Here is a 72,089-nt window from a genome sequence, read left to right as displayed (position 1 = left end):
CGCTGAGTGTCCATGACAGGAGCATTCATACAGGGGGTATTGTTACTCACAATAAGAGGTTGTGGTGGAAGAATTAATCCTTGCTGGCTTTTTGGTTCAAGCTGGATTATTTTCAAGACAGCTCCTCAGTAGTACTGACTTGCAAGTAGCTTCCACACAAAGTGTTCCAGCTGTATCTTTTTATTCTATTTAGATAGGATAATCAATGCCCATCACCTGTTTAACTAGCAAGTGTCATTAACAAGGTGATTGCCATGCAGTGTGATTACTTCTACATTAACAGGTATGTGCACTGCCATAAGCCAGACTGGAGTCAAACGTTCACAGATGCAATGTGAGGATGAATGTTTCTCCTCACTGCATGTCATTATCATACTCCACAAATCTAGCAGCTATTATGGCATCCCAAGTGCGCCTGCCTTGCCTTGCAAGGGCCTCACCCCCGTCATCATCAGCTTCGAGGATCTCCTCACTTTTGTTCCTGTTGGTGCCCTCATCATCAGAGGAGACCTCCAGTTCCTCCATCTCCTCCTCAGCCAGCACCTCTCTCTGTTGCAGCACCAGGTTGTGAAGGGCACAACAGATGAAACTCACTACTCATAAATGCCATGCCACTATCATAAACAAATACTTCTGCTAGTCCATTAATGGCAAAACTTTGACTTAACTTCTCAATTGTAGCAGAAGACACTGGTGACTTCACCTCATATATGTCCATCAGTTTTGAGTGGGCATTAACAATGAGCAGAAACATTGTTCTCATGAAAGAGAACATAGTCAATCTGTAATCAGACACATGGCCTTCCTGGTCACTCTCAAGGGTGTAACAGAGCTGTTGAAGGTAACTTTTGCAGTTGCTGATATTGCACGCAAGTCTTCACCAACTCTCTATTTCTCCATCCATCCCAGGACCATCGATAGCTGCGTGCTATGGTCTTCATTCAGGGAATTCCTGGATTTGCACTGTGTAGTTCAATTAACAGTGGCTCTCTTCCCTTTGGAGGAACTATCACTCATGCTTCCCACAATAAGATACCATCCTGGCTAGTTAATTCATCTCTTCTGTCAAAGTACGGTTTCATTTCATCAGATACGGACTCCTGTGACCAACCATGAAGCACTTGTTCTTGTACTTGAGATAGGACTGGGTCCCTACTTGTCCAGTCTCTGATCAGTTGAGCACAAACAGGCCAGGAATCTAAGAAATTTAACAGTAAAACAAGTTCCTGTGGAACTGGGACATGCTCATCATTTTCCTGTAAAGGCAAATGGCTAAGTGCATCAGCATTTGCAATTTGATTTACAGGCCTACGTTCAAAAGTATACCCGTATGCTGGCAGGATTAAAGCCCTTCATTGCGTTCTTGCTGAGGCTATGGGTGGTATAGCCTTGTCCTCACTGAACAATCCACAATGACTTGTGGTCTGAAACATACTGTTGAAATTTCTTGACACCAAAGATGATCGACAGGTTTTCTTTTCTATCTGCGAGTATCCCTTTTTCGCTGTGGTAAGCGTTCTTGATACGTATCCTATAGGCCATTCTATGTCACCGTCCATCCGATGGGAGAGCACTGCTCCCAGTCTGTAGGGGGATTCATCACATGTCAACACCAATCCTTTCGTCTGGTCATAATGCACTAATAGGTTGGACAAGTGCAACAATTGTTTCACCTTCATGAAAGCTTCTTTCTGGGGCGCCTCCCAAGTCCAACATTGTTGTTTTTTTGAGTAGGTAATGCAGGGCTGCCAGTTTTGTCGAGAAAGTGGGTAAGATTCGCCCATAATAATTGATCATTCCTAGGAATGATTTCAGCTCGGAGGTGTTCCTTGGTGCAGGTGCCTCTCCTATGGCTCTCACTTTCTCCTCAACTGAGTGGAGGCCCTGTGAATCTACCCAGTGACCCAAATAAATTACTTCCCTCGCTTGGAACGTGCAATTTTCTTCTTTTAAATGCAATCCAGCCCGCAAGCAACATTATAAAACTTCTTCGAAATTCACCAAATGATCTTTTTCAGTGAATCCTGTCATGAAAGCATCTAAGTAGACCATATCGTGGGGCAGTCCCTGCAGTAAACTTATCATTCTTCTCCGGAAGCTGAGGAGGCACCAAAGGGCAATCGAGTACACTGGTACAATCCTTTGTGGGTATTAATTCTGACAAATTCCAGGGAGGCATTCTCTACCTCTAGTTGTTGATGAGCATGACTCATATCAAGCTCCATCTAGGTGGTTCCACCTGCCAACTTGGCATACAGGTCTTCGGTTTTTGGTATGGTGTGTCTGTCTAGCTTAGCCACTTTATTAACCATCAATTCGTATTCTCCACAAATTTGGTCACTTTGGTCGATTTTAAGGACGGGGACTATTGGTGCTGCCCATTCTGAGAACTGCACAGGTTGTATAATGCCCAGTTTTTCTGATCTGTCCAGTTCGGTGCCAACCTTTTCTCACAGCGCGTAAGGTACTGGTCTTACTTTCATGAATCGGGGTGTTGCCCCTGGATTTATATGAATTTTTGCTTGCAGTCCCTGGATCTTCCCAAGTTCGTCCTTGAAGACTGTGGCATACATTCATAATAGCTCTAGTAACCCACTTGCTCTCAACTGGAAAATTTGAGCCCAATCTAACTTAAACACCTTTAGCCAGTTTCACCCCAAGAGGCTTGGCCTCTCGCCTGTTACCACCATCAAGTGTAACTTCACCCATTGGCTTTCATAATGGACAGTTACTCTACTTATACCTTTGATTTGAATGTCTTCACCAGTGGTTTTAGTTTGACATCAGTTTCTTCCAAATTTAATTGATTTTCCCCATTATTCAGATATCTGAAGGTATTTTCCCCAATTACTGTAATGGTAGCTCCTGCGTCCACTTCCATTCTAACAGGTCTGCCATTTACTTTCACTGTTACATATATTTGTTCTGCCTTTCCAACCTTCAAATTAAACAACGAATAAGCATCTGAATTTGTTGTTTCAGGCCCTTCTACATTGTAGATCTCACTGAGTTTTTTCTTTTGTTTGAAAGTCTGCATGACTCTTTCCCTGCACTGTCTCATTATGTGTTTATTTCTATGACAATAAAAACATTTGTGTTTTTAAACTGCCAATTATAAGGTTATAAGTCTGCTTGTTTCCACCTCTATTGAAATTATTCCTTGTTTTCGCTGCTAAGTCATTTTTTCTCATTTTCCAGCTATTGACAGCTGTTTCCCGCTTCTCGGCAAAGTCTTGCATTTTTGCACCCTTTTTGACTGAGGCTTCCCACCCGATGTGGAGGGTGGCGCTATTTTGCGCTCCCTGTATTGCTTTTGAATCCCTGACTGTGCTTTCCAGGGCCAGTGCTATCTCTAGCGCCTTCTTAAAATCCAAGTTTGTTTTGGACAATAATCTCTTCTGAATTGTGTCCTCATTCACACCACACACTAAACAATCTCTGAGCATGTCATTTAGAGATGTACTAAACTCACAATTTTCCATTAACTGCTTCAAACTTGCCACATAACAAGAAAATGTCTCACCCGGGGCTCTATTTCTTGAGTTCAGTGCAGCAGTGGCTAGGGGAGAGGGGAAGAAGCCCCTTCTCCTCAGAAAGACAGTGAGATGCCATTGCACACCCAGTTGGAGAAGGACTGTATGCCAGCAAGGCCTTCGTCTTAGGACACTCTCAGAGTTAGCGCCATCTCCTCATCCCCTCCACCATTAACCCCAACAGCTCCAGCAGGCCAGACCTAGGGAGATGCACCTGAATCAGTGTAGGAGACCCCCAGTAAGCTGGGGTTCTGAAAGTGTCATGCCTCCAGAGGATGCCTGCCATAGTCATCCAAAGAAACGGGGCATGACACTGAGAAGACTGCCTCCACCTCAGCTGCTGATGATGGGGTTGCACCCTTATGTCATGGTAGAAAAAACTATGAGCACTCAGGTGATACATCCATTTCTTTCTGATTTACAAAAATATGCTCAATATAATTTTACATGGATGTCTACATAGCCTTAAGATGTAAATATTTGTAATTATTGAGGAGTATGGGAAATGTCATGCTATCAGGTGTAACAGTCATGGCATGCACTATATTTCTCACAATTTAATGGTTAGAGAGGAGATAGGGACAAAGACATTATTCCTGAATGAGACGTGCTGCATTTTTGTGTATTCTTTATTGAATGTTTTTGTGAATTGTTAATTCTGTGATGATCATTCTATGGAACATGACTGAAAATGCAGGCACAGTCAGCCCCCATTGTTGCTGTCTAGAGGGCATTGGTTCACATTACTCTTGGTGAGTAGAAATGAGACGGGGGCAGTTGCAATCAAAGCACTTTAAAAGTGGAGCTGGTTCAGTTAATTGGACAAGGCAGGCTGTTACATGGAAGTCCGTGTAGCCCTAACATGTCCTTGGTACCAGCACTCACTTGTGAGGGTATGTGACAAAGCTCTACTACCCATTCTGTTCTAAGTGGTAGAGGATTTATAGTTAACTCAGGAAGGGAGGATGGCAGGACTAGGTGTACACCCCAGGATGGTGTCTGGCAATGGAGCGATGTTCATGCCGAGGTGTTATTGTTGTGTGAACCTTTATAGATCAGGTTGTCCCTTGTGTCCTTTGCACATCTCTCCATAGCCCTGGCATCCATGAAAGACTCATTAGAATTTATGGCCTCCTCTTCATGCTCTGACAAATCCTTGTCACCTGAGAAGAGCTGATCTCCCTGGCACTCTTCCCCTTGCATCGTTTGTCCATGTTGCAGAGCCAGGTTGTGCGGCACACGGTAGACCACTACTGTTTGCGACACCCTCTGGGGTGCATATTAAAGAACCCTGGTCAAGGTAGTGGAAGTGCATTTTAAGAGGCCCAATGGTATGCTCAATGATGGCTATGGTGGATGCACAAGCTTGACTGTAATACTCCTCTACCTCACTCTGGGGATCACCAGTCATGTGTGCAGGAGAAAGCCATTGTCACCGAGGATCTATCCATCAATCTGGGTGGAGGCTTCAAAAAAGTCTGGGAGCCCTAAGTTATGCAAGATGTATGTGTCATGGAACCTCCCTGCGAAACAAGCATAGACCTGCATTATTCTTCTTCTATGGTCACACTCCAGTTGTGCATTTAAGGAGTGAAACCCTTCATGATTTACAAATGCAGCTGGCTGTTACCAGGGAGCTTTTATGGCCACATGAGTGTTGCTGATGGCTTCTTTTACTCAAAGAAGCTCAGTGGTGACATTGAACATGGCTGACCTTGCAGCCTGGCTGTCTTAATTGTTGGTGAAGTGGACAAAATCATTAGCACAACAAAATAGGGCATCCTTTATGCACCTATATGTGGCAGCCTGTGAGACACCATATATGTTGCCCATCATGCCCTGGGAGCCACCACTGGTGTAGAAATTGAACACCAATATGATCTTGAGGACCACTGGCATGGGGCTGCCACCAAATCCACGTGACTGCATATCTTGATGAACAATCCGACATATCTTGCTTACCATTTTTTGGGGCACCCTCAGACATCTCTGGCATCACCTCCCTGACATCTGGGGTAATTTGTTCTTGTCCTCTAGGTGGGTTGACGCGCCTGTGCCCATCTTTGCTGATGCCTTCCCTGGATGTCTACAAGGACCAGCCCCCTTCTCCGGTGCTGGCTGCTGTTGGCCTTATGGCCTTCATTGTTGGACAGGAAGAGTTATCCTTCTTTGCATTTCCTCCTCCCACTCCTGAGGTTGCAGGAATATCGGCTGAATGAGGCCCATGGTTATAGCAGTAATTGCACTGTTAGAAAAGGGCAGATGTCCGTCTGAGAGCATGCTCATCCATGGTTCTCATCCATGTAATTTATTATTAGGGACCCTCTGTAATCAGCCAATTGTGAGCACCCTTAACTCCACCCACCTAAAATGATCTTCCTCCCACTTTGATCTGCAACCTTGGCATCCCCATGTGCATTCGGAGTGAACAAGAAAACATGGCGATTGTAACCTTCCAAATCCGTTCCTGTACCTGCCACCCTCCTCTTGTCACACTCACGCTTTCCCTCATCATCCTTGACCCACTCACCAAAAGCTTTCCTCTCTCCTCTTGAATCTCCGGAACACCCCCACCCCCCACCATTATCCTGGAGCCTATCACCATCTCCCTGGACATTCCACCTCTTCTCCCTGTGCCTACAACTATGACCATCCAAATATCCACTCTGACCCTGAACCCCCATGTTATTCTCCTTCATGCTTTTGTCCACTCCTGCGATCCAGCCCATGATATTTTCCAATGCCCAACACCTGACTCTGGAGCTGCCCCCATACCGAAAATAACTTCACCCTTTGACTGTGACTGTTTCCTCCACCAATCAGCACACTCAGTTTGACTCTCAGGATGCCTACATTGACTGCCTCAACCCTGCCCTTTAGGCCCATCATCCATCTTTCAGGACCCGCTCAGAAGTGCACCCCTCTGCCCTGCTCCCGCCCCCTCACAGGACCACAGCATACAGGGCATTAGGCCCTTTACTCCACTGCATTTCCCAGCATCTGAACACCCACCTCTGTCCACCATCCCTTTACTTCTCTGCATCTGCCTGCACCCAGACACCACCATCTGTCCACACTCCCTTCCCTCCGCATACCTCCCTGTACCCAGATACTACCACCTGTTCACACATACTTCCTTCCACCGTACCTCCCTGTGCCCAGACACTACCGTCGATCGACAGCTCCTTTCCTCCACTGTACCTCCATGCACCTGATCACCAGCCTTTCAACACCTACCGCCTGTGCCACAGGGTTCAACATAGGCAACTGCCTACCTTAGTCACAACTGCACAAAGCCGATGGGTACACACCACCTTTAAACGATCGTGAATCAGGTGCCACTAGATTCTTGTGCACTGTTAACTTTATCCCCAAGGTAGGGCTTTATTGAAAACTGTTTCACACTAATGAGTGTTCATGGCATAAAAATTTATTACAAGTATGAAATCACCACAATCTGGCATGAGGCTTAACATGCCACAAACACACCACAGGCTTTATCTTTGCATCGCAACCTAAGAGTCAGAAAATTGAGATTTCACATCCCATCTAATTAAGTCATCCTGCACGCCAAGTTTCCTGCTCTTGTGTCTGCCATAATACTCAACCACCAACCAGCCCTCCCCCCACCAGCACCCCCACTCTCCTACCCCCAGCCCACCCCTGGTATATTATGACTTTGTGACTTCCTGATGAGTTTTTCAAGGGCTGTGTGATTGAGGGAAATGATAGAAAGCTCCATTTGGCTGTCATAAACAAACATGTGCTGTAAATGATGTCATTGGTGAGCAGATTCAAGGAATAAGAGGAAGAGGGTAAGAAAATACCCTTGGGCTTAGAGAGAAAAGGAAGACCTGAAATGGGCAGCAGTTAGAAAGGATAGATGTGTGGAATTTTTTTGGGAGAATGATAATGGTGCTTTACAAAGGGAGAGAAACTGTACTTCAGGAAAGGAAGCCATTAAGAATGTTGGTTAAGATAGTTGAATGGCCAAGAGTTCAGTGGCGAGGTGATTAATGCAATTTTGCCACAAAATTCAGATGTGAAGTGTTAGAGCTTACATAGTCAGGTATTTCTTATTTATTTATTTGGGCTTCGCTGGCTGCCCAGTATTTATTTTCCATCCCTAATTGCCCTCGAGAAGATGGTGGTGAGCTGCCTTCTTGAACCATTGCAGTCCATCTGGTGTAGGTACACCCACAGCGTTAGGAAGGGAGTTCCATGGTTTTTACCCAGTGACAGTGAAGGAACGGCGATGTATTTCCAAGTCAGGATGGTGAGTGACTTGGAGGGGAACTTCCAGGTAGTGATGTTCCCATGTATCTGCTGCCCTTGTCCTTCTAGATGGTAAAGTTTGCGGGTTTGGAAGGTGGTGTCGATGGGGCCTTGTTGAGTTGTTGCAGTGCATCTTGTAGATGGTACACACTGCTGTCACTGTGCCTCGGAGGTGGAGGGAGTGAATGGTTGAGGATGTGGTGCCAAACAAGCAGGCTGCTTTGACCTGGATAGTGTTGAGCTTCTTGAGTGTTGTGGGAGCTGCACACATCCAGGCAAGTGGGGAGTATTCCATCACACTCCTGACTTGTGCCTTGTAGATGATGGACAGGCTTTGGGGAGACAGGAGGCGAGTCACTCACTGCAAAATATCTAACCTCTGACCCACTCTTGTGGCCACAATGTTTATATGGCTGGTCCAGTTCAGTTTCTGGTCAATAGTAATCCCCAGGATGTTGATTTCAGAGATGCAACCTGAAGCATCTCACTTTCAGGAACAAAATACTACGAGAGGAAACTATCTCAGTGATTCCTTTGAAGAACATGAGCAGCAAACATCTCACACAGTACAATTTGAGGATGCAAAGAGGCTGCAAAGGAATATATGTATGCTAAGGGAGTGGGTAAGAAGATGAAAGTTGGGAAAATGTGAGATTATTTACTTTGTTATTACAAATAGAAAAACAGAATATTTTACCGATAGATTTCTAGATAGTAAAGACATTAAAGGGATGTGGGAATAGTGTGGGAAATGGCATTGAGGTAGATCAGCTATGATTTAATTAAATCATGAGGTAGGTTTGAGGGCCGAATGCCCTACTCCTGCTCGTATATGTTCCTATGTCTCTCAGGTTGCACACGAGCTGAAGCATAATGCAGGACTCTTCATGGCCTCAGTGGTCCTCTCGCTGACTACTTTTAAAAAGACATTTGCTCTGGTGTGGTGCTTCACCGTTTCTGCTCATGGATTATTATCTATGTGATCAGGGAGTGAGTTTTCTTACCCACAAATCACCATTGGGTGTGATTTTATTCCCTGAAGAAATCATGAAAAGGCAAATTTTTAAGTATGAACATATGACAAATTCTTGCACATCTTGCATTGATCTGCAAGATCCATTGTATGTTGTTAAACACAATTTATACACGCAAGGGGTGGAAGATCTTCCTGTTGAGGAAATTGTGAAAGTTTATGCAGGAGCTCACAATGAAATTCTTTGCACCCTGACAATTAGGTATATCCTATACCAATATATGCAATACCAAAAAGCTGTTTCGCAGTTGCCTTACTGTAATGCCAAAAGTAATGAATTCCCCTGCTCTCCTATAACCTGCATTATCATACTGCAAGCTCCTCACGTTAAAATTATCATTTTGCATTGAGAATGGAAAATTTGGGCTATACACTTAGTTGAGGCTCAGTGGGCAGATCATAGAAATAGGCAGAAAGTGCAAGAGTTCAAGAGGAGATGAAAATGGATTTTGAGGCTGGGAAAAACAGCTTCCACCCCATTTCACTATCAAAACAATTATTAGACTCATTTATACATTGGAGCTACACCAAAAAGGGTGTTGAACTTAGTGCTACTGTACATTCTTGTATCTTTTCCAACTCTAGATTATTTTGGTTCTTAAGTCTTAAATCATTTTCATCAATGCCTCCCAATTCCCCAGACCTTTGAAATTGTCTCTCCTTGCTTTACAAACTAGAAGTGAACACAAAACCTTGTGAGGCAATTCTTCTTACCAACAAGAATTACTGAACACTTCCATAAATTCTCACTTCATTTGGCCTGTTTCAGTTAGAAATATTAGGCTGAATTTTCCCCCTGTTGGGGGGGGAAGTTGATGGGTGGGCGGGTGCCGGCGCACTTCTGGTTGGTGCCCCCAATCGGAGGTGCGGCGCCATTTTACATGGGCAGGCCAATTAAGGCCCGTCCAGTGTGACGTCTGCACAGAAGCTCCATGTGTGGGCAAGGGGGATTCCCAAAATCATCTCAGTTGGCCATTGGCAGGTCGGTGGACGAGCAGCTGATTTCGCTGCGCTCACGCCTTCCTGAATATTTAAATCGGGCGCGATGATGTCGGCAGTTCCCCCCTGACTTCACTGCGTGTCATTTTACACGCAGGCCCCACCCCCACTTACCGACTTGAAAAATCCTGCCCACTAAGTCGCCATGAAATTTGACTCCGTAAAGCCAATGGTTTTGGTACTACAGATGTCATTTTGGTATCAAAATGCCATTTGTGCTGTGTGCGCACAACTCCAGTGTAGTCCATGTCAAATGCCTTTTTTGGTAAGGGCTAGCTCACAGGCGTTAGAAATTTGTGCTGGAAGTATGCAGAGCAGACAGACCTGTGACTCAGACTGGGATTCACTGCTCCAGACCCAAGTCGTGTGGTGGAGGTGGTAAACTTGCCAAATTGTGCGATATCAAACTTGTTAATTATGCAGCTGGGGGTTTGACGCCAAATCATGTGGTGGGGCAGGGCAAGCAAAAGGTCGTGCACCCTGCCGTCATATCTGGGCGCCATATCTAAAACGCACCTGGACATTGACATTCATTCATGCATCGTGCAAGGATTCTGCAAGACAGACATGTCACCCAGGAAGCAGCAGGCGGTGGTCCCACACTTCAGCAACGCCTCACTGGAGACTCTACTGCAGTCCTTGGAGGACAGTAGAGATGTCCTCTTTCCCAGGTTTGGAGGAGGAGGCCCACCCATCTCACCACACTGCCTGGGAGGAAGTTGCTAGGGTGATCAATGCGACCTCGCTACAGTGGAGGACCACCCTCCAGTGCAGAGAGTAAATGAATGACCTAGTCCATGCCGCCAGGGTAAGTGAAACCTCTACACCCCATGGTCACCTCAGAAAATTGGTAAAGGGGTGTAGGGTCAATGGCAAGGCCAGAATCTGTACTGCCAATGCATAAATGCCCTTCGCAAGGTGCTGCTCCATAGCCCATAGCAGTCCATGTGGTCCGCTGTAGGGAGGCAACTGTGAGTTGCTGACCCAGCCACACTGAAGAGACAAATTGTTTGGCGGGGGGGGGGCGGTGGTTGGTGTAGTGGGCGGCTGCTGATGCCATGACTCTGTTGTCCTTGTCATTCTAGCTGCTGGAGCCCATGGATCTGGAGGGTGCTGCAGAAGCCCTTGGGGACTGTGTCATACGGCACACACAGTTGCCAATGGGTTAGTGGTCAATGTTGAGGGTGCTGGATGGGGTGTCAGTTATGTGGCCTGCATTGTCCTGCATGGTCTCCAGCTTCCTCAGTGCTGCTGGAGCTACACTTACCCAGGCAAGTGGACAGTATTCCCTCAAATCCCCACTTGTGCCTTGCACATGGTGGACAGGCTTTGGGGACTCACAAAGTGACTCATTAGATACAGAACTAGCAGCATGTGACCTACACCTGCATCAGAAGTGTTCACAAACCATCTTCTTTCTAGGTCGAAGACAGTGCACAACAGGCACTAGAGGGAGAAGACAGGAGGGGACATGCCCGAAACCCACCCCTCACACAACAGGCCGCTGAGCTGGTAGGAGAGGGCCACGACTGTGACCATGTCTGTGGCAAAGGAGAGGCCAGTCTCCCCCAGCCACCCAGTGAGGAAGCATGCTTAATCCCTGCAATTCGAAACCCAAGGTTTAGGCTCTATGCAATGTAGGCGACAGCCCACGATGTCACTCATTCTCTCCTTTACCCCATTACAGATGCCAGCAGGAAGAGGGTGAGACCAGACCCTGCCCCTGAACTCAGCCCCAGCCCCAGCCTGCAGAGGACCTTGGAAGAGGACGAGGACAATGAATTCTCACCTGGAGAGCCATCACAACATTCACCTGCATCACCTACCAGCCCAGGCACACACCTCGGTGAGTCATAGATCTAGTTGTGCTGGGCCTCACACTCTGGAGGCCACCGCACGGACACCTGTCCCCAGCAGGAGGCAGTGAGAGTCAATTTCCCCGGCACTCAGAGGGCTGCTGGGGAATTGGCCCCTGCTAAGTCCGAGTCTGATGATGTGTCTCTGGGAGTGGTCATGGAGAAGGTGTTGGAGATGCAGCAAGATGCAGGGGAACATGAGGCAGAGACCCTCAACAGAGTGGCATGTGAGGTGGAAGAGTTAGTCTGCCTCCTCTCTGATGTAGAAGCACTGACATATGAGTGCATCCTCCACGGGGAGGATGACGGATGCCATGGAGACCCTGGACCAACAGAACATCCAATTTCTGCTGGAGATTTGCTCAGAACTGCACTTCATTGCTATAGGCATGCGTATAGGGGCAACTGGGGGCTGGGGCACCTCGACCTTCGTTCAGGTGCCCCCTCCCCTCAAGGAGTCAGGGAGGAGCCTCGGGCACCCAAAGGGTGGAGGAGCGTCAGGCGGGCAAACTTGGGGCATCCACCCAGGACTCTCTAAGTTCTGAGTCCCCTATGCCCGTGACCCCATCAGCTCCAGCTTCTGAGACCATGAGTGTGCACCTTCCTTAGAGCAGGAGACTTAAAGAAGGCTGGGGCCTCGAGGCCTTGAGTCTTAGGAGAACTCCCACCAAAGTCATTGGAGACAACAGGTTTTAATAGTAGTCAGCAGGCTGCTTCCACCTCTTCCATGGTTGCCAGGGAAGTGCCGAGGCATAGTGGTAGGGTAAGAAAAGTTAAGGAAAGTTCACTCTGGTAGCATGGGGGTACAAACATTTTAAATAATTGTTGCACCTTTGTAAACATATGATTCAAAGGTCTTCTGGATTTTTCTTGCTGCTGCTTGTGATATTGCCTGTGCACAACCACCGCCCTCCCCCACAAAGACTTTCAAGGGTCCGAGCCAAGTTGGGTCTGTCCCCCTGAATCATGCTTGCCTTGGAGGCATCAATCTTTGCCAAGGCCCTCATGAGCCATATGCAAAAAGCATCCCACTCACGCTGTTCTCTTTCCCTCCACTGTATTTCTCAGTCTATAGAAAGACCTTTCCCTTACCAGGACAGCTCATTAGGGTTCCCCTTCCATTGTCCAGTTGAGTTCATCTTCAGCTCCACCCAATGACCTTCCTCACAAACAGCATTTCTTGAGCTGGACATCAAGGGTGTGGACTCAGTGCTGTGCCTTAACATCAGATAGGTGAGCGTGAGTTTTCAGACTGTATCCAACACCTTCTACCTACCTTCTGCTTTCCTCCCCCCACAGTCCCCTGCGTCCTCCCACTGTCCCTGCATCTCCCTCACTGCCCCCTGCATCTCCCCCACAGTCCCCTGCATCTGCCCCACAGTCCCCTGCATCTCCTCCACAGTCCCCTGCATCTGCCCCACAGTCCCCTACATCTCCCCCACAGTCCCCTGCATCTCCCTAACAGTCCCCTGCATCTCCCCCACTGTCCCCTGCATCTCCCCCACAGTCCCCTACATCTCCCCCACTGTCCCCTGCATCTCCCCCACTGTCCCCTGCATCTCCCCCACTGTCCCCTGCATCTCCCCCACAGTCCCCTGCATCTGCCCCACAGTCCCCTGCATCTCCCCCACAGTCCCCTGCATCTCCCCCACAGTCCCCTACATCTCCCCCACTGTCCCCTGCATCTCCCCCACAGTCCCCTGCATCTCCCCCACTGTCCCCTGCATCTCCCCCACAGTCCCCTGCATCTCCCCCACAGTTCCCTGCATCTCCCCCACTGTCCCCTGCATCTCCCCCACAGTCCCCTGCATCTCCCCCACAGTTCCCTGCATCTCCCCCACAGTCCCCTATATCTCCCCCACTGTTCCCTGCATCTCCCCCACAGTCCCCTACATCTCCCCCACAGTCCCCTACATCTCCCCCACAGTCCCCTACATCTCCCCCACTGCCCCCTGCATCTCCCCCACAGTCCCCTACATCTCCCCCACAGTCCCCTACATCTCCCCCACTGTTCCCTGCATCTCCCCCACAGTCCCCTACATCTCCCCCACAGTCCACTACATCTCCCCCACAGTCCACTACATCTCCCCCACAGTCCACTACATCTCCCCCACTGTTCCCTGCATCTCCCTCACAGTCCCCTACATCTCCCCCACAGTCCACTACATCTCCCCCACAGTCCACTACATCTCCCCCACAGTCCACTACATCTCCCCCACTGTCCCCTGCATCTCCCCCACAGTCCCCTGCATCTCCCCCACAGTTCCCTGCATCTCCCCCACAGTCCCCTATATCTCCCCCACTGTTCCCTGCATCTCCCCCACAGTCCACTACATCTCCCCCACTGTCCCCTGCATCTCCCCCACTGTCCCCTGCATCTCCCCCACAGTCCCCTGCATCTCCCCCACAGTTCCCTGCATCTCCCCCACAGTCCCCTATATCTCCCCCACTGTTCCCTGCATCTCCCCCACAGTCCACTACATCTCCCCCACTGTCCCCTGCATCTCCCCCACTGTCCCCTGCATCTCCCCCACAGTCCCCTGCATCTACCCCACAGTCCCCTGCATCTCGCCCACTGTCCCCTGCATCTCCCCCACAGTCCCCTGCATCTCCCCCACAGTTCCCTGCATCTCCCCCACAGTCCCCTATATCTCCCCCACTGTTCCCTGCATCTCCCCCACAGTCCCCTGCATCTCCCCCACAGTCCCCTACATCTCCCCCACTGTTCCCTGCATCTCCCCCACAGTCCCCTACATCTCCCCCACAGTCCCCTACATCTCCCCCACAGTCCACTACATCTCCCCCACTGTCCCCTACATCTCCCCCACTGTCCCCTGCATCTCCCCCCACTGTCCCCTGCATCTCCCCCCACAGACCCCTGCATCTCCCCCACAGTCCCCTACATCTCCCTCACAGACCCCTGCATCTCCCCAACTCACAGTCACTTGCTTCCCCCAATTCACCGTCCCCTTGCTTTCCCCTGCTTTCAATCCAGTCTGCCATATTCCAGCAGACCTGTCTTTTCTGCGCTCTCCCCACATCGTGTTCCAGCCCCCCCCAAACCACGCACCCCCCCCCCCACACTGCCCCCCACCCCCCCCCACAACCCCCTCCCCCACCCCCGAATCGTCGCACACCCGCCACCGAGTGGACTAAGTCCTCTGGGAAAATTTTCCGAGCCCGCTGGCAGTGGGCTTGATAGGTGGCGTGTGCAGGAATTATGACAGGACCCGCTTCACGGCGGCCGGAAGTCAGGTCGTGATCTCTTTCCGCTCAGCCCGCCAACGGTGGGTCGCGTTTCCTGCCATTGGTCGGCAGGGAAGCTAATTGTAATACATTAGCATATAATTAAAGGGCCGTCCCACCAAGTTCTTTGGACCCCCAACGTATCATCGGTCCACATCAGCAGGAAAGCACGGTGACGTGTTTCACAACAGCACGCAGGTGACACGCACTCGGCGGCCTTCACTTTGGGGGCGAGCTGAGGTGAGTGAGCAGCAGTGTTCCCCCCCAGCTCGCCCGGTGTTTACAGGCCTCGGGGGCATCTGGGGGAAACAGCTGCCTGGCCCCGCAGGTGACTGCTGAGGGGTGCGGGGTGTCCGACGGCGAGTGCTAGCCAACCTCCGAGGCAATTGCTGAGAGGGAGGGTGGGGTGGGGGGAGAACTGCTGCCCTGGAGCTGCATCCTGCGCACAGGCATTTGAGGTAGGGGGCAGGGTAAGCGAGGAAAGTGGCCACGCATTAGGGACACCTGTATACACTGACCATGTCTGTACAACTGAGACAGATCAGGCGCAGCCACAGTGATATGATTGGGATTGGGCTCCTAGCCTGCCCATGGAAGCATTGCAGAGGCACCAAACGGCCACCAAGCACTCCATACCTTACCCACCCCTCCCCACGCCCCCCATGCCCCCGGCACAGACTTCGCATCCGCCACCACTTTATTGGACCGCGGAGCAGTTGGACTGCACAGGCTGTACAATCTCCTCACCAGAGCTGACCATGTAGCAGTCACTGCTGGAGGTGCTCACAGCCCCTTGCAATCTCAGCTTCCTGGTTAGGACCAGTGTCCCCCATGTCCCAGGCTGCCAGCCATGCAGCACACTCACCTCTGGCCATCCGAGGAGTGACCAGCACTCTCCGGGAAGCATTAAGGGGCGGTCACACAGGGCCAGGAAAGGTGCCAAGTACAGCCATGATAACTATGTCTCTCTCTCTCTCATGCTGCAGGAGGACCACTTCAGGATCCTGGATCCTGGTAACCTAGCTGCAGGCCTGATGGCCAACAGAGACTGTAGAAGGTTGAGGAGACAGCGACTGAGGCTCCTGGCTGTGCAAAGGCAGGGGCAGCAGCGGCTCCTGCACACGCTAGAAGCGACAGGGAGCTGTGTCTGGTCGGTGCCTAGCAACACCCAGGGTCTATAGACGCCGCCTCCCATTCTTGCAGATGACTGAGAACCAGTGTCGCCGATGACTGCGCATGTCTAGGGACCTGGTAGCTCACATCTGCCACTTACTGCAGGACTTGGCACCAAGGGGACATGGAGGGCATCCACTGCCAGTGGCTGTGAAAGTGACTGCGGTGCTCAGTTTCTATGCCAGTGGCTCCTTTCAGGGCTCCACAGGTGACCTCTGTGGGATTTCACAGTCCGCCACCCACAAATACATCCATGAGGTCACAGATGCATCTTCTCCATGGCAACAACTTTGTGCATTTCGCCTGGGACCGGGACAGCCAAGATGCCAGGGCCATTGGATTCACCCTGATCTCGGGATTCCCACAGGTGCAGGGTGTGATTGACTGCACTCATGTGGTGCTCAGGTCTCTATCGCTACACTCAGTGAACTTCATCAACCACAAGGGCTTCCACTCGCTGAACGTGCAGCTGGTGTGTGACAACCAGAAACGCATCCTGCAGGTGTGAGCATGGTTTCCAGGGAGTATGCACAATGTCTACATCCTGAGTCACTCGCAGATCCCTGAAGACTTCCAGGGTCCACAGAAGCTGCAGGGATGCTTCCTTGGGGACGAACGCTACCCGCAGGGGTCATGGCTGATGACATCCGTGTGGTGGCCTCAGGCTGCAGCCGAGCAACATTATAATGAGGCTCATGCTGCAGCTCACAACTTGGTGAAGCAGAGCATTGGGATGCTGAAGATGTGGTTCTAGTGCCTGCAATACAGTGCACAGAGGGTGTCATGCATCATCATCGTCTGCTGCACCCTTTACAACCTGGCGCTGCAACCGGGTGAGGAGCTGGCTGCGGAGGAAATGGAGGAGCTGCACATCTCCTCCAATGAGGAGGACGCTGATGGGGATGAGGGTGAGGGGGTCCTCAGTGGTGACAACGACGGGGAAGAGGCTCTCACACTGGCTGGATGAGGCAGGCGCACTCGGGAGGCCCTCACAGCTGCCAGATTTGTGGAGGATGATGACAACATTCAGTGAGGTGTCCCCATAGATCCCCACATCACAGTTTTGAACATTTGACTCCAGTCTGGCTTATCTCAGCACCAATACCCTCTGTGAGAATGCTCTTGTCATGGAGACGCAGTGGAGACCTAATAGTCACTTGATCGCAGGAGGATGATGACAACATGCAGTGAAAATACTCCATAGGGCTTCACATAGCCTCTGAGAATGTCTGACTCCTGTCTGGCCGAGGGCAGCTCGCTTACGCTCCATCATCAGGGCCATCTCAGAGACACAGCCATGAAACATTAGATGCGTCTGATTAACACCTGTACCCAGGCTGGGAAACTAATTTCACTTGAACTGTCCTAACCCTGCCGCTACGTCTTGGTGCTCCCCAGAAAACCACAGTGGAGGTGGAGGCAGTCCTCTTCAGAAGGGCCTTGGCAGTGACCACCGCTACCACCGCCTCCCAAGCCGGGTTGGTGACATTGCTACCCATCCTGCGGGGATAGAGCACATCCGGGCAGGCCTTCACGGCATCCAGCAGTCGCTCAAGGGACCCCTCGTTGAAGTGGTGGGGGGGTGGGTGGGGGCTGCAGTCTTTTTTGCCTTTGCTGGCCCATGTCTCTCAGGCAGCGGTGGTGAGCTGGTGGCGATGAACACTTTTAAAGATGGCGTCTGGCGTGATCCAACAGCGGAGTGATGGTGAGCGGGCGAATGAGAGCCCACCCAACATGGAAACGGCATGTTTCGCGGGAGTGAATATATAGTGAGGCAGGTTCGGGAAGATACAGCGTGAAAACCCACCATTTTCATCGGCGGGTAGGACTCCATTTTACCCGCCGGCTACCGGACTTAGTGCAATTCAGAGAAAATTCAGCCCCTCAACATTTCAAGTCCAGTTGTGTTTTAGAAAGTCCAGTCATGTTTCGGACCGGTGTGAGCTCCCACTGGCAGGGCGTCTGATATGCTAGGCGGAGGAGGGGGGTGCGGGGGGGTCGTGGGGGAGTTGGGGGGGGGTAGAATTCCAGTGGGGTTCTCATCTAACTTCTATTAGTCCTACGTGAAATGGGTTTCTGACAGCCTAGGCTGGAATGGCAACGGGCCATTATCCCTCTATGACGGTCAGGGCCACAAGTTCCCGCCAAAATTTCCCAACGTCGGGAACCCGATTTTTTTCATCCGGTCGCATTCTCTGCCGCAAACCCCAGGCGCACTGGCGGGGCCGGGAAATTCCAGCCTCAGTGCATAACACTAACCTGAAACCAGCACTGCCACCTTTGACCACATCGCTCCCGGCTAAAGCCCCCTCTTAAACGCACACAGCTGAACATGTATTCAGCAGCATGAAGGTCACCCCCACCAGCGCCATTTCAGCTCAGTTGCAGGTTGATTTCTCCTGGCTTTGTCCAAGTTTGTAGAAATGAGGTGGGTTTTCTGTTGTTCACAGTTGATGAAGTCTACAATGAATGGTGCTGCTTCTGAGAGGGCCTCGCTTCTGACTTCAAGGGTTCTGCTCAGACCAAATGCCCACAGTCATGGGTGCTGGAGTTAGCTTTTCCCTCGGCCTGCAGCTTGAGAGTGAGATTGAGCAAAGGCAGCAGAGAAGGAAACAAACTGCTCACAAAGGGAGGAGGAGGAATGGGAGAAGGACTTTCAGCTGGAGGCCATTTTCACCAATAGTCTTTGGGACTATTCCTCTTACCTCAGCCAACACTGTGAATAGTATGTGCATCATCTCCGTTTTACGAAGGAAACCTTCAGACTCAGAACATGGCAAGGGCAGCGCTGCCAGTGGTTGTGAAAGTGAGCATTGTCATGAATGTCTTTGTATCAGAATCCTTCCAGGCTGGAGCAGATGATATCTCTAACATCTCCCTGTTTACCACTCACAGTTATACAAGGAAGGTGCCTGATGCCCTTTATGCCAGGCGAGGGATGTACATTGTGTTCCCTCTTACCAGAGAAAAGCAGGGAGAGGGTGCATGTATCTCCACCAGGATAATGGACTTCCCAATAGTGCAGGGTGCCGTCAACTATATACATGCAGCTTTGCAGCTGCTGTATCTAAAAGCAGAGATTATTGGAACCAGAAAGGGTTCCACATCCTGAATGTGCTGCAAGCGAGCAACCATACTTAACCCATCATGTAGGTGAATGCTGCTACTCCGGCAGCAGTCATAATGTCTCTGCTGTTCCTCCAATAATTGAGGCACCACATCAAACCAGAGAGTTCCCTACTGGGTGACAAGGGCTACCCACTGATCATCTGGTTTATGATTCCAGTGCCCTATCCAACCCAACTTGACAACCATATATTTAGTGAGAGCCATTCTGCCACTCAAAACATCATTGAGCAGAACACTGAGCCACTCAAGCAATGCTTTACTACCTGACCACTCTGCAGGATCCTTTCAGTACCCGCCAGAGCATTGTGGTCTGCTGTACTCTACAAAGTGAGGCCACAGCACTTGCCATCAGGGATATGATGAGCAGCTGTGAGGAAAGAGAAGGGGGAGGAGGAGAAGGAAGAAAAGGATGCAACTAACACATCTCCTCTCCGGCCAGGCTGTCCATAATGGCCTCATGCAACTATGGTGCCAGTGAACACAATCCCAGTTCCTGACACTACAATTCCACGCTTTACCTTTGTCTGTCACTGACCATCACAGTGTCCTCTTGGCCAAATGCTGAAATAAAGGCCACCTCAAAACAAACATTCCAAACTGACTTTATCAAACAAGTCAATCCACTATTGCATTAAAAAGTCAACTTGTTACCCTCGTGCACTCCTTTAGTGCCTGTCTAACAGGTGTCTTTACCTGTCCTAATGGTTCTAAGTAGTGCTAACTCAGTGGCTGCAGCATGGCTGATAGAAAGTTGATGATTTTCAGTGGGGGAGACTGTTGATGGCCTTGTAGGGCAATCTCAAGCAGTCGGTCCTAAAAGGCCCGGCTTCGGACTCCAGCACCCTGGGGTGACAGCAATCAGGGTTTGGCTGGTTGACAAACAGCAGCAAATGCACTGGTGGAGTGGCAGTGGTGGGAGGATGAATGCTGACATCCCCAGAAGGGACAGCGGGTACATGGTACATGGAACAACTGAAACACCCTGGGACAGTGCCTCGTACTCTGGTGGAAGACAGATTTCTGGACTGCTGTGGGACTCTGCAAGCCCTTTGACCTTGCATGACAACAAGCAGAGATTATATGTCCTCAGTCTAAGCTTCCACTACAGCACCCAGGCATTGGGTGGCAAGTGCTTCTGTTGTAATGGGAGCTGAGGCACCAGCCATCAGATGCCGCAACATGATTGGGCCGACAAGTGCTCTCATGGAGTTTGCCACTGCGTCCATTGGCAAAGAAGGACTTCAAGTTCTACGCAAAGCCAATTTAGTGCCAAAGTCCTCCATGATCTTAGACAGTGGCAAAAAACTTTCTGCCAGGTCCACCAATGAACCAAACATTTTTTGTGCATGTCAATTAGCATTTCTCTGTACACCATCCTATGAAAGTCATCCTCTGAGTCCTCACAGCCAAACTCATATGTGATCTTGCTCTCTGGATCCTGACGCCTGTGTTACCCTTTCCCCCTTGCCCCGAATGCAGGCCAACTGTGCATGTTATGACGTGGCAGATGACATGTGCCAGGCGGATCTACAAGGGAAGCTCGGTTGCACTATCACAACGGTTTTTGCAATTGTATTTATTACGAGATGTGTGCACTGAATTCAGAAATAATAAGTCCACCAAGATCTTTAGAGATTTTAAAAATTAAGTTAAAGTATTCAAGATTTCAAGTACATACATAAGATTACAATTACTTACTAATATAATAACTCTTAAAATCCCTAATTAACCTGACCCAGTTGCACTCCATTTAAGGCAACGCTCCAAAATATATTTTAGATTTAAAACAAGCTCAGCAAGTTAACACAACACCCTGGACAATGGAATTCCAAATGGTCTTCCTCCAACTTCAGTTCCGTTATATACCAAACTTATGCACAAATTCTGGAAGCTTCATTAGGGCTATTTTACTCACCCCTGTTAGATCTTACATGGCCTTCTAACACAGAGCTTTTCATTCCCCTGTATATATGTTTCTTTCTTTTTAATATGTAAATTCTATTCTTCCAAATATCTTTGAAACTGTATCCTCCTCATAATGTAAAAACTTTCATGTTGCCAATATATATTGTCAGTAACCTTTGGGAAAAATAAACATATTCCTTAGCCTTGCTTATCTAGCTAGTTGTAAACAGACTAAGATCCCTTTGAAATCCAAATACCCCTTCATTTATCTAAAAATCCAATTTCCCTTCACACCTTACATGCTAAGCCAGCACCCAAGTTTACTCATCAGCATGTCAAGAACCTAGCTTCTTTTGATGATTTCAAACTTCCAGTCTACTTGACTCCAACTGTAATTACATCACACACAGACCCAACTATACTTACCCTCATTATCCTAATTCACAATAAACCAGAAAATATTATGAACATTAGTATACTTTCATCACAGTGCCCAGTGGCTCACCACATGTGATCTTACCTCTATGCTACTCTCCAAAGTATGTAAACTGCTAGTATCTGGGTGATGGTGTTTCATCATCATTAGTCTCTTGCTTCACTGGACTTCAGGCTCTTATGCCACTGCCTGGCTAGGTGGCAGTTGTCAGAAGAAAAGTACAAGAATTGTGGTGGGAGCAGGGAGGGCAAAGCTAGAGGTGCATGCTTATGCCACCAACCGCTTGTAAATCAGACAAGGTTGTTGAATGAATAGCTTGTGGCTGATTTATAAGGATATATCATTTGAATATGTATTCCTTGCCCTGGACCACTTGAAGGTCAGTAAACTGCACTGCATCCCCAGCTCCTTGGGACTTCATTACTATTATTGACAGTGATGGCTATCTGTACCCACTGCCTTCTCAGTCTGGAGGGCACCTGAGAGCCTCTCTCCTGTTGTCCACCTCCTGCACCAAGGCCTTGAGTGGTGCAGCAGAGAATCTTGGAACATGATTTCTGTCCTCTGCCAATTTCACTTTACTTCCTGCTCAGAATATCTTCCCTAGCCAATACCAGCGCCTGCTGCAGCCAGAATGCACTGCCATGTTTAAGAGGTGCAGACTGACGTTAAGGAACGCAGGGTAGCTTTGAGTGATGTTAATCTCGGAAGAACTTACCCCCCCTGCCCCCACATTGCAGTGTGCAGCCACTCAGCGGCATGTATAGCACTGGGTAAAAGCTACTATAATTTAAATTAGCAGCAGCACTAAGTCCACGTGCTGCTCGGAAGGGGTGGTTGCAGGTCAATCATGCATCACGATTCCTATTTTCGGCCTTATTCAACATTTGGTCCAGTGAATGTATTAAACAAAAATGAAAATCACAAGCTGCAAATCACATTTAGATATTCCACCTAATTTATTAACTGAACAAAGTAATAGAAAGATCTTAACTCAAAGGACTTTATAAATAACTTTTAAATAATGGCTTCTTTTCTTCGAATTCCTTAAAACTGTTGGGAGTCCAACTAATCATAATTATTTCTTGGAAATTCAGGCAGGTTTTTCTCTATCGTAGCAGTTTAAAATTGATTGTTTCTTTTTTTAACTGGCTCCATGAACAGACATTTTGTAAGGGACTTTAACGCCACTCTCCCCTGTGAGGGTGGGGGTGGGGTGGGGGTGGTTGAATCAGCAAATAAAGCAGTTTGATATAACTGAGTGGCTGACTAGAGCCACTTCAGAGGGAAGTTAAGAGTCAATCACATGGTTGTGGGTCTGGAGTCACATGTAGGCCAGATCAAGTAAGGATGGCAGATTTCCTTCTCTAAAGGACGTTAGATGGGTTTTTACAACAATTGACAATGGTTTCATGGGCACTATTACCGAGACTAGCTTTTTAATTCCTTTTTAATTAATTTTTTAAAAATTTAATTTTTAATTCCAATTTATTAATTGAATTTAAATTCCACTGGTTGCTGTGGTGGGATTTAAACCTGCCTCGCTAGACCATTAGCCTTGGCCTCAAGGTCACAATGCCGGTGACATTAGCACTACGTTACCACCTCCCCTGAGGAGAGCAGTGTGTACCATCTACAAGATACACTGCAACAACTCATCAGGGCTCCTTTGACAGCATTTTCCAACCCCATGGCCTCTACCACCTAGAAGGGCAAGGGCAGCAGACACATGGTAACACCACGACCTGGAAGTTCCTCTCCAAGCCACACACTATCCTGACTTGGAAATATATCGCCGTTCCTTCACTGTTGCTGGGTCAAAATCCTGGAACTCCCTTCCTATTGGCACTGTGGGTGTACCTACACCACATGGTCTGCAGTGGTTCCAAAGCTCACCATCACCTTCTCAAGGGCAATTAGTGATGGGCAATAAAATGCTGGCCTAGCCAGCAATACCAAGGTCCTGTGAAAAACTGAGAAAAATGCAAAACCTGACCCCAACCCATCATTTTAAATTAATTCCCTCAAACATACAACTCATAACACTTACCTGAGAATGTCTTCAGCTTGAGAAAGCACTCGCAAAGTTAAACTCTTAAATAATTACATTGAATCAACGTATATCCCTTTCCCCGAAAAATTACATTTTGTTCCAAGCTCCAAGCAAAGGTGACACAGTACAAAATGATGGTAGGTGTCATATGCAAAGCTGTATTCAAATAAGACAAAATTTACCTATTTATATGTCTATCACCATCAACTTAATAACACTGAAACAAATCACACCAGCATGTGCATCCACCGTTGCCAGGATCATGGAATGGTCCAAGGTAGTTGTTTTAATTAATCAAGGGGTGACTATTGGGTCTTTAGCAACAGAAAATATGACTGAATTCCTGGGATTTATCTTCTGGGAGGCGGCCTGGATACTGTGAACTGCTGTCGTTGCCTGTCTCCTGCAGCAACCATTCCTTATTCACTCCTTTGCACCCAACCCCCTCTGGCCACCTCCCCTCCTGCTCCCTTGTGACAGGCTTCCCAATGCAGCAAAAGTATAGCCACAGCATTTTAGTGCAGCTAATCTTGCCGGAAACTTGCTATTATGTTAATGGCTGGTTTCCTCACGAGGCACTGAGCTGGTAAAGTATCTTAATCGGTCCAGCTCCATAAAATCTGCTCAGGTTGCTATCCTACGTCTTCAGCAGAGTGAAGCAGACTCCGGCCCAATTGTTCAGCAAACTCCCTCCACCTCCCAGTCTGCTCCCGAGGCACCCCCATAAAATTCAGCCCAATTCCAAGCTGCGCCTTAGCTCTGCCACAATTATGGGAATGAGCTAACTACAGCAAACTGGAGACAAGTAACACACTCAAATCCGGTTTCTGTACAAATCATTTGGAAAGGAAACAACGCCTATATCAAAAAATCCACCTTCATGTGTACAAAAGGGAGGAGTATATGCTAATTTATTTTCCATCTGGGTTTACTTCAAAGCCAGGCCTCACTGAAAGGGCAAGGTTTTAAATACAACGGCTTGCATAAATGAAGTGTTAAGAATTCACTTTCATGTGCAGAAGCCATTTGTAAATGCAAAATGACACTTAAATTGCAAGACTCAATGGAGAGAAAAATTGCACTGAATCATTGTGCTTTATTACAATGGAGACTCACTTATGATGCCAGCAACAATTTATCTTATTGTTGATAATAATCAAATGATTGAGTACGTATATAATAGCTGGGGCCAAATCAGCTTATTGGGCAATAGAAAGTTTTCTCCCAAATGCCTTATTCACACTGGAAACAGCACAAAAGTAAAGAAACAGCTCCTCACCTCACTGAGATTGGCCAGGATTTTCCAGATGATGGGATTTCCCACCCGACCATCCCAAGTGTCAGCGGGGAACGCATGTCCACCAATAGTGGCCGTCATGCGGCCATTTAACACTTCAAGGAGCGTCCATTGGCTCGAAGCCGGACTTCAGCTCCTTAGCACCTTCAGGAAGTCCCGCTTCAGAGGGCAGCCAACTAGTCTGCTTGGCCTGCAGCTCTGTAGTCCCAGCAGTGCCAGGAGCAGTAGTGGCCACTGCTGGAATTACAAGCAGTCCCCAGAGTCCGAGTCCGAGGGTGGAATTTTCCACTCCCATTGGCGTCGGGCATGTTTGGCAGTGTTGGCCTGTTTGGCAGCGTGAGCAGACAATATGGCGAGAAGGACAAAAATCGGTTTCACGCGGTTGTAAAACCAGTTTCTGATCGTCCACTTCTCCCGTCAATGGCTGGCTGCATTTCTCGCCACCAAACATCAGCGACCTAATTTCAATACTTTAGCATCTTATTAGAAGCCCTGCTCACTGGAATCGTCCCCACATACTGGATCGTCCTTGCATGTCAGTGTGATTGCACACCAATGTGTTTTACAACTGTACGTAAGCAACGTGCACCTGGTGAGCTGCACTTTGCTTGGAACTTTGAGGTTTATTTTGCCTACGTTGCCTCAGGCAGCACTTGTGGTCATCACCGCCAGGCTTCGCAGGCAGCGCTGCATCACTTTTAGAGGGGGAGCACTCGGGCAGGCGTCCACCTACCAGACCAGCCATAAGGCAGGGGTGGATTTTCAATGGCTTCAGGGCCACGGCTTGCTTGGGGAAGGGGGAGATGTGGCCTCAGTCAAGGGAAGAGGCTTCAGGGTGAGGGCTGTATTGGGGAAGGGGGTATCCCGGGGTGTGCGAGGGGGCACATGTTGAATTGTGCAAGTGGCCTCAAAGTGGTGAAGGCTGAGGAGACGGTCCCCAGAGGAGATGAGGTCAGATGTCGATGTGAGGGGGTGTGTGTGTGGGAGAATGAGTGGTGATGTCCCTTGGGCTGTCAGTGAGTGAGAAGCGAGTGAATGTGTGATGGGCTTGTGAGTGTGCGAGTTTAGAGTGATGAGATGGTTGCCTTACCCTGACAGCACAGATGAGATCATTCATCCTCTTTCTGCACTGGGTGGCCGACCTCTTCTGTGCAGAATTGGCACTGATCACTTGTCCCATCTCCTACCAAGCCGAGTGGTGAGATTGCTGGACCTCCTGAGGCCAGAGCAGGGCTGGTGGTCATCATGGGCGGGCCACCAAGAGGCATTCTAATGACATTCCGTTGCTTTCAGGGCCATGTCTTCATTGGAGTCATCCTGGGCTGCAAGCTTTGAGAAATGTGTGTGCAGCAGTTTAGATATGGCGTCTAGAGTGAAGAGAGAGTGAAGTAAAGGGTGGGCGATTCGGAGGCTGCCTGCCAGTGAGACGGCATGTTTCCCGTGGCTGAATAATTAATGAGGTGGGAAGCGGACAATTTGCCATGAAAAGCCGCCATTACAGCCAGCAGGTAAAATGTCTTTTCTCATGCCCGGTACTGTGCTTAGTGCAAATCTGGGACGATCCCGCCCCCACAGTCAAGGACCAGGTAAGTGGCGGTCTTAGGCCGGGAGAGGAGTTAAGGCCTGTTGGGGGGTTGGGCAGGGGTGGGTGTGATGGTGATGAAGAGGCCTGCAGGGAAGGGAGCACCCACAGAGGGCAAGCCTTGTTGGGGGGTGGGGGGGGGGATGGGGGCACTCAATGTTGAAAAAAGGCTATAATGGAGGTGACTACCTCTCTTTCCCACCTGAGGCCTAAGTAAGGGCACTTTCCAGGCCTTCCCCCTGCTCCGGAACTCTTCTTGCCAGACTGAAAATTAAGGCCCGGTCAGGAAATAGCACTTAACTGACCAATAATTGGCCCACTATAAGAGTGCAGAGAGGTTGGAGCAGGCAGGAGGGTGGTTGGAAGTCCAACCAAGGAATTTTAAGCCCCCCTCACCCCACTACCTGCAAACCCACCAGCAGGGTGGCATAAGGGGCATAAGGGGGACATTACTAAGCTTTGTGGTTTCACCATCGTATAACACTACTTTTCAACTTTAGAAACCGCCTTGTGGGGGCATTAGTCACTATACCCGCCAGATACTAAACAACCTCCTGCCCTAAATTATTTCCCATTGTACTTGAAGCCACAGTCTACCTTTTGCCTTTGCAGCTGACTGATTTGACTCGCACTTCTAACAGTTTTTGTTTTGCTTTCAGATTTTCAGCATTTGTAGTCTTATCTCCAGTTTTACTACTTAGCTAGGCATCTACAACAATCTCAATCCACTTCATCAAATACCAGCTTTTTGTTCTTCTCGCTCACAATCTCCTTCCGTGATTCCACATCAATTCTTCAACAAATTCTTAACAACCAGCTACACCTCAGCCTTCCATCCCCAGCCACTTCACTCAGCCATCGACTACAGTTAGAATCTTAGCTCAAGTGCCTCCTTCAACTTTGGACCCACCGACATTACTGTTTACCTGCTCTGACCATAACGTCATAATTAGCCTCGGATTGTTGTGAAATAAATGGGCCAGAAAAATGCTTTTCAGGTTAGTTACACTAATGGGTGCAATACTGAACCTTCCTTATTATCCGCTGCAAGAAATTTAATTCTAACTGTAAGAGGAGGGAAGTGCACGTGCACGTTGTATCTGGCTCACTCATACTAAAATTTATTGGCCTTAGTCATGTAGCATTAAGCAGCGTATAATTTACGAATTTATACGGTGTAGAGCTTTTATATGCAGACATATATCTTCCTGAATTTGGAAAATTATTAAGTATATATTTTGTAACAATAGTGGTATCAATAACACATCCTCTTTATGATAGGGGTGAGGTTCCACAGCCGTGGAATTGGAGCAGCTTTGAGGAATTTCTCTGTGTGACTTATTGTTACACCTCTATGAAATGCTTTGGGGCATTTTGCTCAATTAAAGGCACCATATAAATATACAATGTTACAACATAACAAATTATAGCCATATTTTGAACTTGTGACTTCTTATAAGGACGTGATTTCATTGTCTGCACTAGGAGAGGTGGTGGCATAGTGGTAATGCCTGCTAATCCAGTGGCCCAGCTAATGCTTTGTAGATGCAAGTTCAAATCCCAACAGGGCAGCTGGTGGAATTTAAATTCAATTATTAAATCTGCAATTAAAAGCTAGTCTTAGTAATGGTGAGCATGAAACCATTGTCGATTGCTATAAAAGCCCATCTGGTTCACTAATGCCCTTTAGGGAAGGAAATCTGACTCCAGACTGCAGCAATGTAGTTGGCTCTGAAATGGCCTAACAGGCCACTCAGTTCTATCAAATCGCTATGAAATCTAAAAGGAATGAAACTGGATGGACCGCCTCACATCAAGATATGCACTGGAAATGATAATGACAACCTCAGCCCTGTCAACTCTGCCAAGTCCTCCTTACTAACATCTGGGTGCAAGTGCCAAAATTGGGAGAGCTGTCTCACAGACTAGTCAAGCAACAGCCTGACATAGTCATCCTGATGGAATCATACCTCACAGATGTTGTCCCAGACAACACCATCACCATCCCAGGATTTGTCCTGTCCCACCGGCAGGACAGATCGGCCAGATGTGATGGTGCAGTGGTATACTGTCAGAAGCTTTGGGAGTTCTCAACATTGACTCTGGGTCCCATGACGTCTCAGAGCACCAGATCACAAGCCCAATCTTGCAAACAAAACCCTAAATTCTTCCCTATACATTTTTGAATGGATGTACACCCCTTCAAATTGAAGGTTTGCAAAGTGCTCCATAGTGGCAAACTGTATTATGATAAGAGCATGAAAGCAAGAGAAAGCTTTTTTTTAAACTCTGAGAAATTGGGTGGAATCTTCCCAGTCTCCTGGAAGTGTATTTGAAGATGAGATCAGGAACAAGGTCGGAGGTAAGGGTGTCAGGTCCGCGCCACAATGCATTCCCGTCTCCTTGTAACCTCGTTGGAAGCAAATGAACATTGGCAGGTGGCTACCCACTTACCACAGCAGGGAACTAATAATGATCAATTATTCAGGCGTTAATGAGGGGGAACAGGGAGGATTCCTTCAGGATTTCCTCTTTAACATCAGAACAGACTCTGGCGGAGCAATGAGCCCAGCAGCTCTGTGGAGGTGACCACCCGATAGCTGGCCAATTGACCATCGGAACCCCCAGAGTCTTCATACCTCAGTGACAGGGCTGCGGGTATGAAAAGCCCCACCTACAGTCCAAATAAATCCTGGAGGGGTTTCCTTTCCACTTGAATGGATATATTATCTTTGCAACTCTATTATTTTGAAATTAAATTAATTTTTCCAAGGGCATCTCTGTTTTGAGGTGCTTTCATACTCTCCTTCCAGCCTGAGCAACACCCACCTCCACCCATCTCTCCCAGTGTGGCTGCTGGCTATCCCCAACTGTGGACCGACTGATTGGGGCTTGCAGCCTCAGGAACCCACTCCCTTAGCCGGACAGTGGATGCTGAGATGGCCAATTGGGGGGGTGGGGGGCACCACCCAGAAAATCGAGTTGGAGGGCACATGGAAGATCCTTGTTGTTTCAAAATGTTCCCAACAACTGAAAATATTCAATCAGCTCAAGATTCCACAAAGTGTTTGCACTGTGGATCAATAACCAGAGATAACACAACTTGGAGAGGAGTCCTGAAGCAAATTCAGGGTCACAGTGACCCAGTGGGAATCTTAAAAAATATGTTTTTCCTTTCTCCCTTTCTTTTTGGTCATCCAACACATTGTAACATCATGTAAGCACAAGCTAACTCCACCTTACACACAGATCCAATAAAGCAACCCGACAGACTGCTTCACTATGCTGTTAAAAATAAACCCATATCAGGTTGATGCAAAGACACAAGACAGTCCGTATTCTGAGTGCTTTTCTTTAAAAAAAAATCTGATTATAGTTTCTTGTTATCATGGCAAATGATTTCCATGCCTGTTTAGTTTTATGTGATTCAAGTTTTTTTTAAAATGATATTCTAGATTGAGGGTCCCAGGTACCTGAACAAAGTGAGGGAAAGATCCATTTCCCCCTTTAATATTGGTGGACTGATCAGTTTGAAAGCTGTTGCTGTATCAGCAAGCTAATGACACTAAAAGAAAAAAAAACATGCATTTATATAGCACCTTTCACGACTAGCAGATGTCTTAAAGCCATTTACAGCAAATAAAATACTTTTGAAATGTGGTGACTTTTGTAATGTTGCAAACATGGGAGTCAAATGGTGCAGAGAAAACTCCCACAAAAGCAGTGTGATAATGGCACGATAATCTGTTTTAATGATGTTAATTGAGGGATAAATATTGGTCAGGACACTAGGGATAACTCCCCTGCTCATCCTTGAAATAGGGCCATACATATTTACCTGAGAGGACAAACAGGCCCTTGGTTTGACATCACATCCAAAAGATGATACTGCTAACAGTGCCACACTCCCTCAGTACTGCATTAGAGTGTCAGCCCTAATTTGGGTAAACCTAGTACTTGTGGCTCAGAGGCAAGAGTGTTACCAGCTAAGCCACAGCTGGCACACTGTGGCAGGTACAAAAATAGTTTAAAAATGGCTAACGAAAGATTGGATTTAATCTCAAGGGGGTGGGTGGGAGGTAGGGGGGGTGGTGGGTGGTGGGGGTGCAGAATAACAGGGTGGAAATTATATTATAGCTGTATGAAACTTTGGTTAGATCCCATTTATATTATTCTAGAATTTGTATTGAATTTAGTGCTGCATTCAATACTAAACACAGGATGGATATATTGGCCTTGGTGGGGTTGCAGCAGTGCAGCTTCATCAATGATAATGGGACATTTTTATTTATGGTGTGGGCATTGTGGCAAGGCCAGCATTTGTTGGCCATCCCTAATTGCCCTTGAACTGAGTGGTTTGCTAGGCCATTTCAGAGAGCAGTTAGGAGTCAACCATATTGCTGCAGATCTGAAGTCACATTTAGGCCAGACCAGGTAAGGATGGCAGATTTCCTTCCCTAAACCAAATGAGTTTTAATAACAATTGTTGATAGTTTCGTGCCCACCACTACAAAGACTAGCTTTCAATTCCAGGTTTTAATAATTGAATTTAAACTCCACCAGCTGCTGCAGTGGGATTTGAACACATGTCCCCATAGCATTAGCCCAGGCCTCTGGATTACTAATATAAAATAAAAACATGGCCGGCTAACAGCAACCATGAGGTTACTGATTGCACCTACATCTCTGATGCTGCTGCAGTTTTCAAGGTCTCATTGCAACTATTCACACAGAAGCAGAGACCATTGGCACCTTCCATAAATACTTAGTTACCATTCTTGAGCCTGCCATATAATTCATGAGGAAGCTACCTAAGTTTCAAGGGGTGCAATACCAAGCTTCCTGTCACAATAACTCTTTTATTAGTGCTTGGCAAGACCCAGAAAACATCTCATTGACAATGTATATGCAGCAGCATGAGGCACAAGATAGCACCACTTATTCCGTGAAGGTCACCAGCTATTGATTTTCTTGTAATGAATATAGTCTCTCCACACCAATCCTTCTTTCTCAGGTGCAAGTGATGAATAAGCAGATTTTAATTTTTCGAAACAACCACAGATAATCAGGTTTTACCTCTTTATACGATAATTTCAGTACTGAAATGTTTTCCTAAATTAGCTAACATTTCTCAAGTTGATGGTCAATATATCAACTGCTGTCTGTTATTTTGGAATTATATGAGTCAAGACCAATGAGGATTTCCATATATTGATGATTACCACAAATTAATATAAAGTATTTCACTGCTACCCGAGCTAGCTTGTTCATCTTATCTTCTCTCGTGTAGATTCCAATTAGTTTATTTTCCATTAACTCAACTTAATGAACAGATCAAGCAATTTATAAGCTCCTTCACTGGTTGCTGTGGCTTGTTTGGATTTTCATAACTAACTTTCCAATGCAAAAATAATTGCTGTTATACATTTCAAAGAGCAAATCAAAAGTAGATTAATTCTTCCTCTCAAGCCTCCAGTTTGAAAACCAGTTTGAACTGTCACCATATTTATATTAAATTAGGCTAAAGTAAGGGATTGTTTTGTAATTGCAGCTGTGCCTTAAATTTCTGAAGCCTTGTTTTTGTCATCCGCTATAAGTCAGTTTTAATTTGGTTTGCATTGCTTTGACACCCACCTAAAGTGCAAATCAGACTCGGTTCTCTAATCTCACACAGTTGCATAATTATTCACAACTCCAAGTACAAATCTGATTTGTCCAGGGTAATACCACTGGTAAGAAGGAAGTTTGTACATAAGTGAAATTTGAGCCAATTAAAGGGCGTGCTACAATAGATTAGGAGGAATGAAGATCTAGAGGTTTGGAAAGCTATATGAGGCATCTAAGAGGCAAACTCATTGGCAGTCTTTGTCAAGGTTGAAGAGAAAGGAGATAACATTGTAGACCAAGATGAAGACAAAGGGATAGAAGTTGATGTCTACAAACAAGGCACAGCATAGCCAAAAAGTCAGCCTCTTTATTGAAGACTGCTAAGTGCAAGTGAAATGTCAACAGTGATAAAGGGTCATATCTCCCAGTCCATTTGAGTAAAATTGTAGTAAGTCTGAGGATTCAGAGCTTTTAGAAACAAGAAAAGGGCCTCCTAAAAGTTTATTAAAATGGAAAAAAGTGGAATATGACAGCACTGGAGTGTTGCTTTGAGCTGCATTAGAGTGCTTCAGTTGGAGAGTGGTGAGAAAGGAACATTTAAGGGTTAATTTCTATCTAAAGTCCAATCTTTCCTTAAATTTAGCAACTAATTAAAAGTTGCTCTTTGGGTTGGGAGGAGATGAGTTTTAGTCCAGCTTTAAACCAGGAGTTATACAGGTTCTGCTTGCAGCTACAGCTAGTTAATTAGTTAACTGGCTTAAACAGGTTTTCAAAAGCTAGATTCAGACACATAAAGGCAAACCATCCACAGTACTGCTTTTGCACTGGAGTGCTGCTTTGGGCTGCATTAGAGTCCGTCAGTTGGAGTTTGGTGAGAGAGGGAGTTGGATGACAAGGTAAGGAGGGATCCTTTCATTTTCTACCTTTCCTCAGTAAGAAGAGCAGAGGCTTTCATAAGTAGGGCCTGGTAAGCATTCTTCTGTCCTTAATATTCTCTAAACTAGAGGAAGTAAAAGTAAAGGGGTAATTTAAGGGTAAGTCATGATAGGGCAGCTCGGCCAAGTGGAATGCTCCTTTTGTGGGAAGTCAGAGACACTTCCAGTGCCAGCGTTTCCATGTATGCAGGAAGTGTCCCCAGCTGCAGCTACTCAAAATCTGCATTTCAGAGCTGGAGTTGTGGCAAAAAGAGGAATGAGGTCCTGAAAGCAGAATATAGGGAGCTAGGAAATAAATTAAAAAGCAGGACATCAAAGTAATAATCTCAGAATTACTCCTAGTGCCTTGTGCTAGCAAGATCAGAGCAAGATCAGGGATAGGAAAATAGACCAGGTGAATGTGTGGGTGGAGAGATGGTATTGGAGGGAGGGATTTAGATTCCTGAGGCATTGGGACTGATTCTGGGAAAGATGGAACCTGTACAAGTTGGATGGGTTAAACCCCAGCAGGACCGGGACCAATATCCTTGCTGGGGGCTTTTGCTAGTACTGTGGGGGATTGTTTAAACTAGATAGACAGGGGGGTGGGAACCTGAGCATAAGAGAGGGAAATAAAGATAGGAATGAAAGACAGTATAGTAGAAAGCAAAAGTGGAAGGCAGAGGAACCAAGGGCTAGCAGCATGTAGGGCCAAAGCACAAAAAAGATATGCAAAAATGTTAAAAAGGCAAGTCTAAAGGAACTGTATTTGAATGCATGGAGGATTCGTAATAAGGTAGATGAATTAACAGAGCAAATAAATGTAAATGGGTATGATATGATTGCAATTATGGAGACATGGCTGCAGGGTTACCAAGACTGGAGACTGAATATCCAAGGATATTCGATATTTAGGATGGACATGTAAAAAGGAAAAGTAGGGAATGTGGCATTATCAGTTAAGGATGAAATCAGTGTGATAGTGAGAGAGGATATTGGCTGAGAAACTCTAGATGTTGAGTCAGTCTGGGTAGAGCTAAGAAGCAACAAAGGGTGGAAACATTAGTGGGAGTTGTCTATAGGCCTCCAAACAGGTAGGGGATGGCTTTAAACAGGATATTAGAGATGTATATTACAAGGGTGCTATAGTAACCATGGCTGACTTTAATCTATATATAGACCGGGTAAACCAAATTAGCAATAATACCGTTGTGAATGAATTCTTGGACTGTATATGAGATGGTTTCTTAGACCAGTATGTCAAGGAACCAACTAGGGAACAGGCTATCCTAGATTTGGTATTGTGCAATGAGAGAGAGTTAATTAATAATCTTGTTGTGTGGGGTTCTTTAGGGAACAGTGACCATAACATGATAGAATTCTTCATTAGGATGGAAAGTGAAGTAGCCTGATCTAAGACTAGGGTCCTAAATATTTACAAAGGAAACCACGAAGGTATGAGGTGTGAGATGGCTAAGATAGATTGGGGAACTTCATTAAAAGGCATGAGGGCTGATAGGCAATGGCTAACATTTAAGGAATGAATGTATGCATTGCAGAAGTTATACATTCCTTTCTAGCACAAAAATACAACTGGAAAAATGACCTAACCATGGCTAACAAAATAAATTAAGGGTAGTATTAGGTCCAAAGAGGAGTCATGTAAAGTTGCTATAAAAAGTAGCAAGCCTGAGGATTGGGTGTAGTCTAGAATTCAGCAAAGGAGGACCAAGAGATTGAATGAGAAGGGGAAAAATAGAGTATGAGAGTAAACTTGCAAGGAACATAAAAACAGACTTTAAAAGCTCCTATAAGTATGCTGGGAAAAAAAAAAAGATTAGTGAGGACAAATGTAGGTTCCTTATAATCTCAAACGGGAGAATTTCTAATAGAAAACAAGGAAATGGCAGGCCAATTAAACAATTACTTTAATTCCGTCTTCTTGGAGGAAGACACAAATAACTTCCCAGAAATACTAGGGACCAAGGGTCTAGTGAGGAGGACAAATTGAAGGAAATTAGTATTACTAAAACAATAGTGCTGGAGAAATTAATGGGACTGAAAGCCAATAAACACCCAGGGCCTGATAATCTACATCCCAGGGTATAAAGGAGGTGACCATGGAAATAGTGGATGTGTTGGTTGCCATTTTCCAAAATTCTATAGATTCTGGAACAGTCCCAGCAGATTAGAGGGTGGAAAATGTAACCCCACTATTTAAAAAAGGAGGGAGGGAGAAAACATCAAATTACAGACTGCTTCACCTAACATCAGAAGTAAGGAAAATGTTAGAGTCTATTATAAAGGATGTGATAACAGGAAACTTAGAAAATATCAATGGGATTGGACAAAGTCGGCATGGATTTATGAAAGCTAAAACATTTTTAACAAATCTATTGGAGTTTTTTAACTAACAGAATAGATGAGGAAGAACCAGTTGATGTGGTGTATTTGAATTTTCAGAAAGGTTTTGCTAAGGTCCCACATAACAGGCTAGTGTGTAAAGTTAAAGCCCATGGAATTGGGGTAATATATTGGCATGGATTGAGAATTGGTTAGCAAACAGGAAACGGAGAGTAGGAATAAATGGGTCTTAATCAGAATGGCAGGCGATGACTAGTAGAGTACCATAGAAATCAGTGCTTGGAGCCCCAGCTATTTACAATTTATCTCAATGATTTGGATGAGGGAACCAAATGTAATATTTCTAAGTTTGCTAAAAACACAAAACTTGGTGGGAGTGTGAGTGATGAGGAGAATGTTAAGAGGCTTCAAGGCAATTTAGACAGGTTGAGAGAGTGGGCAAGTGCATGGCAGATGCAGTATAACGAGGTTAAGTGTGAAGTTATCCACTTTGGTCAGAAAAACTGAATGGCAGAGTATTATGTAAATAGTGATAGATTGGGAGATGTTGATGTACAAAGGGACCTGGGTGTCCTTGTACACCAATCACTGAAAGCAAGCATGCAGATGCAGCAAGCAGTTGAGAAGGCAAATGATATGTTGGCTTTCATTGCAAGTGGACTTGAATAAGGAGCAAGGCTATCTTACTGCAGCTATACAAGGCCTTGGAGAGACCACATCTGGAGTATTGTGTGCAGTTTTGGTCTCCTTACCTAAGGAAGGATATACTTGCCATTGAGGAAATGCAGCGAAGGTTCACCAGACTGATTCCTTGGATGGCAGGGTTGTCATATGAGGACAGATTGGGTCGACTAAGCCTATATTCATTGGAGTTTAGAAGAAAGAGAGGGGATCTCATTGAAACATATAAAAGTCTGACAGGGATGGACAGATTGGATGCAGGGATGATGTTTCCTCAGGCTGGGGGATCAAGAACAAGGGGTCGCAGTCTCATGATACGGGGTAGACCATTTAGGACTGAGATGAGGAGATATCCTTCAATCAGAGGATGGTGAACCCATGGAATTCTCCACAACAGAGGGCTGTGGAAGCTAAGTTACTGAATATATTTAACAAGGAAATAGATTTCTAGACTCTAAAGGCATCAAGAGGTATTGGGAAAGAGCGGGAGTATGGCATTGCGATAGAGGATCAGTCACGATTATATTGAATGGTGGAGCAGGCTTCTCGGGCTGAATGATATACTCGTGCTCTTATTTCCTATGCTTCTATGTAAACTAGCCAGGAATATAAAAACAGATTGTAAGAGCTTCTACAAGGATACAAAAAGTGACTAAAATAAACTTTGACCTCTTAGAGGCAGAGATGGAGAAATTATCACAGAGAATAAGGAAATGGCAGAGACATGGTACAAATATTTTGTGACTTTCTTTACAGTAGAAGACATAGCTTACATGCCAGAAATAGAGGATATCCTAGGGCTAAAAAGAGTGAAGAAATTAAGGTAATTAATATCAGTGGAAAAAAGTACTGGAGAAACTTAAGGGGCTAAAATTCCACAAATCACCAGGACCTGATGAACAGAGCGGAATTTTTTGCTCGCTGTGTGGGTGTGTGCCTGACATGCTCAAGCTTAAAATAGTATTCAATGGAATTGGGTGAGCATCCCGCATCATCGCGCACTCGCCTGATATTTCACTCGGTGGGCGTATGCAGGTGCCAGAGCTGCGCCCGCCATTAACCAAGGGGCCAGTTTAAAAAGTCAATTGACACCAATTGTTCATTGCCTGTGCAATTTCAAATGGGCAGGCAGCCAGCTGACAATTTTAACCACCTCACCTAGGGGCTGGATAAAAAGGGTCAGCAGCATTGCCAGTGTGAGTAGTAAGGAGTTTGGTAGATAGTTTGCTGCTGGTGACATTGGTACATGGCAGCTTATCTCTGTTCGGGGCTTCATTGTTAGCATTTCCAGACTTTATTACAGGACTCCTTGGTGTCTCCAAGGACCCCAGAGAATTCCGACTGTGTGGACCCTTCCTGGTATCATACAGCCTTCTGTACCCCTAGTAATGGGGATTGTGGTCTCCACTGGAGGCACCTCCTCTGAGTTGGAAGAGAGGGCCAGAAAGGAGAGGAGGCCAGGTGTCCCTATGTAGTTTCCAAGGGAGCAACCCGTGGGAGGAGAGGCGCAGGCACGGGGGCACAGGGCCAGCTGGCAGTGCAAGGTGGAAGGGGCTGTAGAAGACACCACCATCCTGCTGCCAGAGTTTACAGGCAGTGATGCAGCGACCTCTGTGTTTGAGGTGCAATGCCAAAGGAGGCTCCGCATCTCAAGAGGGACAGTGACCTCCATCTGTCAGAGGATTGCTCCTGAGATCAGCTCCGACTCTGTGGGTGGACACCCCGTGCCAGTGGCTCTGAAAGTCACAGTGACTCTTAATTTCTATGCCTTTGGCTCTTTCCAGGAGTCAGTAGGGGATCTTTGTGAAGTCTCCCAATTAGCTGTCCACCGTTGCATCAAGCTGATAATAGTAGCTCTGTTCAGGCAGGTATTGACTTTTATTCATTTCCGTACAGACGAGTGAGCCAGAGGCTTTGCAGCTGTTGCTGGGTCCCCCTGCATCCAGGGTTCAATCGACTGCACACATGTGGCCATCTAGGCGCCAGCGGGTCGGCTGGGTGCCTTCATCAACAGGAAGGGATTCCACTGCATGAACATGCGGATAGTATGTGATCACAGGATGCATATTCTGGAAGCATTGAGGGTGGCAAGGGCACAGAACGTACTCTGAGTGGGGAATTCAATGTCCATCACCAAGAGTGGCTTGAAAGCACCACTACTGACCGAGCTGGCCAAGTCCTAAAGGACATAGCTGCTAGACTGGGTCTGCAGCGGGTGATGAGAGAACCAAGAGCAGGGAAAAACATACTAACCTCATCCTCATCAACCTGTCTGTCACAGGTGGCACATGACTTTATTAGTAGGAATGACCACTGCACAGTCCTTGTGGAAATGAAGACCCGCATTCACATTGAGGATACCTTCCATCGTGTTGTGTGGCACAACCACCCAGCTAAATGGGATAGATTTTGAACACATCTAGCAACTCAAGACTGGGCATCCATGAGGCACTGTGGGCCATCAGCAGCAGCAGAATTGTACTCAACACAATCTGTAACCTCATGGCCCGGCATATCCCCCCACTCTACCATTACCATCAAGCCAAGGGATCAACCTTGGTTCAATGAAGAGTGCAGGGCATGAAAGGAGCAGTATCAGGCATAACCTAAAATTGAGGTGTCAACCTGGTGAAGCTATAACAAAGGATTACTTGCATGCCAAACAGCACAAGCAACAGATGGTAAACAGAACTAAGTGATCCCACAACCTATCGATCAGATCTAAGTTCTGCAATCCTGCCACATCCAGTCGTGAACGATGGTGGACAATTAAACAATTCACTGGAGGAGGAGGCTCCACAAATATCCCCATCCTCAATGATGGGGGAGCTGAGCATATCAGTGCAAAAGATAAGGCTGAAGCAATTGCTACAATCTTCAGCCAGAAGTGCCAAATGGAGGATCCATCTCTGCGTCCTCTGGAGGTCCCCAGCATCACAGATGCCAGTCTTCAGCCAATTTGATTCACTCCACATGATATCAAGAAATGGCTGAAGGCACTGGATACTGCAAAGGCTATGGGCCCTGACAATATTCCAGCAATAGTACTGAAGTCTTGTGCTCCAGAATTTGCCATGCCTCCAGCCAAGCTGTTCCAGTACAGCTACAACACTGGCATCTACCCGGTTTTGTGGAAAATTGCCCAGGTATGTCCTGTACACAAAATGCAGCGCAATTCCAGCTCAGCCAATTACTGCTCCATTAGTTTACTCTCGATCATCAATGAAGTGCTGGAAGGGGTTGACAACGGTGCTATCAAGTGGCACTTGCTTAGCAATGACCTGCTCACTGGTGCCCAGTTTGAGTTCTGCCAGGGCCACGCAGCTCCTGACCTCATTACAGCCTTGGTTCAAACATGGACAAAAGAGCTGAACTCCTGAGGTGAGGTGACATCAAGGCAGCATTTGACATTGTGGCATCAAGGAGCCCTAGCAAAGCTGGAGTCAGTCGGATTCGGAGGGAAAACACTCTGCTGGTTGGAGCCAAATCTAGCACAACTGAAGATGGCTGTGGTTGTTGGAGGTCAGTCATCTCAGCTGCAGGAGTTCCTCAGGGTCCTCGGCCCAATCATATTCAGCTGCTTCATCAATGATCTTCCTTCCACCATCAAAGGCGGAGATGTTCGCTGATGATTGCACAATGTTCTGCACCATTCGCAACTCCTCAGATACTGAAGCAGCCCAAATCCAAATGCAGCAAGAGCTGGACAAGACCCAGGCTTGGGCTGACAAGTGGCAAGTAACATTCGGGCCACACAAGTGCCACTCAATGACCATTTCCAACAAGAAAGAAGCTAACCATTGCCCTGTGATATTCAATGGCGTTACCATCACTGATCAACATCCTAGGCATTACCATTGACCAGAAACTGAACTGGCGTCCCCATATAAGTACTATGGCTACAAGAGCAGGTCAGAGGCTAGGAATCCTGCGATGAATAACTCACCTCCTGTCTCCCCAAAGCCTGTTCACCACCTACAAGGCACAAGTCAGGAGTGTAATGGAATACTCCCCACTTGTCTGGATGAGTGCAGCTCCCACAACACCCAAGAAGCTTCACACCAGGACAAAGCAGTCCACTTGATTGGCACCACATCCACAAACATTCACTCCCTCCATCACTGATGCACAGTAACAGCATCTACAAGATGCACTGCAGGAATTCACCAAGGCTCCTTAGACAGCACCTTTCAAACCCATGACCACCACCACCTAGAAGGACAAAGGCAGCAGATAGATGGGACGACCACTACCTGGAGGTTTCACTCAAAATCCTGACTTGGAAATATATCGCTGTTCCTTCACTGTTGCTGGGTCAAAACCTGGAACTCCCTCCCTAACAGCACTGTGGGTGTACATACTCCACATGGACTGCAGTGGTTCAGGAAGGCAGCTCACCACCACTTTCTCCAGGGCAACTAGGGATGGGCAATAAATGCTGGCCCAGCCAGCAAAGCCCACCTCCCACGAATGAATATTTTTTTAAAAATGTTTGTGCAGGGTTCCCTGGCAGCTCCCATGATGGGTAACATCCTCAGACAATCCCAGGTGCCAAGGTTCTTCAGTGCTGCTAGGTGGCTGTTGGGTGACAGGGGCTATCCCTTGAAAAGATGGCTTAATGATGCCTCACTGCCATCCAAGAACAGAGGCGGAGCGGTGGTATAAAAGGAGTCATGCCTCCTCAAGGGCAATGATATAGAGGAGCATTGGTCTTCTGTAGACTCATTTCCGGTGCCTGGACCATTTCAGGGGAGCACTACAATACTCCTCAGAGCTGGTGTTACTGATAGTGGTTGCATGCTGCGCTCTCCACAATCTGCCACTGGCAATGGGAACCCACTGGAGGAAGAGGGTGTTACACAGCTGCACAGGCTACAGAGGATGAATCCAGTAATGAATCAGAAGAGGAGCAAGGTGAGGAGAACTCTGAGGGTGTGGAGGCAGACCTCTGTAACCTTCAAGGAGGCAGGGGCCCCAGGGATGCCTTGATCCAACGCTCTTTCAGCTAGGCTGCCAAATAAGTGCTACCACCTCATGCCAGGGCTGCTGCCTCCATCCCAGTCTGAAATGGCCCTTTCTTTAGACCCCAAATTCCACTCAGTGCAATACGAGCCACCCACATCCAGCATTACATACTGACACACCCTGCACCACATTAAATAAAAAAGGTGATACGTACTCAGGCCATTACAATAAAAGAAAGCTCTGAAGAAGAGTCATATGGACTCGAAACATTAGCTTTGTTTTTCTCCTCCCACAGATGCTGTCAGACCTGCTGAGTTTTTCCAGCATTTTCTCTTTTTGTTTCAGATTTCCATCCTTCGCAGGATTTTGCTTTTATAAAACTTATCTCATGTTGTTTTATGTTTTTGGTTATCAGGTTTACTTTTTCTGGTGAACGCTTGCTGCGCCCTTGATATTAACACTTGTTGGTGCTTGAAACAATATAGGCAGAAGGACCGGTTAACTGAACAAACACTGGTAGTATACTGGAACTAAGAACGGAGCACTAACACCATGTGTCCTTCTCAATCACCACCAGCCCTAGCCTTACAGTTACCGAAGAAGCCCACACTGTGTAGCCATTGGTTAATACAGACACATTGTCAACTAACTACATTGTCTGAAAGGTATATATCACTCCACTTTACCACAGTTGGCAGTCAAAACAAATTAACATACCTTTCTCCGGTCTTCAACCCCAGGCCAGCTAAAATAAACAAAATATTGCAAAACAGAAGATCAACCATGACCAGTCCCTCTTGTGCTCATGGTGACTTAAACTTACATTTGCGAGTGCTACATCTTGGTGCTCCCTCCTTGCTGGCACCAGCATTGGTGACAGCCAGCTTACTTTGCTGTCCTGTTGGCCTTGATGACCTTGGCAGTCATCCACTGGCCCGTGGAGCCTGTGCTGACCCCGCCTTGGAGGGAGCAGCCAGTTCCACGGCTGGCATCTCCCCAGTCGCTGCAGCTTCATCGGATCCCACAGTCACTGACAGAGGGGTGGAGGAGCAGCTGCCATCATCCAGAGCACCCTGAGAGGAGCCCACAGAGACAACAGGCAGCCCCAGTGCCAACGTGAGGTTGATCTGGACCCCCCCTGCTCACCATTGATGGGCAGGCCCCTAGCTGGGATACTGGATGCCTCATCCATCTCCCACACGGACAATGACCACCTGAGGTCAGTGTCTTTGAGGGTTTGCAGCTCTGAGTACAACTCCAGAAACCCCTCATTCTGTCCCTGGAGCTGCCTCTCCACAAGAGTTGCCACTCTCTCAGTGTAGGAGGCAGTGCGATCGGCCATGAGGGTCAACGCTGTGCTCATGCTCTGCATGGACTCCTCCATCACGGAGGTCATGGCGTACAAACCCTCATGGATCTCCACAGATTGTCCCACACATCGCGCTGGACATCCAGCATCTGCTGCCTAATGGACGACTCCAGAGGCTCATCATCCGCCTTCAACCGAGCATTGTACCGGTCTCCAGCAGTTCTGAGGCTGCCAGTACCTGGGCGCTCTCTTCCTCCGCCTGCTCCTCAAGAGAATGTGAAGCGCCAAAGATCTAACGCTGGTATCTGCTTTGGTGCCTGGTTCTGAGAGCGGATATGATGCAGGAGCATCCGGAGCTGGGCGGCCCTCTGGCATCAGAGTTGGGTCTTCGGTGTCCTGCGATTGGGTGCATGGTGGCAAGCTTAAGAGAGAAGAACGACACATTATTAGTTTAAGTCAACACACTGTCACTGTGCATGCCAGGCACCCTGGTGAGAACATAGAGATTTGCATAAAGGTGCCATCGTCTTTCAGTGATCAATGGGGACTCCAGTTTTGATGAAAATACACAAGAACTCTCACCTCAGCGCATTGCACTTTTACCTGCGTCTGGCACCCCAGCCTCCCTGCAGCTGGTTGACTGAGGCGTGCGGCGCCTCTCCAGCTCCAAGGCATCCTGCTCCATATCAAAAGACGTCACAGACAAAAGAACAAAGAGGTGTTGAAGGTGTTGATATTATCTAAACGACTGTGCTAAGAATGGATGGCAGGACACGCAAGGTACAGCTCTAGTGGGGGTGGGGTGGAAAGGCTAACAGGGCATAAAAGGTATAGATTTCAAAATAATGGAAATAGGTGGGAAAAGAAAAATCTGTATAAATTATTGGGAAAAAACACCCTGCTCTCTTGCCCACATGTCTGTCCTTGGCTTGCTGCATTGTTCCAGTGAAGACCAACGCAAACTGGAGGAACAGCACCTCATCTTCCGACTAGGCACTTTACAGTCTTCCGGACTGAATATTGAATTCAACAACTTTAGATCTTGAACTCCCTCATCCATACCCACCCCCTTTCTGTTTCTTCCCCCCTTCCTTTTGTTTTTTCCAATAATTTATATAGATTTTTCTTTTCCTACCTATTTCCATTATTTTTAAATCTATACCTTTTATGCCCTGTTAGCCTTTCCACCCCACCCCCACTAGAGTTGTACCTTGCGTGTCCTGCCATCCATTCTTAATTAGCACATTCATTTAATTAATATCACCACCTTCAACACCTCTTTGTTCTTTTGTCTGTGACATCTTTTGATTATCTGCTTCTATCACTGCTTGCTTGACCCTACAACCACCCCTCCCCCCACTTCTCTCCCCCCACCACCTTAAACCAGCTTATATTTCACCCCTCTCCTAATATTACTCAGTTCTGTTGAAGGATCATGAGGAATCGAAACGTCAACTCTTTTCTTCTCCGCCGATGCAGCCAGACCTGCTGAGTTTTTCCAGGTAATTCTGTTTTTGTTTTGGATTTCCAGCATCTGCAGTTTTTTGTTTTTATATTAGAGTCTGTAGGGTAACCTGGTACACTGGTATAACCCCCTATGTGAGTAAATAGTCACAAAATCCCAATAGGCCTTTTCTAGCTCGACTTCTTGGTAAGCGTGGCTCATGTCGAGTTTTGTATATGGGTTCCCCCTGCAAGCTTGGAGTATAATTCATCAATTTTTGGTATAGGATGCCTATCAAGTCTGGCCACTTTGTCTGGTCATCTTGTAGTCCCCGTATATTCGCACACTCTGGTCAAGCTTTAGTACTGGAACTATGGGCGCTGCCTATTCAGAAAATTGTACAGATTGTAAGACTCCCAACCTTTCCAACCTGTCCAATTCAATATCCACTTTTTCTTGTAATGCATAGGGGTCTGGCCTTGCCTTCAAGAATCAGGGGGTTGCCTCAGGATCCACGTGGATTTCAGCTTGCAGACCCGAATCTTCCTGAGCTCTTCCCTGAACACAGAGGCATATTTCTGTAATAATTCTTGCAGATCTTTCATTCTGAGTTGAAAACTCTTAGTCCACTCCAACAACTTTATTTCCTTTAAACCAGTTCCAACCTTGTAGACCGTGACCCTCCCCTGCTACCACTAACGAGGATAAATTAACAGACTAATTTCCATATTGTACTGGAACCTTGCATATACCTCTTACTCGCATGTCTTCACCAGTATACATCTTTGATGTAGCGTCTGAATATTCCAGATTTAATGAGTGGTCTCCTCCATTCAGATATTTGAACGTATGTTCCCCTATAACTGTTGTGGATGCCATTCAGATGACTTCCACTGTCACGTAGCTTGGCTCTGTTTCGCTCATTTCTAAGTTGTGTAGCGTGTAAATATCCGTCCCTGTTTCTTCTGGTTCCCCTATTATGTGGGTTTCACAATTTCTACCTTTCTGCTTAAAGCTTTGTCTTAATCTGTCTTTACAATACCGCATAATGTGCCCATTACGATGGCAGCAGAAGCACTTGATTCTTTTAAATTCTCATTCGCTTGCAGACTGTCTGGTTCCATTTCTGCCATTACTAATGTAGGTTTTCTCTGTTAAGCCATTGCTTTTTGCTGGTCTGTTTAATGGCGGCTATTTCCCACCTCTCCACAGAGCCCTGCGCTTCCGCGCCATTTCTAACCGGTGCTTCCCTCCCGACACAAAGGAGAGCACCATTTTGTGCTCTCTTGATTGATTCTGAATGCCTGACTCCATTGTGAGTGCCAATTTCAGCACCTTGCTGAAGTCTAAATTTGTTTCTGACAATAGCTTTTTTGAATGGAGTCTTCGTTAATCCCACCTACTAATTGGTCTCTTAAGATGTTGTTAATTGACATCCTGAATTCATGGTGCTTTGCCAGTTGTTTTAAGGCTGTTACATAGCAAGCGACTGTCTCTCCAGGGGTGCGACACCTCGAAATAAATTTAAAATGCCGCATTGTTACCAAGAGTTTCGGCTGAAAATGGCTTTTCACGAGATTTACCAACTCATCAAAGCTCTTGGAATCTGGAGCGTTGGGTGCCATTAGATTATGAATTAGGCCATATGTTTGACTGCCACCTGTCAATAAGAGGATCGATCGCCTCTTCTCCTCCCCCAGTATGTTGTTGGCCGAAAAGAAGAACACAAGGCGTTGAATATAATGTGACCATCATCGGTGGTCTGATCAAACGGTTCGATACAGCTCAACTGTGGTGTACTGGAGGGACATAACTTCAACGACTATGATGAAGGTTGTACTTGCAATCGCCTTACTAGGTATGGCTGACTTATTTCTGTTTAATTTCCGTTGCTTTCTTTGGTGTCGTTGACCAGTTGTGTTTTGCCTCATCGCCAGTTGTTATGAGCCTTCTTCGTCAGGTCACCTTTGCTCAGTGAACACGGTTGCACTCTAATCTGCTGGTGGGCCATCTGGTAAACAAGCTACTGAAGATACAGAGACCCATGTAAGATGAAGCACATTCTATTTATTAACACAAGTAACAGAGCACTAACACAATGTGTGCTTCTCGAACCAGACCCCATCCTAAACTACCAATTAACATGGTAGCCTGCACTACACAGCAATTGGGTAATACAATCAAGTGGTCAATCTGCTCACATTCTCTTAAATGTGTACTGCACCTCAGAATACCACATCACCCTTCCTGAGCGCAGCAGGTTGTTAAACATCTTGCAGCCCAGGACCCAGTGGCCACACAGCATCATGGCTGCTGACCAGCACGGCCACCTCCTACCAAGCTCTTTTTGTAAGGTGCGGCGGCCTCCTCCTTCCATCCCTGTGGACAAGGGTGACCCTCCTGGCAGCCGCCTCCTCCAGGAGGGACCGTGAGGCACTCGTCAGAAAGTGAGGGAGCCGAGTGCCCACCCAACCTGCCCTCTCCCCTGGCGTCCGCAGCCACATTGGAATCCATAATTTTTACTCTTCTGCTGAAAACACCGCAGATGTCTTCCTTGCCTGCAGCCTTCCAGGGCCTGACTCTGCTGGTTTTAAACCAGCTGCTGGGTCGCCCTTGGACCTGGCAGCCAACAGGCCCCTGACCCCCCTCCTGCTCCTTCCGAACCATTGGGGAGGCACGTTTCACACTCGACGGGCATTAATTGGCCCTGCCGGTGAGAAACCATGGTCAGGGGTCGATCACAGGCAATGGCCCATTTCCTACCCTACCCTGGGCCTGCCGAACTCAAAATTCTGGCTTCGGGGCAGAGTTTTTCCATCATCAGGTGGGCATGTGCCCAGCTTTAATGGGAGAAAAATAGTGCCGATGACATTAGGCAAATGTCCCAACATCTTCGCACACACCCACCGACAATTAAGAGGCCTACTAAGGCCCTTAATCAATTAATTGAATTGAATATATCGCTGCCCATCCAACCTCATGGTTAGCGGGCAGACAAAAAGGCCAGGCGGCCTTTGCCTTTTTTGAGAAACCTCATCCATGGGCGGGATAAGGTTTTGACCAGCGATTAAAAAAAAATAACTTTTAAAACTCATTTTTAACATGTTCCCCACCATGTGATAGATACAAGTCTTCCTTATTTTTCCAGTCTTTATTTTTAATGTTAGAAATCTTCAGCTCCCTGAGGCAGCTCTGTGCCTCCGGGGAGCTTTCAGTGAGCGCACCTGCGTGCACGCGCTGATGTCTGCGCTTGCCCTCCTCACCTCCCACCCAGGCAGCGCTCAGTGTTTCAGTGCGCGCTTCACACTTGCTGGCCGTTAATTGGTCAGCCAGCGTGAGATCACAGTCGGGGCCTAATCGATTTCACGGCCACTCCCCAGCCTGTACATTGTGCCCACCCGATGAGGTAAATGTCCTGCCCTAGGATTCTGAAAGAGACAGCTGCAGAGACAATGGATGCCATAGTTATAACTTTACCAAAATTCCCTAGACTCTAGAGCAGCCCCACTGGCTTGGAAGTTAACAAAAAAGTAACACACGCTATTCAAGAAAGGAGGGAGAGAGAGAAAACAGGGAACGACAGGCCAGTTAACCTGACATCAGTTATCGGGAAAATGCTGGAATCTATTATTAAGGAAGTATTAACAATGCACTTAGAAAATCATTGTATGATTAGACGAAGTCAATATAGTTTTACAAAGGAAATTGTAAACTCACCAAGGCTCCTTCAACAGCACCTTCCAAACCCACGGTCTCTACCACCTAGAAAGACAAGAGCAGCAGATAGATGGGATCACCGCCACCTGCCCGTTACCCTCCAAGTCGCTCACCATCCTGACTTGGAACTATGTTGCCACTCTTTCATTGTCGCTGGGTCAAAATCCTGAAAATCTCTTCCTAACAGCACTTCCTAACAGTACCTACACCACATGGACTGCAGCGGTTCAAAAAGGCAGCTCACCACCACCTTCTCAAGGGCAATTAGGGATGGGCAATAAACGCTGGCCCAGCCAGCGATGCCCTCATCTCATGAATGAATTTTAAAAATCATATTTGACAAATTATTAGAGTTGTTGAGGATATAAGTAATAGGGTAGATGAAAGGGAACCAATCGATATAGTATACTTAGATTTCCCAAAAGTATTTGGTGAGATGCCACACAAAAGTTAATACACAAGATAAAGGCTTATGAAGTTGGGGTAATATATTAGCATGGATAGAAAATTGGTTAGCAGACAGGCGGTAGAGAGACTAAATAAATGGAGCATTTTCAAGTTGGCAGGTTGTAACTAAATGGAAAGCTGAAAGGATTAGTGCTAGGGCCACAGATATTTCAAATCTATATTAATTACTTAGACGAAGAGACAGAGCGTAATGTATCTAACTTTGCTCATGATACAAAGCTAGGTGGGAACACAAGCTGTGAGTGGATAGAACAAGGCTGCAAAAGATGCAGGTAGGTTAAGCAACAAGGTGGCAGATGCAGCATAATGTGGGGAAGTGTGAGATTATTCACTTTGATCATGAGAAGAGAAAAGAAGAACATATTTTAAAAGACTTGAAACTTGCACATCGTGATGTTCAGAGGGACTTGAACATACTTGTATGAGGAACACAGATGGTAGCATGTAGGCACAGCCGGCAATTCAGAAGATAAATGTTATATTGACCCTTATTGCAAAGGAATTGAAGTGCAAGAAAAAAATAAATCTTGTTAAATTGTACAGGGCTTTGGTGAGACCACACCTGGAATACTGTGTACAGTTTTTGTCTCCATAATTACGGGAAGGATATACTTGCTTTGGAAGACAGAACAACAAGAGGTTCACTAGTTTGGTCCCTTGAATGAGAGGGCTGTCCTATGATGAGAGGCTGAGTAAATTGGGCCTATACTCTCTGGAGTTTAGCAGAATGAGAGGTGATCTCATTGAAACATGCAGGATTCCGGAGTTTGACTGGGTAGATGCTTAGAGGTTATTTCCCTTGGCTGGGGAAACCAGAGGATGGGGCACAGTCTCCAATAAGGAGCTGATCATTTAAGACTTCATGCAAAATGTTGTGAATCTTTAGAATTCTCCACCCCAGGGCGTTGTGGATGTTCCATCACTTAATACATTTGAGGCTGGGATAGACAGATTTGGTCTCTCAGGGAATCAAGGCATATGTGAAGTGGGCAGGAAAGTGGGGTTGAAGTGAAAGGTCAGCCATGAGTATATTGAATAGCGGAACAGGCTCAAGAGGCCATATGGCTGATCTGCTATATCTTAAGTTCTTATGTTTTTATTTCTGCCCTGCTAGCCTCAGTTATGTGTGCTGCTCAGGCTAATTTGGAGGAAGGTGGCAGTCAGGGTAGGTAGCAGCAGAATATCCAAAAACCATTTTAATAGAGGGGAAGGATTTAGTAGAGTTCTCCTCCTGTTTCATTTCTTCCCCAGAACATCAGCTGTTTATTTATGAGTTCCAATGGAATTGCAAAAATAAATTTGCCATTTTGTCTTTTGTGTACTTCTGCCCTTTTATGGTCACTCAACAGCAAAAAAGGTCTTGCCTCACAAATTTGATTGAATTCTTTGAGGAAGTGATAAGAAGGGTTGATGAAGGTTGTGCAGTGGATGTTGTGTACATGGATTTTAGAAAGGCATTTGACAAGGTCCCACATGGCAGATTGGTCAGGAAAGTAAAAGCCCATGGGATTCAGGGTAATATGGCAAACTGGATTAAAGGTTGCCTTTGTAACAGGAAACAAAGGGTAATGGTTGATGGATGCCCTTGCAAATGGAAAGTTGTCTCAAGTGGTGTTCCACAGGGTTCGGTGTTGGGACGCTTGCTGTTTGTGTTATATATTAACGATTTGGAAATGAACGTGGGGGTCACGATTGGGAAATTTGCAGATGATACAAAGATTGGCCGAATAGTGGATAGTGTAGAGGATAGTCATAATCTCCGAAACGATATAGATGGGTTGGTGAAGTGGGCGGTAAAGGGGCAGATGGATTTTAACATAGATAAGTGTGAGGTCATACATTTAGGAAGGTCAAACAGTTACAGGGATTACAAAATAATTGGGAATATACTAAGAGGGGTGGATGAAGTGAGAGATCTTGGCGTACAAGTACACAGGTCCCTGAAGGCAGCAGTTCAAGTAGACAAGGTTGTAAAGAAGGCATATGGAATGCTCTCCTTCACTGGCAGAGATATAGAATATAAAAGTAAGTATATAATGTTGGAATTGTATCAAACATTGGTGAGGCCACAACTGGAATATTGTGTGCAGTTCTGGTCACCACATTACAGGAAGGATGTAATAGCTCTGGAGAGAGTGCAGAGGAGGTTTACAAGAATGTTGCCAGGGTTAGAAAAGTGTAGCTACGAGGAGAGATTGGATAGGTTGGGGTTATTTTCCTTAGAACAAAGAAGGCTGAGAGGTGACTTGATTGAGGTGTACAAAATTATGAGGGGAATAGATAGAGTGGACAGGATACAATTGTTTCCTTTGGTGGAGAATTCTAGAACCAGGGGACATAGATTCAAGATAAGTGGCAGAAGGTGTAGGGGGGACATGAGGAAGAACTTTTTTACGCAGAGGGTAGTGGGTGTCTGGAATTCGCTGCCCAAGTTGATGGTCGAGGCAGAAACTCTAAATTCTTTTAAAAAGTGCCTGGATCTTTACCTTAAGTGCTGTAAGCTGCAGGGCTTTGGGCCGGGTGCAGGAAGGTGGGATTAGAAAGGGCACCTGGGTGTCCTTGGGCTGACATGGACAAGATGGGCCGAATTGCCTTCTTCTGTGCTGTAACTTTTCTATGGTTCTATGGTTCTATGGCTCTAAAAACAACTTGCATTTACACAGTGCCTTTGATACAGTAAAATGTTCCATGGCACCCCACAAACTCTTTAGATGTTTTCTCACATCTTTGATGCAGCACCATTGGGATTTTCTTTGTTGCATGGTGAGCTCTCTCTTGCCATAGGAATGTCACTAGAAGACACCTACTGTGCATCTTTCCTGGATTGGGTTTTGATGGGATGTGGCCCACAGAGCAGCAGAGACACAGGATAAAAGAACACGAGGAGAGCGGAGACATAGGATAAAAGAGCGCGAGGAGAGCGACGGAGACACAGGATAAAACAGTGCGAGGAGAGCGGAGGAGACACAGGGTAAAAGATCGCGAAGACATACCTCGTAGGTAAGAAGCATATAACCTTAGTTGTCAGTGGTACTAGCATTCAATTAACAATAATTGTAGCATACATAGGAAGAAAGTAATTAAAGTAAATTAGATAACACAAGTTAGAATGGCAGGACAGGTGTTATGTTTCAGCTGTGGGATGTTGAAGCTTTTGGACGCCGAGGCCATCCATGAGAAACATGTCTGCAGGAAGTGTAAGCAGCTTGAGGAATTATTGATCTGGAAGCCAAAATGCAGACGCTGCGCAACATAAGGGAGGGGGAGAAATACCTGGATACATAGTTCCAGAAGACAGTCACATCTCTTAGAATAGGGTCATCTGTTTTGGTCAGCAGTGAGGGACAGGAGGACGTGACTGTCAGTGAGGCGGGTAATGGGACCAAGCAGACAGTAGTGACTCAGATTTTGCAATTATCAAACAGGTTTGAGGTGCTCACAACCTGTGTGGATGGAAGTGAAGTCTGTAAGGTAGCTAGCCATGGCACTGTCGTACAGGAAGCCGTTCAAGTGGGGGGAGCAAAAAGGAAGTTGTGGTAGTAGGGGATAGTATAGTGAGGGGGATTGACATTGTTCTCTTCAGCGAAGAGCGAGAATCCAGATATCTAAATTGTCTGCCCAGTGCCAGAGTTCGGGACATCTGCTCAGGGCTCGAGGGGATCTAGCAGTGGGAGGGGGAGGAGCCAGTTGTTGTGGTCCATGTAGGTACCAATCACATAGATGGAACTAGGAAAGAGGCTCAGCAAAGTCAGTATGAGACGCTAGGTACCAAATTAAGAAGCAGAACCTCAAAAGTCATAATCTCTGGATTATTACCTGAGCCACGTGCAAATTCACATTGGGGAAATAAGATTAGAGAGATGAATGTGTGGCTCAAAGACTGGTGTGGGAGAAGTGGATTTCAGTTTGTGGGGCACTGGCACCAGCACTGGGGAAAGTGGGGTCTGTACCGTTGGGATGGTTTATACCTGAACCGTGCTGGGACAAGTGTCCTCACAAATTGCATAACTAGGGAAGTAGAGAGGGCTTTAAACTAAACAAGAGGGGTGAGGGATCAAATTTGGGTAGAGGTAGCAATTCAAGGTGGAGAGTTAAGACAGGAGAGCAAAATGGTATTATGAGAAATGAGGGTCAGAAAATGGCAGGAAGCAACAGAAAGAGAAAACCTAAGAATACATCAACAGTCAAGACTAGATGTTACAAAGGTAACAAGAAGACAAAACTGAAGGCTCTCTATCTGAATGAATGTAGCATTCATAACAAAGTAAATGAGTTGATGGCCCACATTGAAGTAAATAAATCTGATCTGATAGCAATTACTGAGGCCTGGCTGCAGGAAGACAAAGATTGGGTGCTTAATATTGAGGGGCACATGACATTCAAGAAGGATAGGAAGCCAGGTAAGGGTGGAGGGGTGGCACTGTTAGTCAAAGAGGGCATTGGTGCAATAGTTAGAGATGACTTTGGTTCAGGAGATCAGGACGTAGGATTGGTTTGGGTGGAGATGAGGAATTGTAGGGGCAAAAAGTCATTAGTGGGAGTGGTTTACAGGCCCCCCAACAGTTGCCACAATGTAGGACAAAGTATTCAAGAGAAAGTATCGTGTGTTTGTGATAAAGGGATGGCAACAATCATGGGTAAGTTTAATCTACACATAAACTGGAAAAATCAGATTGGCATTAGCGGCCTGGATGAAGAGTTCTTAGGATGTTTTTGAGATAGTTCCTTAGTGCAACATGTTCTGGAACCAACCAGGGAGCAGGTTATATTAGACTTGATATTGTGTAACATGACAGGATTAATTAATGACCTCAGAGTAAAGACACCCTTTGGTAGCAGCGACCACAATATCATTGAATTTTACATTCAGTTTGAAAGGGAGAAGGGTGGGTCTAAAGCTAGTATCTTAAACTTAAATAAGAGCAACTATGTGGGGATGAAAGCTGAGCAAGCTGAAGTGAACTGAGAAATTAGACTAGAGGACAGATTAATCAAGAAGTTGCAGCTGACATTTAAGGAGATATTTCAGGGTATTCAGAATAAGTACATTCCTACCATAAAGAAAATTCTAAGTGGAGGACTCATCATCCGTGGTTAACTAAAGATGTTAAGGAAATCATCAAACTTAAGGAAAAAGCATATAACTCCACAACAATGCATGGCAGGACAGATGTTCGAACAGAATATAAAGAATGGCAGAGAATGACTAAACGGTTAATCAGGAGAAAGAAATTAGAGTATGAGACGAAGCCAGCTAGAAATGTAAAAATGGAAAGCAAGAGTTTCTACAGGTATTTAAAAAAGAAAAGAGTAAGTAAAGTGAGTGTTGGTCCTCTAGAGAGTGACAATGGGAGTTAATAGTAGATAATAAGGAAAAGGTGGAAGAAATGAACAAATATTTTGCTTCTGTGTTCACTATAGAGGATACAAAAAACATTCCAGTAATAGCTGCAAATCAGGAGGTGAACGGGAGAAAGGAACTTGATGAAATTGAAATCCCTAGGGAAATGGTACTGAGCAAATTGACGGAGCTGCAGGCTGGCAAGTCTCCAGGTCCCAATGGACTACATTCTAGGGTCTTAAAAGAGGTGGCTAATGAGGTAGTTGATGCGCTGGCGTTAATTCGCTAGGTTCTGGGAAGGTTTCATTAGATTGGAAAGTTGTCAATATAACCCCTCTATTCAAGAAGGGAGGGAGGCAGAAAACAGGAAACTATAGGCCAGTTAGCTTGATATCTGTCTTGAGGAAGTTATTAGAATCGGTCATTTAGGAAGTTATAGCCGGGCACTTAGAAGACATCCAGGTGATTGGGAAGTGTCAGCATGGTTTTGTGAAAGGAAAATCATGTTTAACCAATTTATTGGAGATTTTGCAGGAGTAACATGCGCAGTGGATAAAGTGCAGCCTGTAGACATACTATTATTGGATTTCCAGAAGGCATTTGACAAGGTGCCACATCAAAGATTATTGAGGAAAATAAAAGCACATTGTGTAGGGGGTAACATATTAGCATGGATAGAAGATTAGCTGGTTGGCAGAAAGGAGAGGGTATGCATAAATGGGTCCTTTCCTGATTGACAGGACGTGATGAGTGGAGTCCTACAGGGGTCTGTACTGGGGTCTCAACTTTTTATGATTTACATCAATGACTTAGGTGAGGGGAGTGAAGACATGGTGGCTAAATATGCAGATGACACCAAGATGGGTAGGAAAGTATGTTGTGAAGAAGACATGAGAAGGTTGCAGATGGATATAGATAGGTTGAGTGAGTGGGCAAAAATCTGGCAAATGGAGTTTAATGTGGGAAAATGTGAAGTTGTTCACTTTGGCAGGAAGAACAAAAAAGCAGAGTATTACTTAAATAGATAATGGCTGCCTAATCCTGGGGTGCAGAGAGATCTAGGTGTTCAAGTACATGAGTCACAAAAAGTTAGCCTGCAGGTACAGCGAGTAATTAAGAAGGCTAATGGAATGCTATCCTTTATTATGAGAGGGATTGAACACAAAAGTAAGGATAGCTTCAGTTATACAGGGCATTGATGAGACCACATCTCGAATACTGTGTGCAGTTTTGGTCTCCTTATTTAAGGAAAGATGTAAATGTGTTGGAGACGGTTCAGAGGAGGTTTACTAGATTGATACCTGGAATGAGTGGGTTGTCTTATAAGGAAAGGGTGGACAAACTGTGCTTGTTTCCACTGGAGTTTAGAAGAGTGAGGGGTGATTTGATTTAAGTATATAAGATCATGAATGTCCTTGACAAGATGGACATTGAAAGGATGTTTCCTCTTGTGGGTGAGTCCAGAACTAGAGGGTATTGTTTGAACATTAGGAGTAACCCTTTTAGGACAGAAATGAGGAGAAATGTTTCCTCTCAGAGGATTGTGTGACTTTGGAACGCTCTGTCTCAGAAGATGGTGGAGGCAGGGTCATTCAATATTTTTAAGGCAGAGGTAGATAGATTCTTGTTAGGCAAGGGAATCAAATGTTATTGGGGTTAGATGGGAATGTGGAAATCGAAACATAAGTTCAGCGATGATCTTATTGAATGGTGGAGCAGGCTCATAGGGCCGAATGGTCTACTCTATTTCTTATGTAATCCTACTGGAAAACCACCATAAAGATGAGAGCTGAGCTTTGGTGCCCGTATTCTGATTGTAAAAGCCTCTCCTAGTCTCTCCATAGAGATCAAAACAAAGTTTCCTTCACCAAGGTGCAAGATGACATCCTGATTAACCAGACATGGCTGTTGAAGCAAATATGAGAGAAAAAAAACTTCCTTGTACTATAATTATCATTTGTCTGCCTATGATTCCATAACCAATATAGGGTTGGCATACTGGCATCTGCTTTTCACTGACATAGAGCTTGAAAAGGCAAGTTCCCACGGTCATTCATAGGAAGTTTTCTGAAGTGCTGTAGAAATCATTAGTTGCATCTTTGCAGGTGCAGCCAACTATTCATTACTGTGCAATATCTTCTTTCACGAAACACCATGTAAAACATTGTGCTGTGATTATGGTGTTTCTTAAGTATTCCCATTATATAGTGATGCTGCCTTCAGTTGTTAATGATGGGAAGCTTCCATCAGCTCAAATGCTGAAGTAATTGTCCAGGTCTTCTGAGTAACAGCAACGATGAGCAGATTGCCGCCACCCTCAAAGGTCCTCTTAACTTGATGCTGCTGCATTTTTCTCCAGGGATCTCCTGAACCTAGCTGTGACAGAAATGCACAACATAGCATCCCCCAGGGAATTCCGTCAGATAGGAGCAGAGTCAGGAGACAAGGACATGCCTAATTTTTACTGCACCAGCACATGGTAAGTTTAAAGGTCCAGTCTTTGAATGTTAGTAAATGGGTGAATGGATGAATGGATGAATAGGTGAATGAGTGAATGGATAGGTGGATAGGATGGGTGAGTGGGAAGGTGGATGAGCAGGTAGATGGGTGGGTTTGTAGGTTGGGTGTGTGGGCAGGTCAGCAGGATGGGGAGGTGGGTAGTGGATGAGTGAGTAGTGTTAGTGTGTGGGTAGGTCGGTAGGGCGGGTAGCTGGGTAGGGTGGGTAGGTTGATGAGGTAAGTAGGGTTGGTAGGTGGGTGAGTGGGTAGTCAGGTCAGAGGTGTTATCGGGTCAGGTTGGATAGTCAGGAGGTGGTCAGGTTGTGTCGGGGATTAGTCACGTGGAGTCGGGGGGTGTAGTTGGGTGGTCGAGGTTAGTCTGGTCAGGTTGATGGGGGTTTTTCAGGTCAGGTCAGGGGTTGGTCAGGTTGTTTGGGGAAAATCTGGGGTTCGGGGGTGGTGATGGGGATATTTGTTGTTAGACTAGGTTTTAATATGTCTAACATTTCCTTGGCAACCATTCAGGGAAGTACTCTGGAACTGTCTGAAGTCTCCGACTGTAGCTCAGAGTTGGAGACATTCACGGATTATCCCAAGGAGCAGAGAAATTGCCCAGAGGAAGTTTAAACTTCCTGGGAAATTCCCACATGGGCCCATGTGTCAGGGCTTCCACAGGATCCCAGTATGCGTCATGAGTCAGACATCCAGTCTCCAATGATCCAGAGGCCGAGAAACTTTGCCCAGTATCTATTGTATAATCCTCTGCACAGAGGTGTGCGATGGTCCATTGAAGGGGGCAGAAAAGAGGATGACCAAAGTTTAAATTTTATTTGAAAAAAGTACACATTAGCAACTAATGACAAATGTTTGATTCCATGGTAATAACAAATTCAATGTCATACTTCATATTTTTTGCAGTGTCAAAGGTTGTTATAGTACTCTAGTATACTTCACCCTAAAATGACACTCATTGTATTAAACATAAACATCTCTTGGTCCTTTTTCATGCTGATATGCCAAAGCACATCTGTTTTGAAAATACAGCGAAGTCTATACTGAAAGTGTTTGTGTTGTGTCAAGTTAATACAAAATGGCAAATCATTTTCTCTGGTCATTAAGTACAGTCTTCCTTGATATATTCAAAATGAAAAACACTCTACAACTTTTATGATTGTTTCTAGCTGTCTAACCATCTAATAGAACTGCATCACAATAGAAGTAGTTGTAGATCCACAGACCTTTAGTTTCCGTGGGTGCTTCTATTCCCAGCTTCCTTAATGAAGCATTCTCTGATTTTAACCAATTGTTCCGACTGATGGAAAAACTTGTTGGCAAGTAGATTTATTCTTACATTATCAGAAAAAATACTTCAATGCAGTCCCTGAAACACAAATAAAACATAATTTCTATTTTGTAAAGTCAACTGACTTAGTGCTGAGTATCAGTGCTCCACAAATGGCCAATGTAACCATTGGTATCATGGCGTGATTCTCAACAACACAGACTAAGAGCACTATGCTAAATTACTTGGTCTCAATAAGGGAATCTGGAAGGCCCACTGCAGTTGCTCAAGCATTTTGAACTAGGGGAAGTTAAAATTTGCAAGGATTCCTGTTCCTGATCTGTATCCAGTGAGGATAGGTGACCCATAAAGAATTTTACGTGCCCCCAGCTGGCAGGTTTACATAGAATAGGGCAGATTTCCACCCCATAACCTTCCAGCCCACTCCTGAGATCACCCCCATAATACAGGGAGTGGGCGCTAACATTGGCAGTCCACCTGCTATTCTTAAATGAACAATAGGCTTGTTATCAAGCTAATTGACCCTGATAATACACTGCCCATGCGATAAAACGTTTGGTGTGGGCAGCTGGGTGGGAGCAGGAAGCTTGATTTCTTTTTTCATTGAAATGCTTCAAGGACAGGAAGGAAGTGGTGGGTGGTGGTTCACTGCTCAGGGGCTTCCCTTTGAAGATCACGGGGTGGTCCTCCCCTTAGCTTATTCCTACCCACTCCCTCCTTTAAACCTACCCCCCTCTACCCAACCCCACCATCCCACCCCTCTCCCCAACCTACCCAAACCTTCCTGGCGCAAGACCCAGGACTTACCTGCTCCGGGGATCCATGGTCGTCTTCTTCTGCATTTCTGGTCACTGATGCCTTCTTGGCTGTAATAAACTTGGAGAGTGCAGGATGGGTTTCTCGTAAGAAACAGTGAACTTTGTTCACAGACTGCAGCGGAGGCTACATGCTTGTTGCAACACCAAAGCTAAAAAACTGCACCCCTAAGATTCCCTGCTGATTGGTCTATATAAGTTACATGATCCCCATAACAGTAAGAAATGGTTTCACTTACAATCATTACAGTGGCGCTGCTGGGACTGGTGGAGCTGCCGGCCAATCAGAGTAGCCAGCAGCTGCAAAGGGCTGGACTTCCTCCCCAATGAGTCCCTTGTTAATCAGCCCTGCAGTGCTTTATGGCTGTGGGGTGGGGTGGCGTGTATCATGTCTTCTCCACGCCAACATTGTTTCTGGGGGACATGCTGTCTGCCCCCTCATATTATTCAGCCCAAGATATTAGAATTAGGAATTCACCAAGGCTCCTTAGACAGCACCTTCCAAACCCACGACCACTACCACCTAGAAGGACAAGGGCAGCAGATAGATGGGAACACCGCCACCTGGAAGTTCCCCTCCAAGTTACTCACCATCCTGACTTGGAAATATATCGCTGTTTCTTCATTGTCGCTGAGTCAAAATCCTGGAACTCCCTTCCTAACAGCGCTGTGGGCGTACCTACACCACAAGGACTACAGTTGTTCAAGAAGGCAGCTCACCACCACCTTCTCAAGGGCAACTAGGGATGGGCAATAAATGCTGGCCCAGCCAGCGAAGCCCACATCCCATGAATGAATAAAATAAAAGGTTAACTGAACACATTGGAAACATTCCAGCAGGAAAGAACATAAAAAAAAACAAAATGTGTATAAGGACCGTAGGAACAATTTGGCTTATTGCCCTTTGTAAGGGTTTTATTCCTCTCATGTAAAGGTTTACAAAACATTAGGGAAAACACACATGGAACTTGTGAAGCATCAGCTGTTCAGTCTGACCATATCTGTTAATAAAACAATTGTCCTGGAATATCCATGAGGTATTTTCAGTTGGTGACCCACTGACACTCTAAATAAAATTCTCTGAGTAGCTAGAACAAAATAGTAAGCTTAGCAATGAGATAACAGTGTCACTCCAACAGTGTTATATATCAGATACATTAAACAACGTTGAAATAAAAACCACCAGAAATTGTCAACCCAATTGAGTCAATGTCATTAGCAGCAGGACTCAATTATACAGTAAAGTAAAATTTAAACTAATGTATAATTTCCATCTGCTCACAGCTCATTATAACCTGCACTTTTATTTAAAGAATGCAATGGGGAGGCAGGATCAACAACTGCATATGATATTCCCTTTACCTGGATCATGTTAAAAGACAGCTGAAATTTGTTAACTGAACAGATTTTAGGGATAACACCTTTATAATGTACTTTTCAAGTCAGATTAATAGATTTTATTTGGTAAGGGTACCTGGGGGTATGAAAAAAGATGGATAAATAGAGTTGCGATTAACCACAATCTAAAAGGATGGTGGGACGAGCTTGAGGGGCTGAATGGCCCACTTCTGTCCTGGTGTTCTCTTCATAAGTGCACCATGGAAAGATAAACTTTTTTTCTTGCTTTCTCTCAGCAATTGATTATTTTTGTGAGGTTTTTGGACGTGGACATTTTTGCTGCTACTTGGAATTTTTCTAACACCAAATTTAAGACTTCTTGATAGTTTTTTTCCCCCATTTTTAACCCAACCGAAAACAGTTGGTTAGCTGATTGGAGGGAATCTATAGGCAAAATTTTCAGTTTGACGAGCGGGGAGAGGGCCCCGCTCGTCCGTACGTAAAATGACACGTGCCATCGCGATATTTCGCTGGGCGTGCGCGCGATGAGGTCTGACGTGTGCCCGCCATTAATTAACGGGCTAGTTAAGACCATTTAGTCTTCAATCGACGGCGATCTTCAGGTCGGGTAAGAGATTTTTCTATGAACCTCATCCATGGGCAGGATAAGAGGGCTCAGTGGGGTCGTCAACCTGCTTTGTGGAGTATTTATTGGAGGAAGTATTTTAAACTTGCCTGTGTGATCTGCAGGAGCTCAGAACACATCCCAGCAGCTTTCTGTGTACTTTGAACCTTCAGCTCATCAGTCTGCAGTCAGTAATCTTTATCGGGCCTGCAGCTTTCCGGAAGCCTCCACTTAGCCTGGGTTTGGGATCTGACATGTCCCCTGGAGGCAGCACCTCTGAGGAGGAAGGGAGGGCTAGAAGGAGGAGGAGGCCAGGATTGTACATTCAGCCTTCATGGGAGCCACCTTTGGAAGGACAGGCGCAGGCACAAGGGGTGCAGGGCCAAGAGGTTGTCCAAGGTGGAAGGGGCCTCAGAAGACACCACTATCCTGCTGCCAGGGTATACAGGCAGTGAAGCAGCTACCTCAATATGACAGAGGTGCAGTGCCGAAGGAGGCTCCGCCTCTCAAGGGAGACAGTCAACTATATCTGTCAGATGATTGGCCCTGAGATCTTCCCTAACTGTGTGGGTGGACACCCCATGCCAGTGGCTCTGAAGGTCACAACTACCCTCCACTTCTATGCCTCTGGCTCCTTCCAGGGCTCAGTTGGTTATCTTTGCAGTGTCTCCCAATCAGCTGTCCACACTTGTGTCAAGCAGGTTACAGATGCTCTGTTCAGACGTGCATTGATCTTCATCCACTTCCGCTGGGACCAGGCAAGTCAGACAGAGCAAACCAGAGGCTTTGCAGCCATTGCTGGCTTCCCCCGTGTCCAGGGTGCTATAGACTGTACACATGTGGCCATCAAGGCGCCAGCAGGTGAGCCGGGTGCCTTCGTCAACAGGAAGGGCTTCCACTCCATGAACGTGCAGATAGTGTGTGAACACAGGATGTTGATTCTACAAGTCTGTGCAAGGTACCCAGGCAGCTCCCACGACGCCTACATCCTCAGACACTCCCAGGTGCCGGGGCTCTTCAGTGCTCCAGCCCGGCTGGATGGATGGCTGCTGGGTGACAAGGGCTATCCCTTCAGAAGGTGGCGCATGACGCCTCTCCGCCATCCAAGAACAGAAGCTGAGCAGCGGTACAATAGGAGCCAGGGCACCACAAGGGCTGTGGTGGAGAGAACCATCAGTCTCCTCAAGATGCGCTTCCGATGCCTGGACCGCTCAGGTTGTGCACTCCAATACCCCCTAGATTGTGTCTCGGTGATAGTGGTTACATGCTGCGCTCTCCACAATCTTGCGCTGGAAAGGGGGGATGCAGTGGACGATGAAGATGTCGACGCATTGTCTGCGGCTGCACACGATGAGTCCAGCAGTGATTCTGAGGATGACCATGCACAGGGGAATACTAAGGGTGTAGGCGCTGACCCGGGACTACAGCAAGGAGGCAGGGACACCCAGGAGACTTTAATCGAATGAACCTTCAGCTAGCTTCGCACAAAGGGATCAGCAGGACCAGCCTTGCTTGGCGCATCCATATTCGGCATTGAAGTACAAAATCTGCCAGGTCATCAGCAGGAACTAAGAGCCTTGGACAAATATTTGAATGTCCAAACAAACACTCATGACATGTTTCTTTAACACACATGCAGAACAAACGAGCCACCCTCAGCCATGGTCACACATCTGGTTTTTAATTTTAACATCAGATGTTGTCCCAATTGCAAAACAATACTGTAAGCGAGCAAAAATAAATTATAAGGGACCTAATCTCGGGCCAACGCAAAAGCACCTGTGAGAAACCTGTGGCGTGCCTAATGTGCATTATGTTTCCATTTTTGGGTGCTATGTCTGGTGCTGCCCCATCACTCAGAGTGGCATCTGAGACATCCTGCTGACTCTGCTGTCCTGTTGGCCTCGATGACCTTAGAGACCATAAGACCATAAGACGTAGAAGCAGAAATTAGGCCATTCGGCCCATCGAGTTTGCTCCGCCATTCAGTCATGGCTGATAGGTTTCTCAACCCCATTCTCCCGCCTTCTCCCCGTCGTCCTATGGCCCATGGAGCCTGTGCTGGCCCCGCCTGGGAGGGATCAGCCAGTTGCACAGCTGGCATCTCCCCAGTTGTCACAGCCTCACCAGATGAAACGGTCACTGGGAGAGGGGCGGAGGAGCTGGTGCCCTCATCCGGAGCGCCATGAGAGGAGCCCACAGGTATGACAGGCAGCTATTGCACCGACGTGAGGTCGCCTCAGACCTCCCTGATCACCGTGGATGGATAGGGAATGAGCTGAGAAGCTTGAAGCCTACCCCATCTCCCACATTGGCATTAACCAGCTGTGGCCAATGCCTTTGTGAGGGCTTGCAGTTCCTAATTGTTCTCCACAAGAGTCGCCACTCTCTCCATGCAGGGAGCACGATGCTCTGCCATGAGTCTCATTGCATCAGTGATGCTCCACGTGGACTCTTCCACCACGGACACCCAGATGCTTCCGCACACACGGCCACATTTCCTGCAACTGCTGCATTGCAGACGACTCCAGAGGCACATCATCACACCCCAACTCAGCATGTGCCTGGTCACCTGAAGTCTTCCGGCTGCTGGTGCCATCGGCACTCTCTGTCTCTGCCAGCTCCTCCAGCGACTGTGAAGTGCCCTCTCCACTGTGCCCCGGGACACTAGCCGACGTTCCAATGCCCACCGAGGTGCTAGTATCTGCGTTGGTGCCTGCCTCGCTGAAATGGTGTGATGCAGGTGAGACTTGAGGGCCCTCAGGTGTGAGAGGAGCATCTGCAGCTCCTCCTGCTGGCCATTCTCTGATGATGCTGTAATGAACAACAAGAACAGTGGATCAGTTAGCGTGCACACAGTGACTCACTTCATCCCTTTCCCCCTGGCTCATTATGCGCTCAACCTTCCAGAACCTATGGACACGAATATTGGTGGGGTGGTAAATAGTGAGGAGGATAGTCCTAAATTACAGGCAGATATAGATGGGCTGGTCAGATGGCCTAAGGAATGCCAAATTGAATGTTACGTGGATAAGTGTGAGACGATGCACTTGGGCAGGACAAACAAGGCACACAAATACATGATGAATGGTAGGACCGTGGGAAGTAATGAGGATCAGGGGGACCTTGGTGTGAATGTTGACTGGTCCCTTAAGGTAGCGGGACAGGTACATAAGGTGTTTAAGAAGGCATACACCATACTTGCCTTTATTAGCTGAGGCATAGAATATAGGAGCAGGGAGGTAACGTTCCAACTGCAGAAAATGCTGCTTAGGCCACAGCTATAGTTCTGAGTACAGTTCTGAAATGTGCTTTATGGGAGGGATGTGATTGGAGTGGAGAGAGTGCAGAGGACGTTTAGCAGGATGTTGGCTAGCCTGGAGAGTTTCACTTATGAGGAGACATAGCATAGACTGGGGTTATTTTCCCTGGAGCAGAGGAGATTGAGGGGTGACATGATTGAGGTGTATAAACTTATGAGGGGCATAGATAGGGTCAACAGAAAGGAACTTTTCCCCTTGGCGGAGGGATCAATAATCAGGGGGCATGAGGGTTACAAGGGATAAGATAAGCAACATTTGCACACAGAGGGTGGTGGGAATCTGGAACGCATTGCCTGAAAGGGTGGTGGATGCAGAAACCCTCCTAACATGTAATAAATATTTGGATGTTCACTTGTGATGCCATGGCATACTAGGCTATGGGTATAGTGCTGGAAAATGGGATTAGGAGATGTAGGAACTTGTTTGACCCATGCATCCTCGAAGGGCCGAAGGGCCGAAGGGCCTTTTTCTGTTATCCACACCTCTGACTCTATCAGTCTGTGACTGAGCAGTGTTGCAACAATAACAAATTAAACAATCATCAGCGCTATGGATAAAAGCAAAACACTGCAGATGCTGGAAATCTGAAACAAAAACAAAAATACCTGGAAAAACTCAACAGGTCTGACAGCATCTGCAGAGAGGAACACAATTGACGTTTCAAGTCCGTATGACTCTTCATCAGAACTAAGAAAGTAGAGAAATGAGGTGAAATATAAGCTGGTAGACGGGGGTGGGACAGGTAGAACCGGATAGGGGGTCAGTGATAGGTGGAGGCAGTGCTATGGATGTTGGGAGGACATTGCGGATCTCACTGTTGACCTCAAATCCCTGGCCGTTCCACCCCAGCCTCACTGACACCTGCTGACCTGGGTGCATGGCGCCACTCAAACTCAAGGCCCTCCTGCTCGAATCGGCTCTACATGAGGAGGTGTGGCTGGTTGCCTCCAGTCCTCGCACGCTCGGAGGCGCTATGAACATTCTTCTCCTGAGAAAGAGACAACACCTCCTGCCGTGCTGCCACCTCCTCAAGGATGGCAACAAGGCATTTATCTGAAAAGCAGGGGGCACATTGCCCCCCCCAACAACCACCTCCCCCCACCACCACCACCCCGCCCCCCCCAACCCCCCAGCCTGCCCTGCTCCCGTCGCAGACCCTGCAGTCTGCCCTGCTCCTCTGCCCTTCCGTCCAGCCTGGCCTGCTCAGCCAACCCCCTGAGGCCCTCCCCTCGAACTGGCCATTCCCCCCAGCCTACAAAAAGCTGCCAAAACAGACTGCCGGGCCGCCATTGGACCCGGCAGTCTGCGCACGCCCACCACACACTCCCGCTATCCACCGGAGTTGGCAAATACGTTGGGTGGGCCTTAATTGGCCCGCCTGCGTAAAATGGCGGCGTGGACCTGCCCGATCACAGGCGCCCATCAGGTCCAGGCCCGCACCCTCTCCCCCCCACGCCCCTCCCCCCACCCTTCCCAACCCCCCACCCCGCCCCCACCACCCCCGACAACGGGAAATTCTGCCCTATGGGAATTATTGTGGACATTTTCCAGAAATCCAGTGGGCTGTGAAATGCGGAGTTAGTCCTTTGCTGCTCATTTTGCAGATAACATGAACGCTTAAAATTGGCCCTATACACAGCCAATGCAGAGTTACGCATGGCTAAGTAAGACCCTAAATTGGAAACTTTTAATTCACCACACTTTCCTGTGCCTGCCTGAGCATGTTAAATCCTGGCTGCTTCTAAGGACACAATTTTCCCCCCTTTGTGATACAGTGCTTGTATGGGGCATGTTTGTGCAAACGTCTGCTTTGTAGCATGGCTGGTGGAATAAGATAATGCTGTGGCTGCTTACTTTTAATCCTAGTTTGGTTTGCAGAGTTCCTCCTTGCTTTTCGTTTTATCCATTGGCAACATTTAAAGGGAATGTTATTTTTAGATTTATGACTGCACCTTGTATCGTCTTCTGAAACTGGTTAACTTAGATTTGACCTTATCCACTTGTTCCATTTTGCTTCCGTTGATAAGTTGTTCAACTCTTGGAACCAAGATTTTCATCATGCATGGTTCCAACGGTAGTCTCTGGATAATGATCAAAAAGTGGACTGTGGCCTTGTTTTCCAATCGCAAGTCAAGAGGCACTGATCCCACATGTAGCCTCCTTATGGTCACACTCAGCTGAAATTTGTTAACTCAAACGTTTTCAGGGGTAATACCTTTATAATGTGATTTTCAAGTCAGGTTTATAGATTGTTATTTTGTAGGCGTAGCCAGCGGTATGAATGGCTAAATGAAGTTGAGGTACAGATGTAAGGTTTTAGCATTTCAAGGTATAAAACCCTTTTAATTATAATCTCTAGGTTCCAAATTCTTAACTTATAACAATGGGGTCGTCAGTTGTGCCTCACCTAACAAGGTACAAATAACTAGTATTTATGAATCAAATAAAATTTATTAAGCAAGATTTTATGCAAACCACAGAAACCGTGGGCAGAATTTTCCATGCCCGCTATCATCAGGCGTGTTTGGCGGCATGAGTGGACAAAATGGCGAGAAGGTCAAAAATCAGTTTCACAATGTGGTGAAACCAGTTTGTGATTGCCCGCTCTGCCTGTTAGTGGTGGACCCTGTTTCCTGCAGTAGGATGTTGGGAACCTCATTGTACTATATCTGAATATCATTAGAAGTCCAGCTCGCCAGAATCATTCCTCCACCCACCTCCCCGCCATGCTGGATCATCCGAGCATCACAGCTTGATTGCACGCCAAAATCTTTTACAAATGTACAGAAGCGACATGTACCCGGGCAGCTGCACTTCACTTGGGACTTCAAAATTTGTTTGCCTGCCTTGCTTCAGGCAGCACTTGCGCCAGACTTCACAGACAGCACCACATCACTTTTAGGGGGGCTCACAAGCAGGTCTCTCCCTGGGTGGGGATGGCTTTTCAACAGCTGCAGGTCTAGGGCTTGCTTGAGGAAGGGGGAGAAGTGGCCTCAGACAAGGGAAGAGGCTGCAGGGTAAGAGCTGCACTGGGGAAGGGGGATATCCCAGGGTTTGTGTGGGGGAACAAGTTGTTCTGTGAGGTGGTGAGGGCTGAGGGGGCTAGTCTCCAGAGGAGATCAGTCCAGATGGAGAGTGAGTGTGTGTGTGTGAGACACTGAGTAGAGTGAGTGGCAGTGGGTGAGATGCCAGTGAATGTATGATGGTCTTGTGAGTGTGTTAGTTTAGTGTGATGAGATGTTTGCCTTACCCTGGCGGCACAGATGAGATCATTCATCCTCTTTCTGCATTGGATGGCCAACCTCTTCTGTGCAGCATTGGCACTGATCACCTCCCATTGCCTCCCATTGCCTCCCAAGCTGGAGTGGTAATGTAGCTGCCCTTCCTGTGACCAGAGCAGTGGTAGAGGGCATCGTGACGGGCATCCACGGCATCCAAAAGGGGCTCAAGGGATTTGTCACTGAACTGGTGGCGGGGGGGAGGCTGCAGTCTTCTTGCCTTTCAGGATCATGTCTTCTTTACAGCAGTCCTGGGCTGGAAGCACTGAGCAGTGGGCGCATGGCTGCGACCTGCATGATGAACGGCGAGGTGACGGTATGATGGCGAATCAGAGACTGCCTGCCATTGAAACGGTGTGTTTCCCAGGAATGCATGATTAATGAGGATGATATGGCATGAAAAGCCACCATTGCGGCTGGCAAGGTAGAACCTCCTTTTCCCACCCACTACCAGACTTAGTGAAAATCTGGGATGATTCTGTCCCATGGGAAAACTGTGCCAACAAAGACTTTGACTTTCCAACTTATATCCTTACTTCTGATTATGTCAGAATCACTTATTTGGAAATAGTCCAAATTCACGTCTTCCATTGGCTTAGGGTGTGGGTCATCTGGTGTCACCCCCACCTCTGTGACTAGAGTCATGTAGACTGAAAACAAATGTCCATCTCTCACACCCTGGGCCCCCAGAGATACATTCCATTGTGAGCAAATGATACGTCCTTGTAGATGCAGAGCATTTGCAAACAAAGTTATGTCCTCTTCAACATATTTCAACCCAAGTCCCACAGATACTAAAGCCATTAAGAACAACTTTTAATAACACTCCCTACCATAATGTCAAAAAAGAAAGGTTTTCCTCTAATCCAGTGTTCTGCCCTACAGATATGGTTAATCAATTAAACCAACACATGGTTTCGTTCGAAGATAAGGTGGCATCCTAAGTTCAAGTTACCGTTTAGCCATTTCTTCAAAGGTGACCAAAAGGCTCCATTGCCCAAGGTACAATCAAGACGACTTACAACTGCTTGAACGCAGACTTTATGCTCCCTTTAAAGTCATAGGCCAGAATTTTACATCCCATGGGAGGGTGCGCGCCCAACCCCAAAAAGCGTGATATGACGTCGGGCGAGCATCCCGATGTCATCATGCCCTTGCCCGATACTTTGCTCAGCAGGTGCGCAGTGCAATCGGAAGCTCACCCACCGAGAATTAAATGGGCAACAAGCCCGTTAATGATGCAGTCAACAGCGATTTTACGTGGCCTGTCCACATTTACGGTTGGCGGACAGGCCATTCTCCCAGGCGGCTTTCACAGTTTTGCTCAAACTTCGAACCAGGGCGGGATGAAATCTCCAAGGGGAAATAAAATGAAGAGATACCTGTGTACTGTTTTTTTTAATGAGGTATGCTTTCAGATGCTTGATTGTGCTGCATGGGCATCTTTTGCAGCATTTTTGTCATGTCCTTTTTAGTCTGAAGAGGTCTGCAGTTCCCTGGGGCAGCTTTCTGCTTGCAGGGATCTTTATGGAAGTGCTCACCTGCACCCTCGGTTATACGTTGGCACCCGTCGTCTCCCTGCCCCCACCCCGGCAGCGCTGAACATTTCAGCACTGGTTTCACTCTGACTGGCCGTTAATTGGCCAGCCAGCATGAAATTGCAGCCAGGACCCGATCATGGGTGGTGGACCGTTTCCCAGCCATTCCTGGGCCCACCCACTGTGCCCGCCCAACGGCCTCAAAATCCTGTCCATGGTATTGTAGGGAATCAGCAACATTCAAATCAAATAGGTTTAGCCACAATATGTGATGCGGTGAACAGGAAACAATAAGACAATTTTAACCCTGCCTGCTCGGCACAAACCAAAGACGCAGGCAATTAAAATTGCCCTTTGGGATTATCTGCTGAGATCCCTCTAGTTCCAATTTAAACCAGCTCTTCCAACCACGTGGGACCAACACCCATCGGAAACCACAAGGATCCTTCTATCAATACTTAGATCAATCTCTGATGTTTTCAACAGGGCTTGATTACTCTTTTAACCAAAGGCCTACGCAAGGAAGCAGACCAACCTAACAGGAAGAGTTGAGGGTCCAAAAGATCCAAGCAGGCAAGTTTGATTTTTTTCTTTGAGTTTCCTTGTGGGACCAGGGGGATTCTCACAAGGAAAGTTTAGACATCTCGAGCCCCAGTCTTTTCCCCTTCTCCAGATTACAAGGCCCCATCCCCAAACCCAGCTCACATCAATTTATCTGATGGATACCATCCCTTTGATCCCTGTCTGTAGCTTCCTTCTGTCTGGCATGCTGCTCACATCTGCCAGACATTTGCCACCCATTCACCACTTTCTCCCATACTTCACACTGCCAAGGTAAGAACAGTTTTCTGCCCACTTTGGTTGCATCCACATGGCTGCCAGCCTGGGTTAAAATCAGGGCTTATATAAAAGGGACAATAATAAAATGGAATGCGCTAAAAATATTACTGTATCTACATTGTTCCCATTGAACCTTCTGATTATGGTACATATACCACAATGCTAGCATTAGATTCTCTTAAACTGCAGCCTTTCTTATCTTCAAATGTTGCAAGAGACCCTTCCTTCTTTTGTAATATTTTGAACAACTGTGTTCAAATATTTCCATGCTGCTACCATTCTATAAGGTCATGGCTGCTCTGCAGGCTTAGCTCTATTTTCCTGCCAGTCTTCTGAAGAAAGGTCACACACCTGAAATGTTTAACTGAGTAGGCAGGCTTGCCAATCTCCTTCTTAGTGCTCTCCCAGTTGCTGTTTTAGTCTTGTTGCTGAAGTTATCTGATTTTTACTCCAGTGTGTGTCTTCTATTGTTGACAATTTATTACACATAATTAATTTATTCTCTCCTTTATTCCACTACTCCACCCACCACCCCCACCCCCACCAATCTCCCAACTCCGGCCACCCTGTACTCTCGCATTTATAAATCACAATTCAGCTGTATTTCTGCCATCCTGTCATAACCAACTGAAGCAAATTTGCATTAGCTTCTAACCCCAATTTGTTACAGAATGAGAAAAAGGTACATTATAAAAATGTTCAAAGTGATTTTTCTGCCTGTTGCACGTCTACTTTGTCTCGTGACCAGTTTTAGTTGTGCTCAATCTGTAGCCCCAGACCTCTTCTGCCTCCACATTATCCTTACGCAGTGAAGCTTACAGGTTTGCAGGTTTGCCTTCCCTTTGCTTTGACCAATCTTGATATAAATCAATTTTCTTTTTCAGGCACAGTTTGCTGTATTGTTGTAATTATCTGTGCTCCTCTGCCTGAGTTTAGGAAAGGCATTTCGAGCTCTCCGAAAACTGCATTATTTTCTTCTATAGCCTTTCGCACTAATTCTAAGAAAATCCTCTGATTCAGACAGGGCAGGTAAATGAAAAGTTAATGAATGTTAAGGTTTCTGCATTCAGATGAGTCTGCTTTTGTCTCTGAAAGTCTCAGTGTTGTGCATTTCTTAAAGAAACGCTGGGGTGGGAGATGGGTTTTCGTGAGTAGAGGAATGGACGGATAAATAGGATGAAATTTATGGTGTTATGGTGATCCTTTAAACCCCACATGCAATGTAAATCCCACATATTGGCTGAGATTTTTCAAAGTAGTTACATGGTGCTTTGAGCTCATTAGTGACTCACAGACCAGCCTGCCACCTCTCCAAGGCAGTCTCTGAGACGGATGCCTGTGTCCGGTACAACGTCAATGGTCTGAAAGGGACTTGTGAATAGAGCAATCAAATTGAATTCTGTGGCTTCTGAATGAATTGCAGTTTAAGATGAACTGAAGGATTGGAGATGTTGGCCTTCTGGTCTTTTCTTTTACAGTTTGGTCAAGAGGATTATATTCTAGCACTGCAAAGACATGACTCTAGATGGCAATCATTAGTTGGGAGCATACCACTTTATCTCTGGAACTGGGAAACCTGAATGGTATCGGATGGAGTAAATGATGGACTTTCATTTTTTGAATTCCGGCCTTAACCTTTTATTACATATTTTGGATAATCAACATTTATTCTTTCAATTGTGCCTATTGGATAAAAAAATATCTCTAATATCTGGGGAAGAGCTGGTTCCAGTTGTTTTACCACTTTGGGTGACTAGTAATGCTGTTATTAACCGTTGTGATGTACGTAGTAGTGAATTTAATTGCTCATCGTCCTTTGTTATAATTTTTTAAAGGCAAATGAAATTCCTCTTAAACAAAATTAAAGAATAACATTTTCTCCATTTACAACAATCACATAGGCCAGAATATTGCTGTTGGCGTGCGCAGGTTCTACATACCACCGCGCAAAATGACACATACATCCCGAAGTCTTTGCGCATCATTCCCATATTGCATTTGGCGGGCACATGCCAGAGGCAGTTGCGTGCCCGCTGAACTGTCAAAGGCCTATTAAGGTCATTAATAAAGTAATTAAGATCATTAACAACGCTGCCCATCCAACCTTAAGGTTGGCGGGGGGCAGGCGAAGAGACCAAGCAGCCTTTGCGCTTTACAGGAAACCTCATCCACGGGCGGGATGGGGCTTCCTAAAGGCTTTGTAAAATTAATAAATAAATTTGGTGAACTTGACAAACATGTCCCGGCTCATGTGACATTGTCACATGAGGGGACATGTTTAAATAATTTTTTACCTTATTTACAACAAAACTTTTTTAACAACTTAATCTCCCTGAGGCAGCTCTGCGAAAGAGCGCAAGCCCTGACTTTCCCTCCTCCCCCCCCCCTGCCCGCACAGGTAGCGCTACCAGCCATGCATTACGCTGGGTGGACCGTAACTGGCCCGCTCACATAAAATGGTGGCACGGGAGCCAATCGCGGGCGGGGATCACGCTCCGCGCCTGCACCCCACCCGTTCCTGCCCAGCCTGCCCAACATAGGTAAGGCACAGCCCATACATTTTAAAGTGTTCTCCCAAATATTAATCATGGGGAAGATAATTGTTTGTTTATTTTTCACTGACACGAGTTTTAGCCCCTTGGTTATCAGTGAAGATTTTACCTGCTTCAGCACACAGCATAAAAATCCGAATGCCTTACATAAACAACAATTCATGTCATGTGTGCTCTGCCTGACGGCAAGTTCTTGGCTCATTTTCTGCTGATGCTTCATCCTGAGCTGTTTTCAAAGCAGTTCTGTCAGTGGTGGTTTTCCATCGCCTTCCACTGTCAAGGGCCAGGGCAAGGAAGCAAATCCCAAGTCTACCTCAGCCAGAATGGGAAACAAACTCATTGTTGGTATTATTCTGAACCACATGCTAGTTATCTAAGCTAACCAATGCCACCAACCACCACCCACCCCCCCCCCCCCACAGAAGTTAGCAACATATTAATGCATTTATTTAACATAAATAACACTTTCAGATTTCTTCAAATAAAATTCTGCAGTTTAAAATTCTACTTGCTGAAGATAGACAGGAAGTTAATCAGGTATTCTACAAAGTATCTGTGGGGGCACTTTGGAAAGCTACAAGATGCTAGTGATCAAAATCCTTGGAGACCGAAGAAATTAAACTGAACATAAAGCATTTTATTTTTGAAGCA

The sequence above is a fragment of the Carcharodon carcharias genome, chromosome 4, assembly GCF_017639515.1.
Source record: "Carcharodon carcharias isolate sCarCar2 chromosome 4, sCarCar2.pri, whole genome shotgun sequence".
Lineage (NCBI taxonomy): Eukaryota > Metazoa > Chordata > Chondrichthyes > Lamniformes > Lamnidae > Carcharodon > Carcharodon carcharias.
Note: the sequence above shows the minus strand (reverse complement) of the source record.